Below are 62,966 nucleotides of genomic sequence, written 5' to 3'. Positions count from 1 at the left end.
CCGCGCCATACCATGCCGGCCTTCCCTATGGGTTACTAAAACAAAGGCGTGCGACAATCAACGGCCACCCTTCCATCTTAGATGCAAATCTCAGCCGTCCAAGGTCACCAACCAACACATGGTAACCTGTGGCCCACTGCTAAAACCCTATTTTTGGTCACGCCCAAACCGCGCCAAGGCATGCCGGCCATGCCACATGTGCCAATGGCATGCCAACCACCTTGTCGCGCCATACCATGCCGGCCTTCCCTATGTGGTTACCAAAACAAAGGCTGGCGACGATCAACAGCCATCCTTCCATCTAAGATGCAAATCTTAGCCGTCAAAGGTCGCCAACCAACGCATGGTAACCTTTGGCCCAACGCCAAAACCTTTATTTTGGCCACGCCCAAACCGCGCCAAGGCATGCCAGCCATGCCACATGTGCCAATGGCACGCCAACCACCTTGTCGCGTCATACCATGCCGACCTTATCTATGCGGCTACCAAAATAAAGGCTTGCGAAGATCAACGGCCACTTTTCCATCTAAGATGCAGATATTAGCCGTCCAAGGTTGCCACGCCAAGCCCTAGTTTGGTCGCGCCCAAACAAAGCCAAAACCCTAACTTTTGGCCGCGCCTAAACTAGACCATATTAAAGTCGTATCGGCCGTGCTTTCATGCCACTGGCTACCAAACGAAGGGTTGCAATAATCAACGGCTACCCTTCCTCTCAAGATGCAAAATCTGACGGAAAGTCTCCCAAGCTCAACTTGCCGAACAACAACATGCTACATGTTTTCCACGAAAACACTCGAGACATCAACACATGTCACAAACTGGGAGATGCTCATTGGATATTAGTTTGGTGGTTTACAGCTTGCGGCGTACACTACGCCCGTTATAAGACAGTGTCATAAGGATGAGGCGGTTAGTAAATACAGGGAGTAATAGTGAAATGCTTTCTTTTTATGGAACATCAATTCCAGGCATTACCGGTTACCACCTCCTCCCATTTACTCATCTGTTTTCCATTTCTTACGAGACCAGAGTACGTTTCACTTCGACTTGTATAAATAGGTCTTACTATTTCCACCGAACAACAAGTTCTGGTCAGGAGGATACAACACTCAGAAAATATTTGCTAGCTTTCCATCTGTTAGCTTCCCACTTTCTGATACAAGTCGTGAAACAACTACTCTTCCATAATCAACTATTTTGGTCTCAACACTCTCTTCGCTTCCCTCCCCAAAACCAACCCTTCTCCTTCACTTTGTGACCGAAGCAAGTCTAGAACGGCCATTTCTTGGTTTAGGCCGTATTTGTACAGATTGATCTCTCGAATCTAAAGTACTCCCTTGCAGTACATTGTTTAGGGTTTAAACTCGTTTCTCACCCACACACCCGAAATTACCAAAATCAGCAAAAATCGTTTTCACCCTCAAACAACTGGTTACTTATGTTAGTATTACTTTGGAAAAATCATTCACAAATAATTAGATCTACGGATCTTGTTATACCTATGTCACCTGTTTCATAATGATTTTGGAAAAAACTTTGAAAAGCGGTTTGGTTTTTATTATCCTAACATCTTGCTGATTGTAGTGTTGTTATATATTTTGGATTGTTACTAGACCATTTAAATTAGTCATATTACCCCGGAACAGTTAGGAACGGTAAGAATTTTTCATCAAATTTATATAACAATGTCATTTAAGTGCTTTAAATATTTTTTTGCCTGACTAAAATCTCCCGCCCTTTTAATGACAGCAACAAGTCTTAAAACTCTACTCCCTGTAGCCGTCAGATTTCCCAGATCCGAAAACATTCAGAAAATTATTTCCGTCTGAACAATTGACGACATCCATCGGATATCAATCGTTTTTGTAACTCATCTGTTAGATCGAAAAAGGATTTGGCTTAGAAATGCTTATTATTTAGGGGTTTATTTGAAATCTATATAAATATAAGGACCTTAAATTAGAAATTCAAAAACATAATTCAATTTTATGATAAAAAAGCATAGTAAATTACTCTAAAATACAGAGTATTTCGCAATGAAAGAAAAATGAGAGGTTTTTAGGGCTTATTTCTATGCATCAGTCAAAACACTCAGTTTGGCACTTTTGCACCCATTATGGGTATGGCAAGGTGGCAAATGTAATTGCCTAGCTAAGTGTCAAATATACCTCGCAGTCATACACGATAGACTCTCTAGCGAACGATGGAGACCACATCTCTCAATGGTCTTTATAACGCCAACGCTAGATAAGATATATACCTGTAGGTCGGGACTACAAATTTCCATTTCATGCATTTTGTCATTGGCGCGGATGAAGGGGTTTTGGTATTATGGGAAGGTACAAGTCTAATTGTTGTCTTCTAATAATTCTGAATTGATAAGCTCATCCAATAAGCTCATTTGCACATCTTTGATTGCTATGACCAAGTTCTCGAGTTTTCTTAATATTATATTGGAGAGCTTATTGCTTAGGAACCCATATAGATCTTGCGTCTAAAGATACCATCTAATACATGATCCTTCACATACCAATCACTTCGTAGATATCATCTAATAATACTCGAGCTTCTTATATTCTATTGAAGATACTAGATATCATTTATTGATTCATAATCTCATTCATGGAATAACGCACCAAGATAAGGAGGAAGAAAAGGTTAATCATAGGGTTTTCTTACTTACACTCGATTTTGGTTAATTCAGATTAGGGGTTTCTTTTCTCCGTTGAACTTTTAAGTGATTCTGTTTGATTCGATTTAATGTTTTTTTCCCCAAAATATTGATTTGATTGAGCATACCGTGCATTTAATTTCTCATGCTTACCCTTCTGCTTCCTGAGTGAAGCTATACAGGGAGAGCTTGAAATACTATCTATGGATAACTTGATAAGGTAAAGCTAAACTGTGTTTGTGTAGTTCGTGTATATTGAGCTATTTGTAGTGAGTCATTATCTTTTTCATTGGATTTAATGTTCGTTTATAATATTAAATCTATTAGTGACGGCTTTATATATATTTGCATTAGAGGGTGCTTCATTTTTTCCCTTTTATTTGATATATTACTTATTTGGAAGTTAATTAAGCGTTAATCCTTCCTTATTTATCATAACTGTTGTGTAAAATAATTGAAGCAGGTGAACTACAATTTCAATCTGCAACTATAATTGAGATATCTCGATTGGATGCTTGGTATTCAACCAAGGAGGGATCCGTGGAAGGCCCTGGTGTCGTCCTCCTGAAATTATTCTTCGCTTTATGAAGGTAATCTTTCATCTTTCCAAGGGAAAATTATCTCTTAGTAGAATTTACAGAGCATTCCAGTTTTAAAGTTATCCAGTTTCTCCAAATATATGGAACTATATCACATCGAATGTTTGGACCCCGTCCTTCTCAAAGTGCATCATTTTAGAAATCAAACCTAAAACTTTTAGTAGAAGTTATAGAGCATTTTATAGCAGTCTCTCATACCATTGTTGAATGTTTCAATGGTAAAGTATACCACTTTCCATGGTTATTATATGAATGATAGTTGATAAAGTTTTATGTTTATTTTTAAAGAAAACTGACAGAAAAGTGAAGGCGATGTTTGAATTCATCGTTAGGAACCCATTTCTATTATACATAGGGATTCAATCTTAGATTCACCGTTATGTATTCCAATTTTTGGAATTGTAACCTCGGGCTTGCTTACAAGCGCTAAATTTGAAGTTGTGCGGTCAGTTTTTTAAGATTTTTCATTTGGTTACTTTGTTAAGCATAAGTTCTCACAGGACAGGACCGAGTTCGTTAATGATTTTTAGTCGGCTGATGCATCTACCAAATTTGGAACTTTGGGGAAAAAAATTAGATTCAATACAACTGTCCTAGAACCTGTTTTTTCAGCTTGATGCTTCAGAATTTGAAACAAACGAATCTGCGAACAAGATCTGTTGTTTTGCAATTTTTTGTGCACATCTCTTGGATTGATAAGTATTACTCTTTTAAAATGTAGTAGGGTACACTCAGAAATACTCAAAGTGTTGGTAAAACTCGGTAACACTCTGATTTGTTACTCTTTTAATATGTGGTAGTTGATTGTGACAAGTCGTATAATAGTGGACACGTGGATTACATATATAAATGGGTCATGAAGAATGGAGGAACGACACCAGGGGAGATTATTCATATCAAACTGGAGACATACAGAACCTGCGATCAGAAAAAGGTATGACATAGCTCTTAGCTTTTCCAAACTATTATTTCCAATTCATTTAGCCTGAGTTCTTGATGGATATATGTTTTTATAGTTAAGAAAATGTCTGTTAACCATTGATGGTTATGCCGACATACCAGAAACGGCAAAGGATTACTTAAAGATGTTGTAACTCAACCTGTGAGTGTGGGTATATGCGCCAGTGATGCGGCATTCCAACTGTATCTACTGAAGGTGAGTACTTGAGAAATATTTATCATTTTATGTGGTTATAATACCTTATAATACAACGAGCAAATACGACCTAATTTGAAGGCTAAAATATTTGATGCTTATTTATCAGGGGAGCTTCAGCAGATCATGTTGAATGCACTTGGACCATGCTATGTTGACTGCGGGGTAAGGGTTTGAAAATGGGGTCGATTACTGGATCTTAAAAATCTCGTGGGAAACAAATTGGGGATGAAAGGTTACATTCATGTTATGTAATGGTCCAATTAAAGTAGATATTAGTGGCATAAACATCCTAACTTCATACCCACCTGAGACGAGTCCAAATCCACCAACTGTTGCTAACCTTCTCAAACCAACGAAATGCATGCAGTCTTTTACCAAGTGTGCCGTAGGGGAATTTTTCCGTTGTGGTCAGAGTTTACTATGGTATAAATGTTGCTCACTGAATGTTATTATGTGTTTTAAAGACTGCGAGCATTGCTTCCCGCAAGATTATCCAATTCATTATACAGAAACAAGACAATGCTTTAGGTTTTTATTTGCATTATCTGCACCTTAATTTGGTCGGTCAAACTAAAAAACGAAAACATAAAAAAATGATTTTCTTTTTTGGTTCTGCTCGAGAAGCAGAACAAAAAGAAAAAATGTCATTTTGTGGTTAGACAACAAAGAAATAGTTCTTTTAGTTTTAACCAATTGAACAAATTAGTGGTTGTTTTTCTGTCATTTGGTAAACAGGCATCACAAAATACTAGATGATGATGAAAGGAGCTTGAAGAAAGAGGCTCTTCGGGAAATTCAGAGGTTGAAGTGACTATGGCAGCTGTAACAAAATTGACAATTATGGCAGCCGTAACAAAAATTATTGGCATTTAAACTCTTACTATATCTTATGTTTCAACATCTCTTCGCTTCTTATGTCTAAACCAATGTAGTTAATATCGGATATCGGTTCATCTCGGCCGGGACCGATACACTGGTACGATTTTATATCGGGGATATTATCGTTGAAATATCGGTCATAGATTTAGAGACTATAATTTTATATTAAACATTTCTCCACACATTTTCGGATAAGATATAATAGATAACATCAATTTTATCAAAAAAACAAAAGAGTAACTTTAGTAGACTTGCTTCGAGAGCTACATGCACCTCTACTACCACCCGGAAGACTTTCTTCGTCAAAATTACCCTTAAACTTTATAGAAAACGACCAATACCGTCTCATATCAGGAAATGTAGGAAAATTTCGTATCGACCGATGCGGCCGATATTTGACCGAAACGGCCGATATTATCGGTCGAATATCGTATCCCCGATATCCTTCTTATCGTATCGTTTTGGGACGATATCCGAAATATCCCCGATATATCGGCCGATACGGCCGATATTGACTACATTGGTCTAAACTATGAAATGAGGTTGCAATTAACGATGTAAAATCTTTAGTAATTCTTTATATGTTGTTTGATTCCAGTTCCATAAATGTTTCAATCTTGGATTCATCAGCGCAAAAAAAAAAAAAAAAGAATAAGAGATCTACAGTTTGGATACATAAAGGATGGCCCAGATTGAGATACATATTCAATTACATTTCTGACATATAAAGAATGGTCCAGATTGAGCCAAATATTTAAGATTTTTAATCCACATTTTAGGCATATAAAGAAAGGTCCAGATTAATTCACATATTAATTTTACTTAAGAAAATGAATTTAGATTTTTAATGTCATTTATTTGGGAGTTATTCTTCCCATTTAATGTCAAACCGTTTCTTTTATTCGAAATTAACAACTCTATTCATCCTTTGCACAACTCTATTCTCAAGGTATGATTCTCTTTTGTTTTGGTTGATTGAGATAATTTTTGTTAGTTTTTCTCTTTAATTTGTGTTAGCTTTTCATCCTTCGCACAATTCTATTTTTCCAAGGTATGATTCTCTGTTAATTTGCTTGATTGAGATAATTTTTGTTAGCTTTTCTCTTTAATTGTTTTGTTTAACATCAATGGATTCATGGTGCCTCACACCTAATATTTGTGTTAATTTCTCTAGAGAATTTTTTGTTAGCTTTTCTCTTTATTTTTTGTTATTTTTTGTTATATTTTCATCTTTTGCACAACTCTATTCTCAAGGTATGATTCTTTGTTGTTTTGCTTGATTGAGATAATTTTTCTTAGCTTTTCTCTTTAATTTTTTGTTTAACATCAATGGATTAACGGTGCCTCGCGCCTAATATTTGTGTCATTTATGCAGTTTAATTTCTCTTTGTTACTTTTCATTAATATTGTATTTTGTTATCTCAATTTTTTTTTTGCATTTGCAGTTAAAAGATACTGATTAAATATGATTGCTATCTATTCATTTTTATTCTTATGTTAGATCTTTTTAATACCATACCATTTAATTTCTAATTTTTTACACTAAATTTTTTATTTTTCTCTAGACATGAAATTGTTTAATTAGACTTTGACTTCTTCGGGCCCAAATCAGAGGATTTACATGGAGTGAAAATAAATGACAAAGAAAACGATGGTTCCATTGTTATGCACTTAACTTGGTTCGGTAAATAGCATTTTTTAACTGTATTGCTACTTCTGTTAGAGAGTTCATACTCTTTGTTGGATTGGAGTCATGTACATGTTCGTATCAAATGGATTAAAGTTTCTTGATTATGTGTGTATGTTAATCTTAAAATTTTTGTATCATGTGAAACTTGAAATTATATTTCTTCGTAATTATAACCTTTTGATGGTTTACAAAGTGAGTATTTATTTTATCTTACATTCTTCATGCATAGTCAAATAATGGTTATATGCAGTTGACATCTAAAAATGGGTATTCTTTTAAAAGATCATCTTAAATTCTTTATACATAGTCAACCATCTTGCTAATACTGAAATTTAAGAAGCCTCAAAACAAGCAATGCGGAACTGGCTTATTGAAACTCACCTATAATCTTTCAATTTCTGATTTCAAGAGATTATTTTTAAGCAATGGAGAAAGTGGTTTAGAGAGCAATATAATAATACAATTTTTTTCCCGTGGGATGCGTCACTATATTTATATGTGTCGGGACTATACAAATTTTCGTTGCATGCATTTTATCATTTATGCAAATGAAGAAGTTTTGGTATTCCAGAAAGGTACAAGTCTAATTTTTGCTATAAGATGTGGTTCATATGCACATATGTGATTGCGATGACAAAATTTTCGAGTTTTTTAAAGATTATCTTGGTTTAAGAGAGCTTAGTGCATATGAACTCATCTACATTTTTCATCTAAAGATACCATGACTAATACTTGATCCATTACCTATCTTTTACTATGTGGATATCATCTAATACTTGAGCTTCTTTTATTTCATTGAAGATACCAAGTAACCAAAGCCGGTACAAATATCTTACACTTTATAGAAGTTGATTTAAAAAATATTTTAATATTCAATTTTATTGTCATGTTCATTTTATGCTAGCAAATTATAAAATTATGGATGTTTTAGGTCTCTTATGTACTCTTAGGTTAAGGTGTAATATCAGTTCCATTTGGAAGTTTTCATACCATGAATATTTAGACTGGGTCTCTTGTTTACTTCTAGGTCTCAAACGCATATGCTGATAAAGAGCAACTCTCTTATACATGTATCATATTAGAGGGGGATATTTCTTTTGTTTGGATATGCAATTTCATTTAATGCGAGTCTTCCACTGCTTAGTTAAGACAATAAGATTGTATAATTAATTTTCACGGAAAAGCATATTTGGCATATGATATATGCAATATCAACACGCGCATCATTTTTCACCGCTAAGAAAGATTCAAGGACGCTTCGTATCACTAATATCCAAGGGAATGTTGTAGGATTTAATGTTTTACATTTTATTTATTTATTTTTATTTTTTTGTGACGCTATAAGCTGGCCATTTTTCATATGTTAGTTTAAACCATAAATGTATAGTTATCATTCTTTATCAATAGGTTTCATATTACAGTATAACGTCTCTCAAACCTAGAATATTGAAGAGAATGATGACGTTTAATGGCCGTAAAATGACTGGCCGTAAATTACATTAACCCAACCGATTAATTTTTTTTACCATGAGTTCAAGTATTACTAATGTGTAATCATGTCAATCATACATTGATACAAGCACAAAGTCAATATTCGTATTTTAAAACTGTTAGCGGTTCCAAAAATTAATGTAGATATAACACTTTTTAAGGATATGAAAGAAAGATTCCCAACTCAGAATCAACTTTTTGAATTTCAAAAAAAAAATTAATGTAATTTTTTTTAGCACAAAATGACAATCTATTTTAATGATGACTGAACTGCATTTGTAATTTGGAATGCAATCGACAAGTTACTTTTATTCAAACCTGTAATTTCCATGTGTTTCCTCTTGAGATATTAGGTTTTCAAGTTTGTTGGTATTATTTGCAACAATTATGAATGGATGGTTATCTCAATTACCATAAATGAACGGGTGCAGATCCGAGTGTACACACTTACATTGGATATCTTAATCACCAAAAAAATACTTTATGCTTTATATATGTTAGTGGACATCCTAATCGCCATTTAAGAAGAAACCGATCCTATTGATGTTAACAGTATCGATCAAAGCTTCGAGTTCAGCTTGGAAAAGATTACAGTTCCCCCAAAATTCTCATACTCAGCTCTTGGTAGTCTCACAAGAAAAAAAAATATCCAGCCAACACAAAAAAAAAAAACTCGTAGCCCTATAGTACTATATAAATATAAGGACCTTAAATTAGAAACTCATCCATGTTTCTTTCCCCTGTACGTTTCACTTTTCCGTCTAAATTCCGACCACGTGCGATAGCACGTGCCCTCAACTAGTCTCTGTAATTGCCGAAAACTACCGAGTTAGTCATGTGATCCTGAATCAAAGAAATGGTATCAATAATCAATATGTAAATGTCCGAGGTTTGTCTTTTCTCCCAAAAAAAATATAATAAAATCTCATTTACTTATTAAAGAAAAAGGGTAAGCAAGTGGGGCCCACGAGTAAGTGAATCTTATATGACACCTGTGGCAATTGGGTGGACAGTCACTCCTACAGCCAATGATGCTATAACGAATTTTTTATTTTATTTTGTGATGCCATCCTTCCTGATCAACTCTGCTAATGAATTATCTGATGATGTTTTCGGGGCGCTTGAAAACGACGGGCTCCTCGGTAAAAGCAGCTTACGATAGATTTTTTTTTAATGAAGAAATATGTTAACGAAAACTAAAGCAAACTTGCTGGCATTTTTGACGACATGAAAACCAATTTCTAATTAGGAGGCAGGAAATTAGTGACAGTAGTACAATACTAAAATAGAAGGCAAGAAGAAAGTAAGCCAGTTTGTCTTCACTATGTAAGTATTCAAATAAGATATAGCTATGTCTGTAATCATCATAAATCTGCGATTACTGATTTTACTACTTTGATTTATTGTATGTATTCATTAATTAGATGATATAACCATCCACTAAAAATACTAGTATATGAGCAACGAAAAGGTGGATTTTCTAATCCAATTTTGACTGTTAGAACCCTAAAGAACTGCTTTTGATGAATTTTATGAAATACCCATGTTGAATTTTTCTTTTTTTTTATTTATTCAACTTATATTGAATTGACTAGCAGAACTACTGAACTTTTTGGTTGTAGATGAGCTTTTCTGCTTTAGGTTGGTAAACTGCCTTTAGCTTTCTTTCAAACCCTTTTTTTGGTTGACTTTATGCCGTTTTTTCTTTCTTTTTTTTGGTTCAGCAATAGTGTGAAGTCAGATTAGGAACAGTGAAGTTGACTCCAAGAGAAAATGAGAAATTATCTTTGCACGAAGCTGGATATCTTGCACAAAAGCGTCTTGCTCGGGGATTGCAGCTTAATTACACTGAAGCCGTAGCACTTATAGCCACACAGGTATATTTCTTGCTACGAAGCCTGTGATTTTATATATCTAAGTAGAGCATCGGCTTTTCCTTTTAGTGAAGATGTTTTCCTAATTATGTTTCAGTTTTGTGATACTGTGAGTGTACTGCGTTACTCGTAGATTTTGGAGTTTGTGCGGGATGGTGATAAGACTGTTGCAGAGTTGATGGACATTGGGAGACAAATTTTAGGAAGGTGTATATTATGTATATTTGATTCACTAAATACCCTTGATTTAGTTGTGGTGTGGCATTGTCTGTCAGTATTTTAGGATGAAAACTTCCTAAGTAGTCTGATTATAGTTTGCTCTTGATCATCAGGAGGCAAGTTCTTCCAGCTGTTCCGCACCTTCTACACATGGTTCAGGTTAAAACTTGACATATACTCATTTATCCTACACAAATAATCATTTATCCTATTGCATTACAATTGGAGAATCTCTCAGTTAGTTCTTCTACGTTTAGGTTGAAGGGACATTTCGAGACGGAACAAAGTTAATCACTGTTCATGATGCTATTGCGAGTGATAATGGGAATTTGGAGCTAGCTTTACATGGGTCTTTCCTTCCAGGTTGGAAATAGGGACAGCGAACTGTTGGCATTCACAAAAATTATTGATGTTCCTTTCGTTTTAAGTAGGTGGAAGTTCGGGTGCTTGATGGGAATAACCTGATGGAAACAAATTCAGTTTTGCAGTTCCTTCGCTAGACAAGTTTTCTGATACAGAAAATGATATGGTTCCTGGCGAAATCTTGTTTGCAACGGGTGATATTGTGCTTAATGCTGGAAGGCCAGCCATTACTCTTAAGGTTGTTAACACTGCCGACAGACCTGTTCAGGTGCGTCTTCTCAGTATATTGAGTCTATTTTTAGCTATTGGTGTATATTATAATCCTTATTCTCGTTAGTAATCTGACATTGTCTCATTCTGTTTCTTGAGTTGTAGGTTGGTAGTCACTATCATTTCATTGAAGTAAACCCATATCTGGTTTTCGATCGAAGGAGAGCTTATGGCATGCGACTGAATATACCAGCAGGCACAGCTATTCGGTTTGAGGTATTCTATTTTGATTGAGGCACAACTACACGCTATCTTAAGTTTTTTTCTGTTCAATATGTGTTGCCGACACTTTCTGGCTAGGCGTGGTGGACCTGAAGTTGTATGTATATTGGCCTGAAAGGTTCTAAAATATCAAAACACAGTCATGTGAATATGCATCATGTTTCTTTCATCGTTCTCGTATTTCAAGATTATAAGTCTCGTGCTTGGTAGTAGCCAGGGTATGCCAAAAGTGTTACTCTGGTAAGAATTGGAGGAAGGCAAGTAATAAGAGGAGGGAATGGCATTGCAGACGGTCCTTTCGATGTTTCCCAGATTGCCAAGGTGATGGAAGCTGTGACTGCTAAATCAATTGGCCACCAAGAGGAAGCAAATGCTAGGTTTGGGCTTTGACTTTGATTGACAGTCTTATGGAGTCTCTTATTTTGTACTTCTCATTTGTCTGTCGGAGTATATATTGGGATTGTTCTGATCCCCTAATTGAAAGAAGTAAAAAAACTTAACTCCCGAGTTTAACTCCGCAGTGAAGGTATCGCAGGAGAAGAACCAACTGTAACGAAAGTAGTTTCTCGAGAAGCTTACGCTAACATGTATGGGCCTAAGACTGGCAACAAAGTTCGCCTCGGTGATACCGACTTGTATGCAGAAATTGAAAGAGATTTTGCTGTTTATGGCGACGAATGTGTATTTGGAGGTGGAAAGGTGGTAAGGGATGGAATGGGGCAGGCTTCTGGCTATTCATCATCTGACTGCCTGGATACTGTTATTACAAATGCTTTAATAATTGATTATACAGGAATTTACAAAGCTGATGTTGGTATCAAAGGCGGACTGATTGTCCGCATTGGAAAATCAGGAAATCCTGACGTAATGCATGGTGTTTTCTTTAATATGACCGTTGGGGTAAAGTTCTTCAGATTAATAACTAGTTTGAATATTCATATTTCATATTTAATATTATGTTTGTGGATTTATTGATTCTTTGGTATCATTATTTTAGGTCAACACTGAGGTTATTGCCGGAGAAGGACTTATTCTAACTGCAGGGGGCATTGACTGTCATGTTCATTTCATTTGTCCGCAACTAGCAGATACAGCAATATCAAGCGGTTAGATTGGTTGCTCATTCTGAAGTACAATAGAATAACATGATAAGAAATCCCAGTCACTTGATAAATCTGAACATATTTTTAATTTTAATTTTAAATTAAATTAACCATCTCGCAGTAAGTGCTAGGTGTAAAATTGAAATTCTTGTACCAGATTTGGGGTACTGGTGTATGTTACTCTTAATTCTGTTGTCAGACTGATCAAAACTAAAAGAGCATTATCCCAACCGTGCAAGCAAAATAGTTATGTAATAGTTCTTGAAAAGGTTTTCACAATTTGTTATTGCTCATGAAGGTATCACAACGCTAATTGGAGGTGGGACTGGCCCTGCTGATGGAACTCGTGCAACTACATGTACTCCTGGACCAGTACACATGAAATTGATGTTGCAATCAACTGATAATTTGCCACTAAATTTTGGCTTCACGGGGAAGGTAAAATAAATATTCCGTCATATTCATCTTCAGGGAGAAAGAGATCACGGTGATCTTGAAGTTGCCTTTTTCACCTTTTACCGTCATTCTTCTGCTGCTAATTGCTTATACTTCATCAGGGGAACAGTGCCAAGCCAGAGGGGTTGGAAGAAATAATCAAGTCAGGCGCGATGGGTTTGAAGCTACATGAGGACTGGGGAACCACCCCTGCTGCAATAGACAATTGTTTGAGTGTTGCAGACAAATATGACGTTCAAGTTCAGTATCTTACTAATCTTGATTCCTTCCTTGTTCTGTATTTTATATCTTTCCTTGACGCTCTATAGTTCTTACCAGGTCAATATCCATACAGACACATTGAATGAATCTGGATGCGTAGAACATACCATAGCTGCTTTTAAAGATAGAACCATACATACATACCACAGGTGAATTTTCAATACCTTTCTTGCTAATTCCATTTTAAAAATCAAATTTTAGTGGATTTTTTGAATTAAGTTCCGCATTTTGTTGAGCAGTGAAGGCGCAGGCGGTGGTCATGCTCCAGATATTATCAAAGTATGTGGTGTAAAAAATGTCTTGCCTTCATCCACCAACCCAACTCGTCCTTTTACTTCCAATACAGTGGATGAGCACCTAGACATGCTAGTAAGCAGAACATGGAATTTTGATAGTTTTTATTATTCTTGTTGTTTATCTATTATTGTTTCTGCCTCTTAAACTGATCTGATTTTCATATAGATGGTTTGTCATCATCTTGATAAGAATATCCCAGAAGATGTATCATTTGCCGAATCCCGGATAAGGGCCGAGACAATTGCTGCAGAAGACATTTTACATGATCTGGGGGCCATCAGTATTATTTCTTCTGATTCGGAAGCCATGGGTCGTATTGGAGAGGTCTGAATATTTTTCTTCGTCTATCATTTTTCTTTTCGTCTAAATATTTCTTAATCACTGAATATGTGTAGTAGATTTTGTTTGTTTTTTATTCATGGAGATCATACACATGTTAAATGATTGCTCTCTTCGAAAATATCTTAATTTGGAGTGACATTGCCATTGATTTATTCTCAAGTTCTTATAAATTTCTTGAGGTCTAATCATGATTTCATGTTTCCAGGTGATAACGCGAACGTGGCAAACTGCTCACAAGATGAAGGAACAAAGGGGACAAATTGGTCATACTGGGTCCCTCAATGACAATTTCCGCATCAAACGATACATCGCCAAATACACTATCAATCCTGCAATAGCTAATGGGTTTTCTGAATACGTTGGTTCAGTTGAGGTAAGACTAGTCAGTTTTTGTCTCTTTATTTAATCTCAACCCCCGCTATTTTGGGAAGATAAAGTCCCTTATCGAAATGCCTTTCTTATCCCCAGGCTGGCAAATTAGCTGATCTTGTATTGTGGAAGCCTTCTTTCTTTGGAGCAAAACCAGAAATGGTGATCAAAGGTGGCGAAATTGCTTGGGCTAATATGGGAGATCCAAACGCAAGCATCCCTACTCCTGAACCGGTAAACTTGACTTTATACAATCTAATTGCTCCAAGGATATGGCTCTGGTTGTATGTACAAGAAGCTCTTGTTTAATGTCCACATACTTGAAGCATCATACTGGCAGAGAGCTGTGATACTTTTAAGGAGTACTTTTGAAGTGATCATCAGGGAGCTTACTATACTATAAAAGGATTTATGCTAATCATGAACTCTATAAAAGGATTGGAAGCTAGTCATGAACGAGAGTACTGGATATAAGTAGTTTATGGTACAAACATGTATGTAATATACGTATGCATAAAGAATGTGCTTTCAACTATCACATCAAGCTAAATGAACCCTTGAGAAATTATTATCGTGGATAAAATTTGAGCTGAGATTTTCTTTTCAGGTAATGATGAGGCCTATGTTCGGTTTATTTGGCAATGCTGGAAGTTCGAACTCGATTTCTTTTGTCAGCAAGGTACAATGCTACTCTGCTTTCTTCATATTATGAAATTAAGAAGCTGCTAGCACTTCTATATATGCGTACACAACAGAACAACTTATTTCTTTGTCATAAATATTAGGCTGCTAAGGAAGCTGGAATTGGAACCGAATATGGTCTTAAGAAGAGGGTCGAAGCTGTGAGCAACGCGAGGAAACTCACTAAACTCGATATGAAGCTCAATAGTGCGCTTCCTGTGATTGAGGTGGACCCAGAGACATACACTGTTACAGCAGACGGTGAAGTCCTTACCTGCAGTCCAGCCACCACGGTTCCTCTATCGCGAAATTATTTCCTGTTCTAGGAATCCTTTAGCTTCTGACTGTTGCTTTATTTCTCTACTCTATAGGCTAATCTGCAAAATTCAAAATCTAATGCTAATCGAAACATTTTGAATAATTGCTGGATGATCGCAGCCATTTAAACACAATTCATTTTGTATCCGAAATGGTTCATCTGTTTCATTGTTCAAGAGCATTTCCAGGGCAGTGGCTGCACTAAACTATCCATATCCATATATCTGTTTTTGTTTGTATCTGTAAAACCTGTCTCATAGTTCCCTCAAAGCTCATGCCATAGTTAAGTGGAAAGTTTGTGCCTGGTACAGTGTTTTTTCAAAGGCCAATCATGGTGTTAGGAGCTTTCCAAGCACTATAAACATTGGAACTGCCTAATTCTAGTAGCTACCTTTCATTTGTACAGTTGTTCATTGGCGGATCCTCCAGGTCCAGTGTTCTGGTTATCCTTTTTCTGTTTTCGGTCACCTGACCAAAAAATTGGGTGAGTCAGACACCTGACCACCTGGGAATTCCTTTGGTTTACTTTTCTTTCTGCAATTGGGTAGTGATGTTCACACAGATGAAGGTGGGTGAGATTACACATTCAACTATTTTAATTCAAAAATGATTTTTGACTTTTTTTTTGATTACGTGTCAAATGGGGGCCTTCCTATTATTCGCACCACCTAACACTCTCTCTCAAATTGTCTTCTTTCTTCTTTTTCTCTCTTCTTGTTGTAGCAGAAGAAGTGAGGTAGTGGAAGTAAGAGTTTGCATACCATCTGCGAATTTGAAGGTACGATCTCATTCGCTTAAATCCAGATTTTAGATTGTTCATTTATTTTTCTATAGGTTTGCGATTTCTGTTTTTTTAACTGTAGAAAATATTAATCCCGTTTTAGGTTTCTACATTTTTTTTGTTGGAGCCCTAATAACTGATGATGTTTATGTATATGATTGAATTGATTACAAAAAACCTTTCAGGAAATTAACTCAATTTCTATGCATTTAATGTAGGGATTGAAAATGAAAATTGATGCCCTAGAAAAAGTTTACCACTTCCATTTGCTGAGATATTTGACGATTGGGTTTGTTTTGTTTTATCAACATATGAATTATTAACTTAAACCCAATTCATCTGTACAATTGAGTCTTCCCTTACACACAGAATGAATGTCATATAGACATAGGAGGTCTTCAAGCTTGCTATAGAAACTGTAAACTCAACTCCTGTATAAGTCTTAGTCTGAGCACACTCAATCATTCTGTTTAGTTCTCCTCTGCAGAAATGAAACCATCGAATCTAGTAGGCCCAGCTCCGAGTTAGTGCATCTGTTGGCATTGTAGTAGAATGTCTGTTACTGGGCCAGTAAATGGTTAGGAATTAAGATTCATGCTTGTTCAGTTTGTAAACCATGATAGCAATCCGCTTGATAAAACTGCTATTTAGAAACTTTTGTGAAACACTTGGGTAAAACAGAATTGCGTCCTGGCCTGATTATTATGAAGCTACTGTGCAAGGATATAGGATGTTGTAATCTGTTGCCATTAACACTAAATTCCCTTAGGATCCTACAGGTGTGCAGGATTTAGTAGCTAATGGCGGCCTTTAAAGCGTTCTTGAATAGCCCTGTGGGTCCTAAAACAACTCATTTTTGGGGTCCTATTGCCAACTGGGGATTCGTTGCAGCTGTATGTACTACTCTTGTTATTACTTTTTCTTTCGAATTTATGTTTATTGTTGAGTGATGCTAGCAAAAATTCACACTGAATGACATCAACCGCAGGGAAGTCTTAGTTTATTGACAAGCTCACAACTAATATTCCTCTAGCTTACTTAGGCCAACGGCCAGAATTTGCAGGATCTACAGGCAGATCATGGCCTCAAATGAGAGATCATAAAGGGCTAACGGCCCTGTTATTACCTGTCCACAAATATTAGTAATTATGTTATACATTGATCTGTGTATATACTGTTAGCAACCAAGGAATTTTCTAGCATGTACTGCTAAACTTAAGTCAGCAAGGTTTCACATGATGCCACTAGCTAGTCCCCATTGCATCCGTAGTGAAACTTACTTAATCATGGATTTGTTTTGTGATCTTATGCATATGATATCTTATGAAACTTACTGGTACACAGCTCTTTAGTGATTTAGTTCCTGCATATTATATCTTATGCATGGGTATCACATCATGACCCTTTTATCTCATTCTCCGGTCTCAATATGTAATTCTTGGGTCTGTACAGGGGTTAGTTGATATGCAAAAACCCCCAGAACTGATATCTGGCAACATGACTGGAGGTAATTAAAACTCCTGAGTTCAAAACACAGTCATTATTCCGTTAGCATGGATACATATTTCTTAACCTTGTTTCAATAATATTCGGTGATGCAGCAATGTGTGTCTATTCGGGTTTGTTCATGAGGTTCGCATGGATGGTACAGCCACGAAACTATCTACTCCTAGCATGTCATGCCTCAAATGAGACTGTCCAGCTCTATCAATTCTCGCGATGGGCTAAAGCTCAAGGGTGAGGAACTAATTAAGAATGTCAATAACATTTAACTATTGCGAACTTCCTTGAAAAAGCATGTTATAGGCCGTTAATCATGTACTGTCCCATATATTAGTTCGTCTGGTAACTTATCATACACGCTAATTACATGGAATTCTGTCATTTAATTGATAAACACATTTAGAGTAGGCCCCTGCATATTAATTGAACAAACTTATCACACTGATGGAAATTGAGAAGTTTTCCACGCAAAGATTCCTAAATGTGATGCTTTCAACAGTCTTACCTGTGATATTATATAATTGACCGTCAAGAACATCTAGCTTTGAATATTTATAAGTATATTACTGAAAAGATTGCTTTCTACCTCCTTCATAATGCAGGTACTTGGAGAACAAAAAAGATGAAGTTAAAAAACCAGAGGAAGCTAAAAAACCAGAGTGACTTGAACTAAATCAGCCGGTTCTTGCTTGAATTTGATCAAATGTTCTCATTTTCTTCTACCTAGGGATTTTGCATTTAATCTTCTCTTGGGTGCAACTAGTAATGTTGAAGTTGACCTTGTATTCTTGTTAATTAATTTGCTTAGCAAAAGAATCGCAGCTGAGCAAACTTTTCTCCCAATCTTTTAATCTTCTAGATCTTCTTGACGTTTACCAGCTCCATCCTAATAAATTGTCAATACTATCAACCAAGCTGTGAAGTCTTTCTTTTTTTCTGCCTGCAAAAAATCTATTTGTATTGAAACAAGGCACAAAAGAAATGTGCTAAAAGAGCATATGATAAGCTTTATTTATATTTGTATTTGTTTATTTTTTTATTTTCAAGTTGCGAGATAGTTTTATTTTTCTTGTGGTGACCTCTGGTCAGTCAGTAATGATTTGGCTGTATATATAAGTTATAACACACAACATGGGATTAGGTGACGATTAATGGTAGGAATAATCTCAACACTGAAGTTAAATCCTAATCTCCAAATATCCCAATCTTTTTCTATCTCGTAGTTTCCTGGTTCGATTTTGTTAGCTCTCTTGACCTATTTCTGGGCTTTATAGTGTCTAACCTTGTTTTCTTGTTAGCTAATGATTAAAGATATACATGAGAGACTTGAGTGATACATTAGTGACATTGTCACAAGTATCTTAGATATCAGTGGAGTATACTTAACGGTATAAACGGTATCACTGCTGGCACTAGAGGTTCCCATGCATCATGATTGAACAAGAAATGAGCAGCAGATGTATGATAACGAGTTGGCAACATGCCAATTACACATCTCAGCTCAGGCATTTCTAGTTGGTACAAACTACACCTAGTATTTCCTTAGAGATTTTCAGTTGGTTTCATCTCTGGTTGGAACTCTGGAAGTGGAAAAATCTTTATATTTTCGTAGTTCATGCCTTAGTTCACTAAATTCAACCATAGAATCACAATAATGAGAGACACAAATTCCTAAGCAAGGAATAAGACTAAAATCGACTTCAGAATTCTAGCAGTGCACCACTGAGTTAATTACTGCAAGTTCACAAGTTACGAGATACTGAACATTAGTATTCTCCATTGCTATCACAAAAAGCTAAGGTCCTGTTTGGTATAGTTTTCAAAAACAGTTTTCTGTTTTTAAAAACAGAGAAAACAGAAAACAGGAGAAAACACGTTTGGTAAGGACATTTTCAGAAAATGTTTTCTATCTGTTTTCTGTTTTTAAAAACAAAAAAATGAAAACAACAAATTATTGTTTTCTGTGTTTTCTCTTTTTTTCTTTTCTTTATTCTTTTCTTCTTTTCAGAACAAAGTAAGAGATGGGGAATGACTGCAAGTGAGTCATGGCTAATATCACTATCTCTTAGACGAATCTTTACATTTGATCCGATTTAGTTGGTTTTCCTTGTTTTCAAAAACAGTTTACCAAACAATTTTTAAAAAATGAAAACAAGGAAAAAAGGGTATGTTTTTAAAACAGTGGAAAACTATTTTTGAAAACTGTTTTTCAAAACTGTACCAAACAGACCCTAATATTGACAGAAATACCGCTGTTATATAATTGTTGATTAAATTGAATAATTCAATTGATTTAGCAGTACTGTGTGCTTTGTTCATGAGGTTTTCCTGGGCTCTTAGCATGTCATACCTAAAATGAACCAGTAATGTTTTATCAACTCTAACACTGAGCTAAACATTGCGGGCATGTAGTCAGTCTCCAACTTATTAGTTGGCCTTGCTGATATCCTCTAACCTTGCCATAAGCTCCGTGTCTGTATCAGAAAACCCACTGGCCTTGTCAGACAAATCCTCAAGAAGTTCCAAAAAGTCTTTCTTCTCGGATTTCAGCTTCAGGATTTCACCACACAAAAGGGTTTTCTCATATTTAAGCTTTTCGATAACACCTTCAAAGGTTCTTTGTTGGTTCCCAAGTTGATCATGAACTTCTTCAATTTCAGATTGTTTCATTTCCAATGCAGCTTCAAGATGCTCTTCTTTTTGCTTTGAGAACAGCAAGAACTTGTCTAGTAGCTCCAATTTTTTCTGCAACTTGTCGATTTCCTCTTCTAGTTTGAAAATTGTCAAGCTCTTCACCTGGAAATCTAGTTCATTGGCCTTGCTGATACTCTGCATTGTTCTCTCTAACCTTGCCATAAGCTCTGTGCCTTTATCAGAAAACCCATTGACCCGATCAGAGAAATCCCCTAGAAGGTTCAAAAAGTCTTTCTTCTCAGATGTCAGCATAATGATTTCATTACGCAACAGGATTTTTTCAGATTCAAGCTTTTCGATGACGCCTTCTAAGTTTCTTCCTTGATTCCCAAGTTGATCTTGAACTTTTTCAATCTCCGATTGTTTCAATTCCAATGCAGCTTGAAGATGCTCTTCATTTTGTTCCGAGCACAACAAGGACTTGTCTTGTAGCTCCAACTTTTGCTGCAAGTTGTGGATTTCTTCTTCTAGTTCGATAATCATCAAATTCTTCACCTGGATATCTAGCTCACCTACAACCTGAATTGTTTTACACCTCTCAAACTCGTTCTGTACCACACTATACTGCTGCTCAGATGCACGAAAGAACTCTAATTTCTTCTCTATTGATGCCGTGTTCTCGCGATACTTTTCAATTTCATCACAGGCTTTCAGCAACAAGTCGTTCTTTTGATCCAACTCCTCCATCAGATGAGCAATTTCTTCGTCTTTCATTTTGCTGTAAAGTTCCATCTCAGTTTTCGAATTTGACATGTTTGATGCATCTAAGGACTCGATCTTCTTCACTAATAATGCTGCAGTCTGACTCCCCTTCTCAATTTCAGCATAGGCTTTAGTCAGGGAACTGTTCTTCTCCTCCAATTGCTCCGTCAGACGAGCAATTTTTTCTCTTCTCTCAGAGTCGCAAAGTTTCACTGCAGCATCCAAATTCGTTAGATTTGATTGAGCATCAGCAAATCCTGATTTGTACATCACAAGCAACACGTACATTTCTTCATTATCAATTTTTAACTGTAACGTCAACGAACTCCAGAGTTCTAGCTCCATCTTCAATTCCTGGATTAGTTTATATTTCACATCCAACTCAGATTTGCAGTCATTCAGATTTACCATCAGCTTTTCGGTTTGACAAACAAATTCAGATTCTCTAGCTTTCATGTTCATGGAGCATTCACTATGCACTTTCTCTAGACCTTTAAGCTTGTTACGTATCTTCAATAATGAAGAACCTGCACCAGCATCTTGGATCCGAGCTTCCTGAAATTCTTTAAGAGATCCCCGCAAAACCCGGTTTTCTTCCTCCAGATGACTTATTCTGAACTCCATCTCTTTGGAAAATGTCTGTTTTGCGCCTAATGAGTTTCTTAGAGATGCAATTTCTTCATCCCTTTTTGCTGTCATGCTTTCAACCTTTGTTTTCTCCTCTTGATAATCTGCAAGAACACTCTCATTGCACTGTTTCAATTCAGAAACTTCAACTTCAAGTAACTTCCTTCTGCTTTCTTCATGGGCTAACGCATGGTTGCACATCTCCAACCCGCTCTGAAGACTTTCCGATATTCTTATCTGTGAATCCAAACTTGTGCTTAGTGTTGAAATCTCTTCAATGAGATTTAACTTCTCCTTAGCCCATTCCTTCTTATTCAACTGGAACTCATCTTGCATCTTTTTATGCGCTTCTTCGAGATAATCAAATTGCTCTTTCTTCCATTTCAGTTGTTCCTTGTATTTCACATTTTCCTCTTCTAGTTTAATGCACATGTCTTCTCTCTTTCCCAGCTGTTTACTAACATTAGCCCCTCTTTCTTCTGCTTCACAACACTTTTTCTTTGACACCCTTAAGAGTTCCTTTAAACCTTCAATCTCCTGCTTAAACGTACAAAGCTTCTGGTCTTGCTCATTGCTTTTCACATTTGACTCATCTAATGCAATTAACAAGATTTTATTGTCCCCTTCCAATTTCTGTAACTTCTGTCCATAATCAGACCGGAGTTTATCGTTTGCTGAACACATATGTTTAACAGCAGATTCTTTAATTCGTAACTCATCTTTTAGTTTATCCCTTTCATCTTTAACATCGTCTAATTCTTTACAAACCTTCTCCATTTCTTCAAGTAAAAAATTCTTACAACCCTAGTTTCTTGAACTTCTTAAACCCTAGAGATTCACTAGTACAGACACATATTCAAGTAATAAAAACGTTCTCTATCTTCAACATTCAAATCAACACCAAAAAGAAAATCTCATAAAAACAAAACACTAGATTAGAGTACAGGAACAAGAAATTACCAAGTTAACTCCGGAAGAAGATATTTCCCTTAGTTGAGAGAGTTTTCGTTCTTCTAGGGTTTCGATGTTCGCAGTGAAACTTTTTCCCTAAATCTTCTTTCGAAAATGAAAAGAAAGACCGCTCGAACAGAAGCACCCCGTCAAAAGTTTATTTTGAATATTTGGGACTATTTAGGATGGGAAAACTAACGGGGTTAATTTTCTGCCAGGTGCCGCACCGGATTGAAACGGCCAAATTCGAAAAAGTCGAACGTGACTGTTCTTTTAAGTAAAACTAGTTTCTCACCCGTCCTGTCGCACGGGCCTATATCTCGCCTACGAAATTTTGGATCCATGTTGTACAATTAATTTGGTCAGATACAAAATATATAATGAAAAAGCTATAATCTTATGACCCAAAAAACTAAACTAATATAATATTTCAAACATAAAATAAAATAAACTATGCAACCTACCAAAATAATTAAAAACATGAGCTCCGAGTTCAACATTATTAATTTTTCATGAGCCTGCAATGCAATCAAAAAGAAATATATATATATATTTCAAAGCCTTAATAACTATTATTTGAAAAAGGTTACATAGCATATATTTTATGCCATAGTATTCTCATAAGTACAAACAATTAAAAATATCACAATAATTATTGTCTTTGCATAAAGCTAAAACTTAGAATTTGTAATAAGAATATAAAAATTACAACCTCAAAAACTTTTAACGTCCATTCTCGGATAAAGTTCTCTCTCTAATCTCTATTCGGGTTTCTTTGTTTCTTATTTCACGTGGTTGTTTTTTCTTAATAAATAATTGTTCATTTTCTCCAAATTATGAGATTGCAATTTAGTTTAACCCGTGACTTATACATAAATCTGAACTTTTAATGGACTAATCACTAATTATAAAATAAAATGAAGGATGATTTTATGATAATGAAATTTTTTGGGGGATAGAACCAAGGTTACCAACACCTGGCTCCGCCACGGTTTCATTTGTTGCAGTAAAAATATATATTAGAATTCAAATGTTGACATTTGTAGCGACTTTTCAGTTTGCTGGCTTGCATGGACCTAAACATATTGTTTTCTTTTTTTGGTTTAGAATTAGCTTAACATATCCTCATGTTTTTAGGGGCCATCCGAAAGGATTTAGGGGCCATCCGAAAGGATTTAGGGGTCATCAATTTATACCCAGCCAAAGACTCTAGTTAAGGGGTATCTATATGATATTGAAGTTACATAAATGTCCTTTTGGTAAAACTGTATAAAAACCAAATCAAAAAAAATTCTATTCATTTCAACTCTTCTTCTTCCAGTTTCATATTATCTTCCGATTGTGGAAGAAAAAAAACTTTCCCTCGTTCAACCGAAACATCGTCGCGAATCGTAAAATCAAAACATCATCGATTTGTTATAAAACAATGGATAAGGGAAATGAAACCCACAGACCTAGAACCAAAAACGTTGCTCGGGGTATCGATCCAAAGATTGGGATTTTAGCAAGAAATAAAGAAATTGTTGCTGCAAATGAAGAAGAACGCGAAGAACAAGTACCCGTCGATGTAGTCAGTGGTGGCGATTCCGATAGTCAAACACTTCGTCAACTTCAAATGGCCCCAATTAGGTAAGAATTTATCATTTTTGGGGTTTATTTCGCTTTAATTCGACGAATCGAGAAAAAGAATTTCAAGGGTTTTCGGTTATTTATCCAGATTCGGGCGATATTCATGCTCATTTACTTCCGAATGTAGTCGTGTTCTTCAATTCTCAAGAACATCGACAGTATTCGGGAGAAATATTTGATGGTTATCGGCCGAATATTATTGGCCATATCTTCCTGGATACAAACTGGTAATAATCGGTAGTTTAATGAATTTGTTGGCTTCCGAATATATTTAAATAGACACACAGTATTCGGAAGTAAAGTCACTACCGAAATTTCTCATATAGGAAAAATCCCATTTTGGGGCCAGTATTTATTCGGAAGACAATATAATGTTTTATACCTCCGATTGTGTAGGATAAAATTTTAGAGTTTCTGAACTCCAGTTGATGAATATTCAGTTGTAAACATGTTTAGTTATATTCCGATTGTTTTTCATTCGGGAAAAATATGTGTCTTCTTACTTCCGAATTTGTTCATTCGGGTTATAGTTGTGTACTTTGTCTTCCGATTGTGTAGGATGAAAAATTTAGAGCTTCTGAACTCCAATTGATGCATATTCGGTTGTAAATATGTTTAGTTAGCTTTCGATTGTTATGTATTCGGGAACAATATGTGTCTTCTTACGTCCGAATGTGTACATTCGGGCTATATTTCCATACTTTGTCTTCCGATTGTATAGTTTGTAAATATTGTTCCTTTCTTTGTTGTTTAGACAAAGTCGAGAAAGGAGGAAGAAAGTGACAGCTAGTGCTAGGAGGGAAAGGAGTGCCAAAGATAATTCAAGTGCTCAACAAAGCTTACAAGAACAAAGCAGTCAACAAGGAGTGCAACCAAGTGTTGAACAAAGTGTAGAACAACAAGGCAATGAACAAGGGGTGCGACCAAGTGTTGAACAAGCCGCTCAACAAAGTGCAGAACCAAGTGTTGAACCAGTTGATCCAGTGCCAAGAGTAGAAGAAGAAGGACAACCAAGTGGTACCCAAAAATCCAAAAAAGGAAAAGATGGTGTAAAGAAGGATATTGCTAAGAAAGCATCACATCTTGTCCCTCAGCACTTGAAGAAGAAGGGTATTCCAGCAGGCACAATCCTTGGCTACCAGCGGATGGAGGAAAATTGCTATTTGGATACAAAGACTCATGGTCCAGAGAAATATACGAAACCGAGGTAATAAAATTATTATTTTTTTATTAATGTATTGTCTATGTGTTATATCGTAATATTTGTATTAAGGATTTTTTTTATGTACTTTGATAGGATCATCAAGATGCGGTCCGTCTACTCAAACCTACCGTCGCACCAACAAAAATGCTTGCGTGGCCTTTATCCGGTGAATGTGAAAGGTTCAAGTCAATTGTTGCCAACTCGGGGTTAGTTAATGCCGCCGAGAATTCATTGTTGGAACATGATCGTGTGGCCATATCGGCGTTCGTGGAGAGAATGTATCCTGAGACCGATACTTTCCATATGCCGTTTGGGGAGATGACGATTACCCCGGATGATGTTGTGCAGATTCTTAACCTTCCCGACCAAGGCACAGCTGTGAAGTTTAACTACACAAAGCAGTTAAGTTGGACACAACTTTATGCTCTAACTAAAAAGTGCTTAGGTTGGGATGAAGAGATAACAACAACAGAGTTTAGAAGGCATGCAAGTTACAGAACAAGACAGATCAACATTACAGCTTTGATGAATATGTTCCGAGGCACCTTGGAGAAGGAAAAGAATGGAACGTTAACTGATGAGCAAGTGAACCACGCTGCCACCGCATATCTCCTTTGTGTATTGGGATGTGTCATATTCCCCAATACTTCTGGCAACCGGATCAACGCGAACCTTATACAACTTTTGGATCCTCTCCATGAAGTCGGTGACTATTCTTGGGGCACGGCATGCTTAGCATTCTTGATGGAAGAGTTGAGAAAGGCTTCGATGCTAGGAACTTGCCAAGTTGCCGGGAACGTGGCTATATTGCAGGTTTTTTCTTTAACTCTATAACTCACTCTATAGTTATTCGGTGGACAATACATATGATGCATATTCATAACTCCAAAGGACGCATATTCGGTAGGAATTGATCCATCTCTTTTTCCGAATGTTGGTTATTCGGTGGCTAGGTACTTATTTTTTTTCCCGATTATATATAATCGGAAATATTCTTTTGATATTAGAACCGAATATACAGGCCAGAAAAACTATAGGTTACTGAACTCCAAATGACGCATATTCGGTAGGAAATGATCCATCTCTGTTTCCGAATGTTGGTTATTCGGTGGCTAGGTACTTATTTTGTTTTTTGATTATCCTCCGAATATTACAAGTTCAAAACAAACCATGCCATGACTCTAGGTGGTTCCAATGGTCAATATAGAAGGTTAGACAGCCCATATTCGGAAGTTTTGGTAACTAAGTTAACTTCCGATTATTTCAAGTTCAAAATTTGAAAAGTATCAGTTTTTTCCCAAATTCTGATTTTTGGGCCATCGTACATTCGGGACTTTACAAAAAACATTATCCTCCGAATATTACAAGTTCAAAACAAACCATGCCATCGCTTTAGGTGGTTCCAAGGGCCAATATAGAAGGTTAGACAGCCCATATTCGGAAGTTTTGGTAACTAAGTTATCTTCCGATTATTTCAATTTCAAAATTTGAAAAGTATCAGTTTTTCCCAAATTCTGATTTTTGGGCCACCGTACATTCGGGACTTTACAAAAAACATTATCCTCCGAATATTACAAGTTCAAAACAAACCATGTCATGGCTCTAGGTGGTTCCAAGGGCCAATATAGAAGGTTAGACAACCCATATTCAGAAGTTTTGGTAACTAAGTTAACTTCCGATTATTTCAATTTCAAAATTTGAAAAGTATCAGTTTTTCCCAAATTCTGATTTTTGGGCCATCGTACATCCGGGACTTTACAAAAAACATTATCCTCCGAATAACATAGTCGTGTTTAGAAATACCAACTTAATCGGTAGATAAAAATTTAAGTTTTCCACCGAATGTTTTATTCGGGGGGAATACGTGTATCGTTAGCAACCGATTGTAGTGCATCATTGATACGAAACCTCAACGGCCATATTTTCAGAAACCTCAACGGCCATATTTTCAAAAATTAGATCCGTTGGAACTCTAATCTATATAAGGAGGGTAACCCCTCTCAGTTATTATTGAGTAAAAAATCGGAATGAAAAACCTTTTCAATGGCAAGTGCATCATCAATCGACAACATACTTCGAAGATGCAAGCGAACAACTACATCAATTGCAACAATGGAAGAAGAAATACAAAAAAGGAACAAATAACCCAAAAAAATTAAACCATCGCTAGTGGCAACGGAGGAGGAGGAAGAGGAAATCAAGGCTAAGAAGCGAGGTCAAGAACAATTCCATCATAGAGAAAGATTAAAACAAGTTGAGGAAGAGACCGAATGGATAAAAAATTATTATATTGTGAAAGATCTACCCAAAGAACAACAGGACGATCGTATATTTTGGATTAACGTTTCATTGAGTCCTTTTGTTGGTAAGTACAAGAAGCCACGCCACAATTATGAACCATCCCATGTTTCTTCAAGGGTGCACCATGTTATAAAATTGTGCACCGAGTACAACCGTATTCTTGCTAGGCACAGAGACGACAGGTTTGCGGCACAAGATGCTTATTCCAAGTGGAGAGGAGAGTCGTTTCTACATTTCGAAGCCGCGTTGATTGTTGCATCTCGGACTGGGAAAAAAGAATAACATGTGATGTTTGAGTGCTGTAAATTCAAATTTTTAATATTAATCGGCGGTTTGAAAAAATATGAAATTCCCGAATATGATTAATCGGATTGAAGTGCTATAATACTTTTGTTCCGATTACATAGTTTCATAAAAAATTATAGCCGTGCCTCGAAAAAAAAACGATCAAACATCGTCATCATCCGAGGGGATCAATTCGAGTAACTCAGCGGGAAAGTTGTTGTCCATAACACGATCCCAATCAACCATGTTGGACTCATATTGTTTCACCCAATCCTTGCAATGGTTCATCGGGAAGTAATCGTGCCACTTACTCAACGGAGGTAACGGACAATCTTTTTTTACTCTTAAACCGATAAAATGCATTTCATTCACAAATGCCATTACGATTCTTCTATCTTTAACCGACTCGTCGCAAGCCGTTCTTGTGGGTGCAAACGTCATGCTAAGTCCATACATAGGAGGAACAAAGAAATGTACCACGCAATTCAAAACGTCCGCTAGGAGATATCCAAATTTAGGCATTGCCATCCAATACTTGGATTCGATTGTCTTCAATCCCTTTCGGCACTTCTCACGCGCAACTAAGTCTTTGAACTCTTGTTCTTTGTCGTATCTATCTCCTCGCCTTATCATCTCCATATAAAAACCCTTGTCCTTCACTAATTGTACCGCCATCTTATTTCTTAAATATTGGCATTGGGTGACATCTTCGATATCCGCCTCTCTAAAGTAACCCATTTGTTCCGTAGCAACGTGAAACCCACAATTTCCATCCCCATCAACCTCGTCGGTCTACAAAACAAATGGAATGATAAGTGGAGGGAGTTGTTCCAAATACTGTTTGTATATTGTATATGTGGATCGATTTGGTCTTCTATTAAGATCTCTAGGGAAACGAAGAGTACCTTTGTCCTCTTTTATAGTAAGAATTTCCATTGGTTGGGTTTGTTGCGAGGCGTTCATTTGCTCAACAACTTCTTCGACAACATTGGGTTGACTTACTTGAGAAGGCTCTGTAGAGATCTTTGGCCTTACTTGTCGGGTGGTTGGTCCACTTTGATCATTTCTTGGACGACCTCTTTTCTTAGGTTCCCACTCATCTTCAAATTCGGCTTCCGAACGCTCGTGCCTAGACAATATTCTTTTATTAGACAAATACTCCTTCAACTATTTTCTTTGGATGGTCCTCGACACTTCGGTGTTCGGCCTACCGGTGTTCTTTTGCTTAATAGGTTCATCAACCTCCCTTAAACAAGGGTGAAGGGCTTCCTCCAAATTATGCATCAATATTTGCTTTTTGGTGCCGTTTGATGTAGCGTAACGCTCGGCTATTCGTACACACAATTCCGACTCCAAGAAAGACGGACCATCAACTACCGGGGTGTTCGGAGTGAAATTTAATTGCTTCCAAAATGGGTGAATATCATCGATGTCAATCAGTTCAACATACCTACCCAACTTATGACGACACGGGAGTCCAATACCTATCATATCCTTGCAAACACAAACCGTATTCTCGTCATCATAAGTTTTATATAACTTCAATTGTTTCATCATGCGATTTATTGCCCATCTTGAAACTTTATGAACAACTCCCCTTAGAAGCAATTTTTCCTTAATATGTTCCATCGGGAATTGGTGTTCACTAAATTGCATACATTTCCTAATCTTTACGAGATCACGATTGGTGAATTCATGGATTGCTTCTTGGATCGACACAACTCCATTTTGACTACCAATTAGTATTTTCTTTAGTCGACCATGAGACCCCTCCGCAATGCTTGTCGCCTCGTTCTTGAAGTTACGATATTCATATGTCCATGCAAACACAAACCTCTCCTTAATCGTTAACCATTGTTTTTTACAATACTCAACCGGTTTTGGGTAGTCCGTGCCGTATTCATCCTCAAATTTTTTCAAGTTACATTCGTAAATTTCCTCGGTCATCGACCAAACGATTTTGTCCCATGCTTTCATGAACATTTTCCAAATAATTCCATCCTCCTTCAACTTTTCTTCAAATAGCCTATCCTCTTCCTTACGTTCTTCCACGGTTAATTTACTAATGCGCTCATCCTCTTCCTTTGACCTCTTGGTACCCTTCCTTGTTCTTTTAGATTGGAAATGTTGATGGCAATTGGTTTTGAGATTGCATTGAATGTGCCACGTACATTGCAAGTTTTGGGCTTCCGGAAACACTACCGCTATTGCATGCATTAAGGCTTGATCGTTATCCGTTACAATAACCCTTGGAAAATTATCACCGTTATAAATGGACCTCAACGTCTCCAACATCCAAATGAAACTCACATTGTTCTCATGATTCATTAAACCCCATGCAATCGTAAACGTGTTTTTGTCCGAAGTATGGCAAGCAATGTTCAACAACAGCATGTTATACTTTTTTGTCTTATAAGTAGTATCTATCAACAAAATTTGATGAAAGCATTGAGCCAATGGAATCATTTCGGGATGTGCCAAGAAAATACGAACCACTATACCATCCTTTTCTTCCCTTCTCAAGGTGTAGCCGTGTAACTCCGCTAACCACTCTGATTGTTGCATGACCGTTCTACCATCCCATTCATTCCTTTTGATCGTAGCTAGGGCCGACTTAATTGTAGACAAAGAAGACAAGTTGTGGTCGTCCGCCTTTATTTTACTTAAGATCGCACTCGCTTTTCGGATCCGCATAGACCTCACCGTCTGCATTTGATGTGGTTTTAACTTGGCAACCATTACATGTCCAATTAAATCCAACGGATCATCATGGTTGTGACAACCGTTATCAACTTTATACATTTTATACTCTTTACCTTTAATACCATCGGGCTTATAGAAGACAATCTTAAATGGGCATCCTATCTTCTTGGTATTGCTTCAGTATTTCCTATTCGTCTTCCGTACGTACTTACTATTCTTTCCCTCGTGACTCTTTCGCGTCCCACCTCGCTCACAAATCATTTCAAATCGAGTGTCACTAACATGATTATTTTGAACTACCATGCATATGTTATCTTTTGCCTTGTTCATAAGCCATTCCTTTGCCTCCTTCTTACTTCCAAATGTCTAAACGTGCATAAAACAAAACAAATCTAATAAGCATAACCATTTAACATATAAATTTTGAAAAAAAAAAGTATACCAAATCGTTTGCATAGTATAGGGAAGTGTCGGGCCTCAAATAGAAATCATCAACAAACTCTTCAACAACCTGCATATGAAAGCAACAAATTATTATACAATAATCGGAGGTTATTAAATAAGTCAAACTGCCGAATATACTATATTCGGAATCCTATCGGTTATCCAAAACACCCGATTTATGCAAATGAATGTACACAGTTTACTGAGTGCAAAAAATGATATAATCGGAAGCTAAAATATACAGTAAAATAGCCGAATATAAATAACCGAGAGATAACTTTAATCGATAAACATCTGATTTTCAAGTTTTCGGAAATTTTATTTTGAGGCTACTGTTATATTCGGCAGTCAAATAATGTTAAACTATTACCGATTGTAAAGGATAAGAATACTGAGTTTTGAAATTTTTTGAGGAATTCGTTTTTGGGGCCATTCGGGGGTAAATAACTCTACATAACTACCGAATTTAGATTTTTTTGGAAAACCAGTTTGGGGTTTTTTCTCATATTCGGCAGTAAACTACTTTCTTGGAACTACCGAATATACATATTTGGTACTCAGTGTGTTATATTCGTAAGTTTATTCGAGAAATTATCTACCGAATCTGGGTAGTTCGTGGCATTCAATGCATGCAATAATCGATTTTTCTTGTTTACAAAAGCACACAAACGCATGCAAATCGAGTATTTGAGATTCTTAACACAATACCTGTGTTTTACATGCATCGTTAGCTTCAATATCAGGCGATTCTCCATTTTCTTCCATGAAAGGGTCGTCTAGGTTTTCCTCTCCACAAAAGTTTGGATCATTCAACATATACCCCAAATCGTCTTCTCTAAACGGTCGTGAACCCTCAACATTTTGTTCTTCGCCATGATTCTCACCTTCTTCTTCATATCCATCCATTTTTGTAGTGATAAAATGGGTTTTCCCTTTTTTCCTTCACCTTCTTCTCTATAACTCTAACAACTCAAAATGAAAAAGAAATGGAAAAAATGAAACATAAATCATTCTAATACTGCATCAACTACAATCGGAAGTCTGGGTAATATTTTGGCTTCCGATTGCAATCGGAGGATAACAATGTTATCATATCCTCCGAATATATAAGGGTAATTTCGCCATTACGAATTACGCGAGATAAGGACTGGTTACATTTTCCCTTTGGGTGACCTTTTTTGTTTTATTGTTGGCCCCTAAATCCTTTTGAGTGGCCCCTAAAAACGCGAGGTAACATATAGCTTGTCTAAACAACTCATTTGTACTCGCTGGACTATAGGAGAACCATGGGCCATACCTGTGAATTACATGTATAAATTGCAATTTATTCACCTCAGTCCCAACCGACTAGCATTCATAACAGGAATTTTCATGGATGTTCCAATACAGCCGGTAATCTCCTCAGTTCTTCTTCTCGTACCAAAGCACATTTCAAACAGTGGTGTAGCCAGATATTAAGATTAAGATTAAGGGGGGCTATAATTTTTATTTTATAAAACAGTTGGACTTAGTGGACTAAATACTAAACACAAGGTGGGTTAAATGCAAAATGCAAAATATAGTATGAACTTTAGGGTTTTTTATATGCTTTTTATAATTTTAGGGGGCAGAGCCAGGGTTAATCCAGGCTTGGTGGATTGATGCTCAAGTTGCTCCTGCAGTTGATTGATGGTGTATTAAGATTATCAATACATAGTAATCATGTATGTCAAAAAGAATCTCTCCTGCAGCTTAAGACATCATTAATGCTCTCGACTACGCTGTTAATCTCATTTTCCACAGTTTTGTTTGCTTTGTTCCCCCTTATATCACATAGCATATCATCTGACTTATCCCAGTATATATGTGGTCGTTTGATTGTAAAGAAAAGATTGTAAAGAAAATTTAGCATAAAAAGAATACTCAATTAGTTAATGTATACAAAGACAATAACTTGGAATACAAATATACCAAAAGAAAACAAATGATTACCTTGAAATAATGTCAACAAACTGATGTTGCTGTGTCCCAAAATAACGAACTTGGTGAATCCCCAATAATGGAAGGTTTGGAAAACTCCAAAACTCCTCTGCTACAGACACCATGGTGAGTTGCATAATTGAATTGGGTTAGAATATATGTGTTTAATCACATCGGCCTATGGAGGCACCAAGGATTAAACAGAAAAATGCTAACTAAATTAAACAGCAAAATCCTATCTCCCATAATTTGCTGCTACTCCATGAACGTCTCCCGCAGACATGAAATTGGGATATCATGAAATCAAAATGAAACTCATTATTGGATATAAAAGAGGATGTAAATACTTTATAATGGATAAAGATGTGCAAATTCCTAATGTTTTAAGAGTTACCGCAAGTACAATAATAAAATAATGAAGACTATAACTCAATCTAGTTGAGACTGCATAATCTAACAATGGAGGCGAGATAGCAAAACCTGACTACTGGGTTACATTTTTTTTTCCTCATTTCCGTTTGTGCACCCTTGGTCCAAAGGCAAAAGTATTCCCAAAGAACAAACTGAAAATCACAGAATCTCAAATCTAAATCCAATCTATTAAATAGAAATCAAACAAATATAGAGTGTCTCGCCATTATTAAGTATATCAACTCTAACCTCCAGATCCTTAATATGTTTTGTCGACCAAAGTAGCACTGTCTCGGTGAAAATGTAGATCTGACATTACTCTTCATCTTTCTTAACATAAAGATTTTATACCAAAGAACCCAAAGTTCTTATAAGACCGGATATATTACAAAACCAAAAATATATTACACCAAAAATATCTGTCCAAAACCGTATACAGCAAAACCTAATTAATATACATCATGATCAGCAAAGTTATAAAACCAAAATAGACAACCCCGAGTAGATCCACAACAGGCGATAACACAGGTAGATTTTAAAACAGAAAAAAAGTATCAACATCAACATTTGTAGTGTTACACGTATGCAGCTAATCTTCCTAAAGCAAAATAGACAAACCCGAGTAGATCCACAACAGGCGAGATAACACGGGTAGATTTTAAAAGAGAAAAAAGTATCAACATTCGTAGTGCTATCTCAATGCAGCTAATCTTCCTCTCCTTTTCCACGCTACTGCTGAAGTCATCAAATGATGTACATGATCAACACTAATTCACATTAAGATCACAAAAAATAGAAAAGGCAAGAATTTTGATCACCTGACAGTGTAAGGATACACAGAAAGAGTTGATCTGGGTTTCACGTACATATATTGTACTCTCGAAACCCTTTTTGTTCCCATGATAAACTAAAAATACTCAAACACACAGATTCTACAAAACAAACTATCAAACTCATCACCTCATCTTTACAAAGAGAATCCGCAAAAAAGAAGAAAAAAAAATCAAATGAGAATATAACAAAAATATCAAGACTACAAATAAATAATATTAATGGTCTGCATCACTAAGAAAATGAAAAAAAAAAACATCAAAAATCAAACCAAATATGTTCAATATTTGATACTGCAACGTTATTAGCATGATATCACAACAATATTAGCAGAATGATTTTATACCTCGACGTTGTTAGATGTATGCCTATTGCCTGGGTTGCAACAGCTCGAGAGTACCTGCCAAAGAAAAACAAACAATAAAAGTATATCACACAACCAACCCTAAACAATGGCAGGAAGAAGAAAAAAAAATACTGCAAGAAGCAAAAAAAGCTGAACAAAATGAAAAGAAGCACCGGGACACAATGAATTTTGGCCATAGCTCAGATGCTTTATACAGAGCGTTACCAAGTTTGGAGATTCCATTTTTAAAAAAAACTCTATTTAGGTAATAATATCATTTATTATCTTATATGTAATTTTGTATTTATAATTTTATATATTCACTATATTTTTTAATATCCACATAATTGTCGCGATATCTTTGTCCCAGAAAATATCGAGCATATGTATAGAATTTTCTTACTTTAATTTTATATTTCTGGAATGAACATCGATAAAAATAAAAAAAAAATTCATTTTTTCTTAAAAAACAATATTGAACTTTGTTCATTGTTATTTTCTCCTAACGTTATTGGTCCTTTCGTTCTCAAAGTTTACAATGTCATGCTTTTATACTCCACGATTTTCTATTAACGATTTTGTATTTCGACCATTGGACAGGACAATCAGTGGATTATTTTACGGAAAAGGAAGCCCGCTTTGATCAGGTAAGTATTAACAACTTTTATGTATTTTGAGTTTAAATTTTAATTATTAATCTAAATTTGATCAAAGCTTTTTATATATTTTTTTCATTTTTTTGGAATTTCAGTCGTAAGTCACAACTTTTATGTAATTTGGGTGTTGTAATTAGGCGGATTTTATTACAAAAACTATAAATGGACATTAAACATTGGATTGTTTTTTTAATTTATATGATTGATCTAACTTTATGATGAAATCATGATGTACATTACATATTTAATTTTATCATGATGAAATCGTTTTTTTTTTTGTTTTTTTTTTGTAATGTTGGAGTTGTTTATATTTCTTTTGTTATGTTTCCTAGATTAATAAGATTTAGTAATTTCATGTGATTATTTTCTAAACTGTAATTGGCTAAATAATATTCTGTGAGCCCAACAGATTCTCTTGAAATTCTATTGACTGAAATTTAGAATGGTGATATATTTGGCACGTTATGAGATTTTTAAAATCTAGATATTTTATGTTAGAAGATATTTTAGATTTAGCTATTTTATTATTGGATAAAAAAAATATTATCCTTGAATTTTATTGGATTAAATTCAATAACTTTACAAACAAATAAATAATTGGTGGGGCCAGAATCAACTAGAAGCGAGAATTAACGTGGAGTTCTGGTGAATGTGGAGCTCCGGTGAATGAGAATGCGTTAAAAAACTCTATTATTATATAGAGAATTTTCGAAAAATGATACATAACATGCGACCACCAAAAAAGATGCGTAGCACATTATACAGACACGATAAAGATGCATAATACATTATGTAGCCATCAGAAAGGATGCATAACAACCAGTGTCATTGTAATACAGTGGTAAAGTCATTGGGTGATGATATCAGTGACCTGAGTTAGAAACTTGCCAACACCAAATTCTTTACCGACCAAAAAAAAAGGAGGACACATTATGCAGATATATTTTGGTTTATACATCCATTAATTTGTTTAACCACTAAAACAATGTATATGCCTAGAAAAATAGGATTTCACCAAGAAAAAATTATGCATAACGAATTGAACCTTGCGAATGTTGCAATCATCAAGTATGTAGAGCCTTACGAGGTTCAAGAGACATAAGGAGCGCGACTGTAACTGAATTGCTTGGACGGTGGATTCGATCTCAACAACATTCCAGACGGAGGTCTGATAGTAGGCTAATGTCTATAGCGGCTTAATACAGTGTGGTGTTCAAATATGGACGAGATCCCAGGGGTTTTCTGCTATTGTGGTTTTCTGGTTGGCAAAATTTCTGGTGTCTTGTGTTTTTCCTTTTCCGCATTATATTGTTTATCTTTATAATTGGATTTGAGGTTTGTACATATTCAAGATAAGTAGATACGTCCGCTTCATTGTAATCGATTACGAGACTTGTTTCTTGTAGAATTTGTATCTTGAAAGATATATAACAAGTTTAATCACTTGGCATAATTCCGATTGAATTATTCGGATACGAGTAGATTGATCTTGGATACCGATTTTTGGAATCGTCCAAGTACTCTGCTTAACAATCAGGTTCATGGACCCTGTGTCTATATACATACTGAGGTTAGATATATAAACTTTATATACATATTGTCAAGGATCATTCAGTTGGTCTACTTGCTATTGTATTAAGTTTTATCTATACATGTTGTAAACGAAAAATTTGGATGTATTTGGTATCCCCTGCGTTTTCAATTGATACCAGAGCACACAAACATTGTTAGACCTAATCTGTGTTTGTATCTGATTCATACATCTGTAAGTACGTACTAATAAAAAATGACACCAACTGGTTTTGATTATGCCAATTCCTTGGGATTTACCTCAAAGGATAACTTCTTAGTTGATTCTTCTGAATCTAGAGGTAAAAATATGTCTTTAGATTCCAAAAATATATTACCGAAGAAAGTTGGTACAAAAACAAAACCAGATGAGGATCTTACTAAAAGTTGTTGTGAGTCTCAGATCATTGAGGATCAAGCTTCTCAGACAAAAGACCTCTAAGAGAAGTTTTCTCAGTATGCTTATGAACTCAACCAATCTCTGAATAGAGAGCGTGATCTGTTTGAAACTATCAATACTTTCACTGATGAAATCAACAACCTCATTCGAGAACTAAAACTCAGAAAAGAAAGAGTTGATATTCTTAAAGATACTGTTAGGAAAGCGATCGATCGAGAAAAACTCATGATTGAGACTCATAATACTAAGATCAAAAAATTTCGTATTCTAAGGGACAAGTCTGAGTATGATCTTCTCATATCTCAGGAGTAGTGTAATTCTCTGACAAAAGAAATTACTGACATAAAAGATAAATCTCATCTAACACCCGATATTGCTCTTAATTCAAGAAGATATTCTTGTGTTGAGAAAGTCTTTCCTGATCGTTCTGAGAAATGTGTGAGAACAACATCTATAAGAAAATGTCTATGAAAATGTTTGTTCAACATCATGATTCAAGGGTACATTTGACTCTTTGATGACCAACTCTCCTTGTGGTAAAGTGGGACATCTAATGAACCAGTTCAATGTGCAATCCAAGGAAAATAGTTCACATGATTTCATAACTATTAATAATAAAAGAGTTGGTTATCACAAATCAACTAAACAATGTTCAAGGGATTGGATTTCGGGACTTGAGAGTTCAAAATTATCTGCACATTTCACTTGTTATGTTGCTTCTCTCAAGTCTGGTGAGATTAAAAAGGGTAACTTCGAACCAAAACATTTAATGAAAGATTTTTCTACTCAAAAAGCCACTAATTCACACTTCGACAGAGAGGTAAATCATATTAACATTCAAAAAAGAATCTATGTTCTTAAATCTTCCATTAACAGACTGAGACGTGTCATAAAAAGAAAAAAGCGTGATAAGGCTTCAGGTAATCTTTCTTCATCTCTCTATGCTAAAACTAAAGTCAAGTGTTTAGGTACTGAACTAAAAGTTAAAACCAAGGATTTAGTTGTGGATAAGCAAATTGTTTATCCCTGAGTAACTTAATTGTTTCGTTCTGTTCCTTTTCTAGTTTTAGATAACGCATAATGAAAGGAAGAATTTCCTTAATGAGAAGTTATAATATGTGAAAAATGGGGGTCTGACAACCACACCCAATATTTTTTTAGGTAATCTATACGGACTAACTCCTATATAATTCCAAGAGAATCAACTAGACAGTCAGACTCAATCAAGAAAAATACATCCAAGAGTTATATCTTTGTTTCTTAATGTAATCAGCAAATCAAACAGATAGAAATCCGTGAGCCTGATTATTATGAGAAACAACTTGAACGGTACCAAAGATCAATGTTCAAGTGTCAATCAATTTATAACAACAACCAAAGGTTGAATTATATAATTGATTGAACTACGTACAACCTGTGATATTTCAATTATATTGAGAATATAATGCGGAAAAGAAATAACACAGACACCAGAAATTTTGTTAACGAGGAAAACGAAAATGCAGAAAAAGCCCGGGAGCTAGTCCAGATTTGAACACCATACTTTATTAAGCCTGTTGATGGTGGTTTTTAGTTCAGGGCTAAAATTCTAAAACCCCATATTTAATGCGCCGTCTGCAAAAGGACTGAGCCATTTAAAAGTAATGAGTGCCCGGGCCTCTCTACTCACACATGTACTAAGAAATTCAATATATTTATTCAGAATGGTGCATGTAGCAACAATCCCAAACATTCTGTAAACTCTCGCCTACATTATTCATTAGCGTATGGTTTATTAAGTATTTTCCTATGCTATGTTCCGCAGCTGAACCCTTAGTATTGGTATGACATGACAATTAGTGTTCACTCGTAGCTGAGTAGCACGAATTTCCCGAAATATTAAAATTAAGGTCTGCATGAAAATGCTCAATTAGAAGACACTCTAACTGCTCTCTGAGAATAAAAGAATTTTGTGTCAACACACAAAATTTGTTAAAAATTTTCAATTTTGTGATAACTCACAAGATTCAAGTTTTCAGACTAATTAATGTGCAAACGTTAGGTTTTTTGCGCGTTGTGCAAATATCTCGAAACCTATTGGTCGAGGCCAAACGTAGACAAGCTAGGAATTAATCCTCCATGGAGCTAGTAGGATCAAAGTCCTACCAAAAAACAAGAAATAAAGAAGAACTGTGGCAAATGGGAGTGACAACAAAAGAGGTGTGGCCACGCCACATAACTGGACGTTCCTCTCCAACAGGCGCCGCCTGTGTCTATGTTGCCCTTGCCAACCTATTTTTATATCGACCAATCAGGTCGCTCTAAATGAGTCACACACATTTGGAATGAGGCCGACCCCACATTGCTGGTCGGCCCTCTTTCCCATCGACCAACCATGTCGCTCTAAATGTGTCACACGTATTTGGAATGAGGCCGTCCCCACATTGCTTGCCGACCCTCTTTCCCATCGACCAATCAGGTCTCTCAAACCCGACACACATACTTTTAATAAAGTTGGAAGTTGGTTGGTCGATGCGCCTAATTCCATTAGGAACCTAATCTATACGGCCCAAGCCAGACTCCAAAAAATAGCCAATTAACAAAATTCCATTAGGAACCTACTCCCTCCGTCACCAAGATATAGGCAGAGTTTTCAATTTTTGTAGTCCCACTAGATAGGCGGAATAACAATTTCAAGATGATTTTTTCTTATATATGCCCTTATTTATTGTGCATTGATAATTGTATTAGGAACGAGACAAAGGTTAAAATAGGAAAGTAGATGCATATTTAAGAAATCAAGATAATTTCTTAATCTAAGAGATTTTGCTAAATCCGCCTATATAATAGGGACGGAGGGAGTAATAAATTTGGAAGTTGGTTGGTCGATGCGCCTAATTAACAACACAAGTATCCAGAAAAATACCAAGAACTGATAGCTTACATTCCGCAAGCCAGTTCCATATTATGATACAAGTCATAAAATAGCCACACCTTTAGAGTTAACCATTCTGATCTCAGCACCTTATTCCCTTCCCTCCCTAAGATCAACCCTTCTCCTTCACTTTGTGACCGAAGCAAGACTGGAACGGTCATTTCTTGGTTTAGGCCAGGATTGTACAGATTGATCTCTCGAATCTAAAGTACTCCCGTGCAGTGCGTTTGTTTAGGGTTTAGATTCGTTTCTCGGCGGTACACCCGAATTTACCAAAACCAACAGAATCAGGTTTTACCCATAAACAACTGGCAACCACAATAGGAAATTAATCTCTCGGTTGCAAAATCAGTTTCTCAAAATTCATTCCATTTTTCTCAATTTCAAAAGGGTGGATCTTAGATCCAATTCAATCATTAAACTCAATTTAGGTTCAACAACCAATTTCAGTTCCGGTTTTCCGTTCCCTAAGAAGCTTCGCAAAAATGCTATTTCAAGAAGTGCTACTGGAAATGCCTTGGATAGATAAGCACCAGTAAATCTCCCAGATGAAAGGACCATAAATCCGCATAAATCCGCATGAAGGGAACAATGGCTTCTCTCGAGGGCTGAATGGAGCAGCCACATCTGCAACACCATAAGTGTTATATGGAGCAAGCCGGAAATGCCTCAAATTTATCACCGATACTAATGTCTCTAGGGTCCACACTCTGGGAGATAAAAGGAAGATTCGCATAGCCGTTGTTCCAGTATGGAGATAGTCGACAACAAATCTCAACACCAGTGGAGTCCTAGAAAGGCATCTACAGATATCACGAAAGCAAGGATCTATCTCCATTCCACCACTACTACCATTTTATGGTCATGAGTATCCGCTATCACTTCATCAGCAAAATGTGTAAATCCATACCATGGCGCAATTCTGGGAATTCGTACATCTACAATAACAAAGGAGGCTTGACACATCTTCAAATCATTCATAGGGGTTCGCCTATTATGCCGACCTAAGCAATATCAGGCCCTGGACATCTTCAGATCTACTGGAGCCGACACGTCAAGAGAGCAGCCTCAAAAAGATAACAGTGCCCGCACCATCATGTCAGGAAAGAATCTGCAGCCGAGATAACTTCACGCAGAGGAAGATTCGAGAAATTTTTGGACCATAAGGATCCACGTTTCCCATATTTCTTTTGCCCAGGGAAGAGGGTAATGCTGAAGAGTTCTCCAAATTGCCTACCGGAAGGACCTACACCGGGATGTTCCAGCAAAATAACAGACATCTCGATGACTACGTCAAGAGATCCAGAATTGAAGCCCTTGATTTCCAAGTATACTGCTAGTGCTAACACATCAACAGATAACTCACAAAGAGATACACCTCATCAGCAGCGTCACCCACAGACATGGCATGTGATTTAGAAAGGTTACGGGTCGTTTTGCAAGAACTTCGTCACAAACGTTTTTACACTGCCCTCCGGAAGAATTGAAACTGGTGCTAATTGGTGAAAAATTTGGGAGTGATACATATACCAAACGATTCGTATGGAAGTCTTCTACAACATACTAAAAGGGCACATCAATCCTATGAATGAGCTATAAATAGAAGCCGAAACTCTCGACTACGTGACAGCTGAAAACCTACATAATTCTTCCTGGAAAGTTATGAATTCTCGGTGTCAGGTACTTTTCACCCACCAAACGGACTCCGAATAAATAAATTCTTTTTGAAAAAGTTATATTTTCCTCTTAGCAAAAGAATGAGAGGTCAATCAGCTCATTCCGATATTGGACGAAGATTTTGCGGCCGTTTTAGCAAGAAAACACGAATCTGAAATTTTCATCAAGTCAATACACCAAGGTCGCAAGCAAGCAACAATAGGCAAGCTTCCGCACACATAGAATCATGGAAGAGCTACTTCGTCGAAATAAGAAAAGAGGAGGATAAGAAGAAATAACCCCACGGACATGAGTTATATTAAAAGGAGGAATCCTTATTTTGAGCCATAATGTCCGAGCAAATCCTTGCGTGTTACCAGAGTCCGAGGCCGTGGCCGCCACGCTTCTCCTTCCTGCCAAGGTTCGTGCCCGTGTCCGCCACTCCTTCCTACCAAGGATCGTGCTGTATCCGCCACTCCTTCCTTCCAAGGATCGTGACCGCAGCCGCCACTCTTTCCTGCCAAGGATCGTGCCGTAGCCGCCACACTCCTCCCTGTCAAGGATCGTAATCGCAGCCAGCCGTGGCCACCTTTTGTCCCATCCCGACAAAGCTCGTGGTCGTGGACAGTTTTTCTCGCTTACACATCCAGCCAATCCCTTTGCTTCCATGGACGCCCATGCGTTTCTAGCCAACCTATTTTGTTCCCACGACAATGTAGTCTCTTCTGATCACAGATGCTTCCAAGAACCTTTGATGCTCGTTTGTTGATACCAGCCAGAGCTTCACCATAGAAAAAACCATTACAAACGTAATCTGTACTTCTTCATATTTTAGTGTCACATGGAATAAGTAATTGAGTCACCAGTACGAATGCAAGATGGTGATATCTTTGTCATGGTTAACCCACCGACCATACAAGATAGAAACATGTAAACCATACTTGGGGACTAAGTCTCTACACGAAATCCCTTCACTGTCAAAGCTCAGAAGACACTGTCAATCAAAAGTCGTAGCCACAACAAGGTCATCTACTCTTCAAAGGTGTAACGTAAGGATAACATCACCTCTCTATGTGGAAGGCGCCTGCAACATTTTACGAGGCCGCAAAAACAATTTCAGTAAGGATCTCAAGCCTACTTAGAGAAAACAACTTCAGTAACTAAAGAGAAGTGCGATTTGGGGCTTCTCATCGCAGTCCATCCCCGACAACAATCAAATATTCATGAGATAACTCTATAGACGCGGCTGAAACATTTTTCTTGAAGAAACAGGGGGATCCACGATTAACAACATAATTCTCTCACTTCTACCTCTTCGTTATCCAGAATATTTCGTCCATGTGATGTTCCAAGCATCCCAGTATCGCATCCATGAGAGTACAATAAGCTTGAATCAAATCCCATAGGACTGGATTCAAGGTGATACAACTTAAGTAGGCTACACTTGGGGACTGAAGCCTCCTTCAGGTTTAGAAGTTTAAACACAGTCACCACCTTACCAGCGAATGCAGTAGAAGCACATCTTCCACGAGAAAATAGGCTCAGGATAATTACACATGGGGACTACCAGCATGGGATGCCTTCACTTCCCTCAACCAGGTTATTTCTGATGTCAACATCGTCGTTGTCGAAGCTTTACGAGTCACAGGAATTTCTCAACATGAAGCTGTGCACGTGCATCAAAGACTCCAAAAGCACGTCGCAAAGATATTCACATATCCGGCCACACCATCGGATCTATGACCAGGCAGAAGTGTAACTGGGAACTGCTCATTGCATCCCATTCGATACAATAGTCCAAGATTCATAAGATGGTTCAGAGGATGTCGCTTGGAATGAAGTCCTTGAAGATTTGATAGCAGCACGTTGGCAACGGAACGCCTCTCAGCTCGTCTACTTCACCCAACGGTTCGGGAAGATTTCGACCATACAAGCATCCACAACATATCATCACCGTAATCAGAAATGCAAGAATAAGCCTTCCAGACACCGGCTCAGCAGTCCAGACCAAATAACTTAAAGTCAGGGACGGATCAACAATGCAGCTATACTCTCCAAGGTTAGCCCTGAAATGATCATTGCCGAGCATATATTTCATCCATCCATCCCAGGAGTGCAATGGATTTTGGTAAATTTTGAAATCCACTAGAGAGGTTAGATGCTCATTCTTCTGGAGTCGGAACCTTATTACACATTCTGGAGAAGATCGATGGTACTGTTGGGTGGTTACATGTGCAAAATAGAAAAGAGCACCTACCTTGAGTTCTCCTGGATCGCCTTGCTGCTGATTATAACTATTGGAGATTGCTTTGTTGTTGTTGACGTCTCTAACAAAGAAAGTCACTCACACCGAGCTAAATGTCCAATATTGACCAACTACTCATGGATATTACACTCACAGCTAAAACACGAAGACAAGATGAACTTACCTTGCCACTGAAGATTGGCACGCCTATGATCGAGCTGCTGCAAACGAACACAAGAAACAGACGAGCGAATAATAAAAGGGGAGGAAGTTAGCATGCCCTTTTATATGTAGAGCGCTTTTGGAATTCGAGTAGAGGAGGGTTTTCCTTTTGGACCATGCACGGAAGAAGGCAGCTAGTCCCGCAACGACAACGCTCCATGGCACCAACCTCCATGACCGAACCAGCAGCGCGCCAGCACAAGGAACACCATCCGCTCAAGCTGCAACGTTCCGTAGCCAAGCCAGACGCTCAACCCGCAACGCTCCGTGGCCAAGCTAGCAGCGCGCCAGTATAAAGATTACCATCCGCTCGTACTTGCTGCCAAAGGTCGGTCGAACTTTTCCTGGTAACCTCTACATGTCTTGCATTTTCGATTTTTATATTTGTTTGTCACCATCTAGTGCTTACCCCCGCAACAATGTCACTGTTACGTACTAAGCAGGGGACTTAATGTTGATGGTGGTTTTTAATTCAGGGCTAAAAATGTAAAACCCTATATTTAATACGCCGTCTGCAAAAGGACTGAGCCATTTAAAATTAATGAGCGCCCGGGCCTCTCTACTCACACATGTACTGAGCAATTCAGTATATTTATTCAAAATGGTGCATGTAGCAACGATCCCAAGCATTCTGTAAACTCTCGCCTACATTATTCATTAGTGTATGGTTTATTAAGTATTTTCCTATGCTATGTTCCCCAGCTGAACCCTTAGTATTGGTATGACATGACAATTAGTGTTCGCTCGCAGCTGAGTAGCACGAATTTCCCGAAATATCAAAATTAAGGTCTGCATGAAAATACTCAATCAGAAGACGCGGTAACTGCTCTCTTATAATAAAAGAATTTTGTGTCAACACACAGAATTTGTTAATTTGTTCAATTTTGTGATAACTCACAAGATTCAAGTTTTCGGCCTAATTAATGTGCAAACATTAGGTCTTTTGCGCCTTGTGAAAATATCTCGAACCCTATTGGTTGAGGCAAAACCTAGATAAGCTAGGAACTAATCCGCCATGGAGCTAGTAGGAGCAAAGTCCTACCAAAAAATGAGAAATAAAGAAGAACGGTGGCAAATGGGAACGACAACAAAAGAGGCGCGGCCACACCACATAACTGGTCGGAACGTTCCATGTTGACATTCTCAACCCCTTTTTATATCGACCAATCAGGTCGTTCTAAATGCGTTACACGTATTTGGAATGAGGTCGGACCCACATTGTTGGCCGACCCTCTTTCCCATGGACGAATCAGGTCGCTCTAAATGTGTCACACGTATTTGGAATGAGGCCGACCCCACATTACTTGCCGGCCCTCTTTCCCATCGACCAATCAGGTCGCTCAAAACCGCCACACACACTTTTAATAAAGTTGTAAGTTGGTTGGTCGATGCGCCTAGTTCCATTAGGAACCTAATCTAAACGTCCCAAGCCAGTCTCCAAAAAATAATCACGGCCGAACGGTTTGGCCACTTGATTTGTTAAGCTTAGTCGTTCCTAACGCGCCCAAACAGGCATCACCATGCCACCACAAACAATGCGCCAACACCGCTGATGCAATTCACGCCAAAGTGTTGAGATTTCCTACAAGCCAACCCAAACCGTGCATGTTAATCATCACAGGCGCCATGCCAATTGGCTATACAACCTGCCAAATCGTGCCAGTATGCCAATTGGCAGGCCATGCCATTCCGCGGCAGCAATATTCCAATGGCTTTGGTCCAACCAAAGGGAAACTCTATTTTTCTAATCGTGGTCCAATCATGCCACTACGGTCCCACAACATGCCACAAGCCATGTAGGACTCAGGAGACCCTAAATAATGGCCCCGCGCCATATTATGATTACCTACGATCGTTCATGGACGTGCCCACGTTATGTCCTTACCATGGTTTCTTTGATCAAAACGGCCAAGGAAGTATTTGTCAATATGCCGCCGCGCCGCGCCGCGCCACCTAACCATGCGCGCCACTTAGGGTTTCTATATGCCAAACCCTAATTTGGCCAGGGCCATTATGCCGCCCCATGCCAAATAGCATCACATAGGCATTAAGTTAGATGTGGAAACTAGAGCTAATATCATTAAGCCATATTTGGATCTAACACCAATATGCCAAGATGTAGCAGGCGTCACTTTGACCGCTACGCTATTGAGAAGGCGCCAACTTGCCACTACGCCATTGGCAGGCGCCACCTTTCCATTACGCCACTGGCAGGCATCACCTCGCCACTTAGCCACTAACAGGCGCCACATTTCTATTGTGCCACTAACAGGCGCCACATTTCCATTATGCCACTAACATGCGCCACATTGCCATTGTGCCACTAGCAGGCGCCACTTTGCCACTGTGCCACTATGCAGGCGCCACTATGCCATTATGTCGCCTAGCTTGTGTGCGATTGGTCAGAATAACTAGGTCTTGCACATTAGACTAACTCAGCAACTTGTTGCATATTTTTCCATGAAACACTCGAGACATCAAACATGTCACAAACTGGGGGATACTCATCAGGGTATTGGTCTGGCGGTTTACAGCGTGCGCCGTGCAATGCGCCTGTTACAAGAAAGTGACAGGAAAGAGTGGACAGTTAAATAGCAGTAAGAGAATAGTGGGTGTAAGGCTGACCAGTTTCTCCTCACAATGGGAACGTGATGGTAAATCGCTTCTGCACAACCCCACTTTTCCACTACTTAATTATCTCCACTTCCTACGAAATAAGGGGTGCTCAATGACTTGTATAAATAGGTTTTCAACCTATTTCGACCGACAACATAGTTTTGGTTAACAACACAAGTATCCAGAAAGTTACCAAGAACTGATAGCTTATATTCTGCAAGCGAGTTCCATATTCTGACCGAAGCAAGACTGGAACGGCCATTTATTGGTTTAGGCCAGGATTGTACAGATTGAACTCTCGAATCTAAAGTACTCCCATGAAGTGCATTTGTTTAGGGTTTAAATTCGTTTCTCGGCGGCACACCCAAATTTACCGAAACCAGCTGAATCAGTTTTTACCCATAAACAAAGACGCTACCGACTCTAGCCTACTACAAGTTAACTTTGGACTGGAATGTAATTGATCCCTACCAAGTCTCACGCCGATTAAGGTACAGTTGCGTTCCTTATGTCTCTGAATCCCAGCAGGTCTCTAAACACTTGATTCCCTTAGCTGATCTCACCCACAACTAAGAGTTGCTACGACCCAAAGTCGAAGATTTATAAACAATTCTGTCTCCCACAAATAAGTCTATTCTGATAGATAAATCTGTCTCCCACAGAAGTACCTATGAAGTTTTTGTTCCGTCTTTTGATAAATCAAGGTGAACAGGAACCAATTGATAATCCGGTTTTATATTCCCGAAGAACAGCCTAGATATATCAATCACCTCACAATAACTTAACTATATGGTAGTACAAGAAGTTATTGTGGAATCACAAAGAATGAGACTAAGAGCTTTGTGATTACTTTTTATATCTTACATGTCGGAGATAAATCTCGAGAAAATCTTAGAGAAGATAGTACTTGAAAAAGCGGGGGTCTAATAACCACACCCAATATTTCGTTTAGGAAATCTGAAAGGACTAACTCCAATATACTTCCAAGAGAATCAACTAGACAGTCAGACTCAATCAAGGAAAATACATCCAAGAGTTTGTTGATGGTAGATTTTTGTTCAAGGCTAAAATTATAAAAGCCAAATTTAATACGCTGACATCCTGCAGAGGATAAAGCTGTTTGATAAGTGATGAGTACCTCTTCGCTTTATTAATTCACCAAGAATGGAGCATGTGGCAACAATCCCAAATATTATGTGAATTAAATACACAAAATTCACCTAGAACGGAGCATATAGCAGCAATCCCGAATATTCTGTGAATTTTTAGCATTATTAATTAATGCATGGTTTGCCTAGTATTTCCTGTGCTGTTCTCGGGAACTCTCATTGTTGGTGCGGCATGATGACTGAGTGTTGCTCTTAATAGAATAAAATGAATATCCAAGTATCAATAATGAGGCATGCACGAAATACCCATACATGCAACATCTCTCGGTGTGCTTATATTAGCCCGACTGAACATATTTAATCTGGACTGACCGTATCAGTCTCAGAAATAATCACGGCCACGCAGGTTGACCGCATGATTTAACCAGCCTATACGATCCCCAGCAGGAGCAGGCTATCACCGCAATGACCACCAGCAGGCCCGTTTATGCCCTGGCCGGTCGAACACTTGCTATGCCCCAAAACATCCACCGAATGCCAGCCCTGAAGTAGGATAGTCGAGCTGGTATGGAGTGGCCCGTATGAGCAAGGCTGTCAAAGACAGTCTCAAATAAGTCGCGACCATCCAACTTCGCCAGCCAAGTTGGACGGCTTGGATCGTCCCGCGATTGATTGTTGAAGTGTTGGTATGCACATTGGCGGGCCCACTCTTCACCTACCTGATCGGCTTTCTCACGGCCAAGCCATGGAGCAATGAACTTTTGCTCGAAACATGGCTGGCGTGATGCTTTAAAGGCGGCGGAAATTCCACTAGTATCTTAAATGGATCACGACCATCCAACTTCGCAAGCATGATTGGATGACTTAGATCACACCTAGGATCATCAGACAGGTATGGATATGTTCATCGTCGGCCCAACGTGGGCCCCGCATGATCGGCCTCCCCAAAGGAGGAGCATAGCCTGCCAAACAGTTTGGTTGAAGTTGCATGCGCGCGACAGATCCAAAACCCTGATTAGGGTTTGCGGCATGGCATATGTGTCGCAGTTTGATCTCGACCATCCATCTTCGCCAGCTCGGATGGAGGGTATAAATATAGATTAAGGAGGTCCATAGAGCATCGACATGATCAATGTGGGTCCACCTGTTCATATAACCGATCGGCCAAGGAGAACCATGGCCAGGCGTCTCGAAACGCGCACCCAAAGGTAGCATACCGCAACCCCCTTGAAATCCTTTGCGGCGTATGATTCCTGTCACAAATCGATCACGGCCACTCATCTTTGCCAGTAAAATTAAGTGGCCTAGATCGAACCTTCATGGGACGGAGAGGTACGGTCGGCACAACAACAGGCCGCCTCCATGCAGAACCGACCGGTCCCACCAAAATCCGCGCCCATGCTTGAGTTCGATCAAGCCGAAAAGGGATACTTACGCACCTCTTAACCCTAAAATTCCACCAACGGTCGCAGATTTATGTCGTAAACCATCTCGTCCGTACAACTTTGCTAGCTTGGTCGGACAGCCTAGGTTAAGAGCTAGACGACCAATGAAGCATCCCTATGATCACCGTCCGCCACCCTTCCACAGGGAGTGATCGACCAAAGCATGGATCGCCCATGCATCCTCCAAACGATCACTCGAAGATGGTTGTACGTGATGTTATTTTAATACGCTCGATCCGCGACTTATTCGGTCAAGCCTTAAAACCGCGATGCTTCATACACGTTGATTATATTCGATGAATTACATGCATAAAATATACACGATATTTTATAAATATTGATTTCCTAAATAACTTAGTTATTTAAACTTAGCACTGTATGCTACTTCCAGTGGGTCCCACGATCCACTCATTCGAGACATCAAGCATGTCACAAACTGGGGGGATACTTACTGGGGTATTGGTATGGCGGTTTACAACGTACATCGTGCAACACGCCATCACAAGAACGTGTAAGGAGGCATGGACGGTTAGCGATGATGGGATAAGTGGGCAAAGACTATCGTGTGACACTAACATGACCCCACTATTCCATCACTCCACTTCCTACAAGAGATGAGGGTTATGCTCAATGACTGGTATAAATAGGTTCTCCTCCCTATTTCCAAACCATACATAAATCAAGTGTTGATACAACGTATTCAAACACCCAGAGCTGATTGCTTACATTATTGCAAGCCAGTTCGATATTCTGATACAAGTCATAAACAACCAACACCTTCACAATCTCAACACCTTCTTCGCTTCCCTCCCTAAGATCAAGCCCATCTCCTTCACTTTGTGACCGAAGCAAGTCTGGAACGGCCATTTATTGGTTTAGGCCAGAACTGTATAAATTGATCTCTCGAATCAGAAAGCACTCCCGTGCAGTGCATTTTTTTAGGGTTTAGATTTGTTTCTCATCCACACACACCCAAATTTACTAAAAACCGCAAAACAACACCCATAAAAAATTGGCGACCACAGTGGGAGATTAATCTTTCGGTTGTGAAGTAAAATTCTTCAATACCCAATCCCATTTGGCTGATTTCAAATGGTTGGTCTTAGGACTCCCCCAGCAACTTCAAATCCCTATAGAAGTCCCTCCAATGGAGATACTCCTCTTCCCGACGGTGTATCTGATGGTGTAATCGGAAGAATCCCAACATTGACCGAGTTAGCACGGGTGCAGCAGATTCACACGAAAAACATGGACCTGATCAAAGAAGCGATAAACAGCATACTCGATCTCCTCATCAAGATGACATCAGATATGAGCGGTTCTCCTGTCACGGAGATTTTTACACTGGGGACTAATCCTCGCAACGATCCTCCTCAAGTCAATAGTTTCACTATGAACCATAGGCCGGTGGATCAGGAAGCGGCTTCTGTAGTGGAAAGTTTATGCGAACTTTTATATCTCTCGAAGAACCAGCGGGCGGAGATGTTTGCTGCAATCAACCAGATAGTCTTGGACGTGCATTTAAATCCTTTGCGCCCAGAAGCCTCAAAATCACCAGAGATGTCTGTGAATAATGTTACATTCACAGAAGAAGACGTGATAGCGGAGGAAGGTCACAACCGAGCCCTATACGTTACTGCATGCATCAAGGATTCATAGTTCAAGAGGGCTCTCATCGACACAAGAGCGTATTCAAATATGATTACTCTCAAGACTCTCAGGAGGACCAAGGTTCGTCCAGGAAAGATCGTACGGCATCCTACCACGATGATGGACTTTGAAGAAAACCAAACCAACACGTACGGGTATATTAATCTGAATTTATCTGTAGGACCCGTTCAGTCAAAAGTGAAATTCGAAGTCATAGAAAAGGAGTCGGACTACCATATGATACTGGGAGACCGTGGCTTCATGACAATAGGATTGTCCCTTCGACATATCATCAGTGCCTGAAGACTATGCTGAATAAAGAAGTCGTTCGTATTACTGCATCGTTGTCTCCTTACGCACCGATATGTGGAGTGGAATTATTTGAACCCAGAGAAGATCCGCAGGAAGAAGCAGACAAAGTTAATCGCATCCCACTCCCCATGTGGGAGTTAATCCAGGAGGAGGACCGACTTGCATCATTGAGAGCTAAGCCCCACGATGCATCTTTGCTGACAAGGCGTTCTTCTTCATCCGGTGAAGCCGCGACCCACATTCACACTAAGATGGAGCGAACCTTTATGGCGAGTCGTGATCAGAAAGGGAAAACTGTGTATCGACGTCGTTGTTAGCAATTATTAGGGGATACTGTTGCCCAGTCTCTCCGCCCTGTAGAATGCTATAACAACGACGAGGAAGAGGTGTTGGATGCTCCACGACAGTTGCAAGACGGCACCAACTCCATGACTGATGAGCTCGAAATCATTAATATCGGGAATGAAGAATCTCCTAGGCCTATCTCCATCAGCTCAACCTTGTGTACGGATGAACGCACGAAGCTCGTGGAACTTCTCAAAGAATACTGGGACGTATTCGCTTGGACGTATAAAGAAATGCCATGTTTAGATGAAAAATTGGTCACCCATCATCTACATGTCATACCTGGATCCAAGTCGGTCAAACAATCTCCGAAGCAGTTCAGGCACGAGGTAGAAGAGCGAATCAAGACTGAGATTCAGAAGTTGCTAGCTGCTGGCTTCATCAAATCAATTCATCATCCAACCTGGTTGGATAATGTGGTTCCGGTAAAAAAAGAAAAATGGACAGATCAGGTGTTGTGTGGATTTCAGAGACTTGAACAAATGCTGCCCCAAAGATGATTTTCCTATACATCGACATGTTAGTGGATGCCACCAGCGGAGACGGCGTGTTCTCCTTCATGGATGGATATAGCGGCTACAATCAGATAAGGATGTATGAGCATGACGCGAGTAAGACAACTTTTCGAACTTCTCTCGGAAATTTTTAGTATACTGTAATGCCATTTGGTTTAAAGAATGTGGTGCAACGATATCAACGCGCTACGACGGCAATCTTCCACGACATGATGCATAAGCAAGTTGAAGACTACGTGGATGATATAGTAGTCAAAACAAAAGCTCGGGCGGACCACACAGGATTCCTATGGCAAGTGTTCGAAAGGTGCCAAATTGAAGATGATTCCTTTGAAATGCGCTTTCGGTGTTTCTTCGGGCAAATTTTTGGGATTACAGGTGACTGCTGAGGGGATCAAGGTGGACCCATCCAAGACCCAAGCTATCCTCACGATGCCGCCTCCACGAAGGGTGAAGGATCTACAAAGCTTCATGGGCAAGGCGAACTATATTCGACGTTTTATACCTGGTTTAGCCCAGCTCGTTGCTTCATTCACCCCCTTGTTGAAGAAGGAGCAAGTTTCGTCTGGACTGCACTACAACATGAAGCGTTTCGGAAGGTTCAACGAATATTGTCGTCTCCACATCATCATAAAGGGTTCTCCTATCATGTCAACCCGGACGAGAGAGGGTCTGGGACACCTTCAGATCTACTGGAACCGACACCTCAAGGAAGCATCCCCAAGAAGATAGCGATGTCTGCATCATCATGTCGAGAAAGAATCCGCAGCTTGGACGAATCACTCTGTCAGGCTTAAGAGGAATGCTTCAGCGAACATCACGATCCCAATGTGACAGAACAACAAGTGGCGTAATTGTGTATCAATAGGACGGTACCTGTCAATCGTGCTTTGTTGAAAAACCTGCGCTTTCAGACATCCTCTGAACTCCGTGAAGCTGCTAAATGCTCAGTTGCGACAGTACCAGCCGTACTAGAAACACCAAGCCTACCAGTAATGAAGAGCCTCACGATGTTCGTGGAAGCATACATCTCACCAACAGGAAATACAATGTTCAGCCTTCTGTAAGCAGTTTCGCTGAAGCACTAAGAGGAAAACCATCGAGATACAACATCCTGATCCAAAATCGTCAACTCTAACTCCAGTACTATATGCATGACTGCCACAATTATGAAACAACATCCAAGATATTCCATATCTGGATCGACGGTAACTACATCAATGAGAGACGCTTTCATAATTTCGTCTCCCGTAGAAGAAGTAGTTGCGTTACCAAAGGAGATTGCACCTGGGACTTAAGAGGTACATACAGATCCTCCATGTCAAGAGCTTCATCATATTTTCAGAACCTATTAGTTAAGTCATTCGCATGAAGGAACTTCCCTACTCATCAAAGACACGATCCAATGATGATAATGGCAAAGGAGTATGACCGGGGACTGCTTAGCTCTGCCCATCTCAAAGATGGTGAATTTAGAGAGATGCAAGCACGCTATCATTATGATTCTAAGATGTCCAAAGACGAGGGTATACTCAAGAGAGCAGACGTAAAGACGACCTCATGAACCTAGTGTGACAACATATATCAAGTCGAAAGCTCAGTGGATACTCATGGGCAGGGGACTATCTCCCTCTTCTCTATTACATGAAGAAACATCAAGAAAGAAATCGGTTCCATCTTCTCCCTCTAATAACGAGATGATCTCTAGCATTGTAGGAAGAGTGCCAAGTTCTTGCAAGTTACCACCACGCCTCCCCTGCCAGTCTCTTATGATCACAGCTGCTGCCAAGAACCGTTGTTGCTCGTTGATCGATACTATCCAGAGCTTCACCATATCAACAACCACTACGTACAAAGGTAATCTAAACTTCTTCATATTTTTACCCATGGATAATTAATATGATTACTAGTACGAAGGCTGGATGGCGATACCTTTATTATGGTAGACCCATCGAGCATACAAGATAGAGCCATGTAGACACGCTTGGGGACTGAGGCTCAGCATGAAATTCCTTCGCCGTCAGTCAAATAATTCTTCGACACAAGAGAGATGGTCAATCAAGGAGCATGTGATTCGCAAGGGAAAATTAAACTGAAGAAGAAGTTGTTTCAACGCTCTCTCTAGAAAAAACTCCAGCAGAAGCCGCTTCAATGCTCCCTCCAGCAGAAGTCGCTTCAACGCTCCCTCCAGCAGAAGCCGCTTCTTTTCAGAAATTGCATCAACATCCTTTTAAGGATATTCCTCATGATAGGGCTCGTCCACACCAGAATCGAGGATTATGACATAAACCGACATCATGTTAGGGGAACGCTTACCTGGACGCCTCTTGAATGTGACATGTTCCAAGGACAGGACGACCCATCTCTCCTGGTAACATCTAACTTTGTCTCATAAGTTTTATCTTTATTTTTCACCATCTCATGCCTACCCCAAAATAGTGCAACCATTACATGCTAGGCAGGGACTTAATGTTGATGGTGAATCTTTTTTCAAGGCTAAAATTGTAAAAGCCAAATTTAATACGTTGACATCCTGCAGAGGATAAAGCTGTTTAATAAGTGATGAGTACCTCTTTGCTTTATTAATTCACCAAGAATAGAGCATGTGGCAACAATCCCAAATATTATGTGAATTAAATGCACAAAATTCACCTAGAACGGAGCATGTAGCAACAATCTCGAATATTCTGTGAATTTTTAGCATTATTAATTAATGCATGGTTTGCCTAGTATTTTCTGTGCTGTTCCCGGGAACTCTCACTTTTGGTGCGGCATGATGACTGAGTGTTGCTCTTAATAGAGTAACATGAATATCCAATTATCAATAATGAGGCATGCACGAAATACCCGTACAGGCAGCATCTCTCGGTGTGCTTATATTAGCCCGATTGAGCATATTTAATCTGGACTGACCGTATCAGTCTCAGAAATAATCACGGCCATGCAGGTTGACCGCATGATTTAAACATCCTAGACGATCCCCAGCAGGAGCAGGCTATCACCGCAATGACCACTAGCGGGCCCGTTTATGCCCTGGCCGGTCGAACACATGTTATGCCCCAAAACAACCACCGAACGCCAGCCCTGAAGTAGGATGGTCGAGCTAGTATGGAGTGGCCCGTATGAGCAAGGTTGTCAAAGACAGTCTCAAAGAAGTCGCGACCGTCCAACTTCACCAGCCAAATTGGACGGCTTGGATCGCCCCGCGATTGACCGGTGAAGTGCCGGTATGCACATTGGCGGGCCCACTCTTCACCTACCTGATCGACTTTCTCACGGCCAAGCCATGGAGCAATGAATGTTTGCTCGAAACATGGCTGGCGTGATGCTTTAAAGGCCGCGGAAATTCCACTACTGTTTTAAATCGATCACGACCATCCAACTTCGCAAGCATGATTGGATGGCTTAGATCACACCTAGGATCATGAGACAGGTATGGATATGTTCACCGTCGGCCCAATATGGTCCCCGCATGATCGGCCTCCCCAAAGAAGGAGCATAGCCTGCCAAACCGTTTGGTTGAAGTTGCATGCGCGTGACCGATCCAAAACCTTGATTAGGGTTTGCGGCATGGCATATTGTCGCAGTTTGATCTCGACCATCCATCTTCGCCAGCTCCGATGGAGTGTATAGATATAGATTAAGGAGGTCCATAGAGCATCCACATGATCAATGTGGGACCACCTGTGCATATAACCGATCAGCCAAGGAGGACCATGGCCAGGCGCCTCGAAACGCGCGCCCAAAGGTAGCATGCCGCGACCCCCTTGAAATCCTTTGCGGCATATGATTCCTGTCGCAAATCAATCACGACCACTCATATTTTCCAGTCAAATTAAGTGGCCTAGATCGAGCCTTCACGGGACAGAGAGGTACGGGCGTGCACAACAACAGGCCGCCTCCATGTAGGATCGATCGGTCCCACCAAAATCTGCGCCCATGCTTGAGTTTGATCAAGATGAATAGGGATGCTTACGCACCTCTTAACCCTAAAATTCCATCAACCGTTGCAGATTTATGTCGTAAACCATCTCATCCGTCCAAATTTGCTAGCTTGGTCGGACAGTCTAGGTTAAGAGCCAGACGACGAATGAAGCATCCCTATGATCACCGTCTGCCACCCTTCCACAGGGAGTAATTGACCAAAGCATGGCTCTCCCATGAAGCCTCCAAACGATCACTCGAAGATGGCTTGACGTGATGTTATTTTAAGATGCTCGATCCGCGACTTATTTGGTCAAGTGGGTCCCACGGTCCACTCATTCGAGGCATAAAGCATGTCACAAACTGGGGGATACTTACTGGATTATTGGTCTGGCGGTTTACAGCATGCAGCGTGCAACGCGCCATCACAAGAACGTGTCAGGAGGCATGGACGGTTAGCGATGATGGGAGAAGTGGGCAAAGACTATCGTTCGACACTAACACGACCCCACTATTCCATCACTCCACTTCCTACGAGAAATGAGGGTTATGCTCAATGACTTGTATAAATAGGTTCTCCTCCCTATTTCCAAAACAGACAGAAATCAAGTGTTGATACAATGTATTCAAACACCCAGAGCTGATTGCTTACAATTTTGCAAGCCAGTTCGATATTCTGATACAAGTCATAAACATCCAACACCTTCACAATCTGAACACCTTCTTCGCTTTCCTCCCTAAGATCAACCCCATCTCCTTCATTTTAAGACTGGAGCAAGTCTGGAACGGTCATTTCTTGGTTTAGGCCAGAATTGTATAGACTGATCTCTCGAATCAGAAAGCACTCACGTGCAGTGCATTTGTTTAGGGTTTAGATTCGTTTCTCATCCACACACACCCAAATTTACCAAAAACCGCAGAAACAGTTTTCACCCATAAACAGAGTTAATCTCTATTTCTCAATGTAATCAACAAATCAAACTGATAGAAATCCGCGAGCTTGATTATTATGAGAAAAAACTTGAATGATACCAAAGACCAATGTTCAAGTGCCAATCAATTTATATCAACAACCAAAGGTTGGATGATCTAGTTGATTGAACTATGCACAACCTGTGATATTTCAATTATATAGAAAATATAACGCGGAAAATAAATAACACAAACACCATAATTTTGTTAACGAGGAAATTGCAAATGCAGAAAAACCCCGAGACCTAGTCCAGATTTGAACACGACACTTTATTAAGACGCTACAGACTCTAGCCTACTGCAAGTTAACTTCGGACTGGAAATAGTTGAGCCCTAACCAATCTCACACTGATTAAGGTACAGTCACGTTCCTTATGCCTCTGAATCCCAACAGCACTCTACGCACATGTTTCTCTTAGATGATCCCACCCACAAATAAGAGTTGCTACGACCCAAAGTTGAAGATTTGATAAACAAATCTGTCTCATACAGAAAAGTCTATTGAATAGATAAATCAAGGTGAACGGGAATCAATTGATACACCAGACTTATATTCCCGAAGAACATCCTAGTAATATCAATCACCTCACAATGATCTTAATCGTATGGAAGTGGAACAAGATATTGTGGAATCACAAACAATGAGAAGAAGACGTTTGTGACTACATTTATCTTACCTATCGGAGATTAAATCTCGAGCAAATATTAAAGAAGATAGTTCTCAATATGATAGAACAAAGTAAGATCAGAATACACAACTACAGAGAAAATAGTTGGGTCTGGCTTCAGAATCCCAATGAAGTCTTTAAATCGTTAACCTATAATGGTTTTAGAAAAAACCTATGTTAAAGGAGAATTGAATCTAGTCGCAACTAGTATCACACATAAGGTGTGGGGATTAGGTTTCCTAGTTGCTAGAGTTATCCTTTATATAGTCTTCAAATCAGGGTTTGCAATCAATGTTACCTTGGTAACAAAGCATTCAATATTCACCGTTAGATGAAAACCTGATTAGATTCAAGATAATATATGTTAACCATTAGATCGAACTTAGCTTGTTATACACAAATCAAATGAGATTTCATTTGGATATGGGTAACCATACGTAAACGTGTACCCTTAGTTGGCTGAAGAATAGTTAACCGAAGTTAGCTAAATGAACACTTTCATATCAACCTTGTTCATCTTAATCACGACTAGTTCAAATGACCCAACTGAAACTAGTTATAAAGTTGTTCAATTATTTATATTATCATAGAAGTATACAAGACACAATTGAAGCAAAATCGATTTCGATTCACTCAAATCAATTCATGAACATTAAAGCCACGGTTTGCAAAAGATTGCATTCCTTATTATATAAATCTATTTGTTCATGAACAAACCGATTTTAGAACTTAACCCACTCAAGTATGCAAACGGGTACGCATACTGTCGTTCACGACCAAACTCAGTTGAATTCCCGGACTTGAACTTTTAAGCCGGTATGCATACGGGTATGCATACTGAAAATAGAAATTTGCGAGTCTAATTGAATACAAGAGAAATCACTTGAACGGTACCAAAGGCCAAAGTTCAAGTATCAATCAATTTCAATAAACAACCAACGGTTGGATTTCCCAGTTGATTGATATAACGCACAACCTGTGATATTTCAATTATATAACAAAATATAATGCGGAAAAGAAATAACACAGACACCAGAAGTTTTGTTAACGAGGAAACCGAAAATGCAAAAAAAACCCGGGACCTAGTCCAAATTTAACACACATTGTATTAAGCCGCTACAGATACTAGCCTACTACAAACTAACTTCGGTCTGGACTTTAGTTGAACCCCAATCAATCTCACACTGATCCAAGGTACAGTTGCGCTCCTTACGTCTCTGATCCCAGCAGGATACTACGCACCTGATTCCCTTAGCTGATCTCACCCACAACTAAGAGTTTCTACGACCTAAAGTCGAAGACTTTAATAAACAAATCTGTATCACACAAAAAAGTCTACGGTAATAGATAAATCTGTCTCCAACAAAAATACCTACGAGTTTTTGTTTTGTCTTTTGATAAATCAAGGTGAACAGGAACCAATTGATAAACCAGACTTATATTCCCGATGAACAGCTCAGTATTATCAATCACCTCACAATAATCTTAATCGGCTACCGAAAGAAGATATGTGGAATCACAAACGATGAGACGAAGATGTTTATGACTACTTTTATATCTTGCCTATCGGAGAAATAAATCTCAAGCCAATATTACGATTGTACTTAGTAAGATAGAAACAGCAAGACCAGATCACACAACCACAAGAAAAGTAGTATCGGTCTGGCTTCACAATCCCAATGAAGTCTTCAAGTCGTTAACCTACAGGGTCTCGGTAGAAACCTAAGGTTAAAGGAGAATCGACTCTAACTAATACAACTAGTATCACACAGGAGGTGTGGGGATTAGGTTTCCCAGTTACTAGAGTTCTCCCTAATATAGTCTTTCAAATCAGGGTTTCCAATCAATGTTAGCTTAGTAACAAAGAATTCAATATTCACCATTAGATGAAAACCTGATTAGATTCAAGCTAATATCTTTCAATCGTTAGATCGAAACTTAGCTTGTTACACACAAATGAAATGCACGTTTATTTAGGTTTGTGTAACCGTACCCAAACATGTACTTCTAGTTGGTTCAACAGTAGTTAACCAAATGGTTAGCCATATGAGCACTTTCATACCAACCATATTCTTCTTTACCATAACTAGTTCAAATGAACTAGTTAGAGAGTTGTTCAATTTCTTAGATCTTATAGAAGTATACAAGACACAATCGAAGCAAAAACGATTTGATTCACTCGAATCGATTCATGAACTCTATTGCCACCGTTTGCAAACTTGCATTACTTAGTTTATATAAGTTTAAGTTCACGAATAATCGTTTAGAAAATAACCAAATCAAGTCCGCGGACTGGTACGTGGAATTAAGTACCCGGAATAAGTTTGTGTTCAGTTCATAAACTCCAACAGGAATTCTCGGGATGAGAACCTCCGACAGTACGCGGACTTGGTATGCGGACTGGGTACGCGGACTCTAGTTCCGGTTTTTCTGAGCTGCAAAGTACGCATACTTTGGTTCAAGGAATAAGGACTTATACATGTATGAGTTACCAAACAATGCTTATATCCAACCATGGTTATATAATATAAACTCTCATTTCAATCACTGAAACATTCTTAGAGGACGTTATATAGTTGTTGTTCACACACTATTTTTCGTCAAAGCAATTTTCAAGTAATTGAAACTTAATATGACTTTCGTCACTAGTAAAGATGAACTTGGCCAAAGCGAAAGCTTACCAACACATATTTCGAGAAATAGATAAGCGAGATAAACTCGGCTCGAAATAGCAAATGTGTATAATCAAAGTCTATATAGAAAAACGACTTTTGTCTCAAAATAGGAGATATAGTAGATAGAATTTTGAGTGATAGATGAGTTCAAGTCTCCACATACCTTTTATTCGATAAAGTTCCACCAGTTCCTTGAGTAGTTCTTCGTCTTTGTATGATGATCGCCATGGAGTCTTGAGCTCAACTGCACTTTCTATCCTAGTCCGAGACTTAGCTATAAGTAGACTAAAAATCAAGACTTATAGTTTTGATCACTAACATTGACAAACATGATTGAGATAGCAACGCATGCGAGTTTGACCGAGCAGTGCTCTAACAATCCCCCTCTTTGTCAATTTTAGTGACAAAACTATCAATACATATGGAATACAAAAATAGATAAATAAACTTTTGTAGCTTCTCTTCCACATGCCTGATCTTCTTGGTTCTTCAACATTACTCGTAATCTTCGTCACTTCCAAGTACTCCAATGATCCCAAAGGTTGTAAATTTAGTATCACCGTTGTTGAAAACCCGAAGTCATAACAATGAGAAAACAAGAATTCTCAATCATTGTTATACAGTGTCATAGTATTATTACACGGTATCAAATTTCAATTGTATCACAACTTCGAAAACAATACTATGGTGAAATGTATCACTCCCCCTTAGTCAATACTCCATCTCACATGGAAACCACTCCCCCTTACATAATGATCCGAAAACCATATGTATTTGTAGTGTGAACTACACATTAATCCTCTCCCTTTTTGTCAATAAAATTGGCAAAGGGACGAAAACTAGTGGGATCCTAATGAAATTTCCATAGATACATTTCATGACCAAAAGAAAGCACATATCAACTTTTTAGATGCCATCATATAGCCGAAGCTAAATCCACTCATCAAGGAGTTTATAAAGATACAAGATAACCCTTATAATATTCTACAACCGCACTCCCCACAAAGATTTGGCAATTAAGCACAAGTTCAGTTAAGAACTCTCTCCCATAAAATGTCACTCCCGAAATAATAACAAGAGCGACCTTACTATCATAAGAAAAGAAGGATTTATTTGGACATAACAAATCACATACGAATATGAATTTGAATCCAAAAATACTCAATTAAATTAATCACAAGAAACCCATGACTAATTTAATCGGAAATGCTCAAAATAAGAGAACTTACGGAGCCGCACAATATATACATAAAATATGGATCAGGAAAGATCAATACTGCGGAATAGACAAGGATTCATTATATTTTCCATCACTATTTGCACAATAACATACAATAGACATAATCCTCGTAAACAAAAGTTCATCCTATCTTCCATCAATATTTGCATAATGACATATAATAGGCTTAAAACTTTTTTAATGTCAAAAGTTCCTTCATTCGTTTATCAATACATGCATATCGACATACGTAACTTTTGACAAGGTATGGGACAATCATAGTTCACGGACGCAAACACACATATCCCATAATAAATTTGCAGTATATAAAACCATAAAGATTAATACTGCAAAAATCATCTTCCAAACAACTTTTTAGAATTTAAGCAAATAAACCTAAAAAAAACAACATGAAGATGAAAACGTTGGACATAGCTATGTATAATCACAATAATGGCTATTCCAAACTCTAGTTATTCTTCCTAAAAAAACACAAGAATGAAATTCTCATAAGAAGATTTACTAGGCATTGTAGAGATTTCTCAGAGCATCTACCGATAATTCCTTCTCATTATTGAAAAACCCATTGATAATGGGATCGTTCAATTCCTCTAAATCTTCAGAGATATCAATCAACTCACTAAGTTCTCTTTTAAGCCCACGCAAGGTGTTCATTGTTAGACACAACGTTTGTTCATAGTGAGTTGTCTCCTCTAAAGATAAAACAATTTGAGATTTTAAATCATTTCTTATGTTGATGAAGTCATTCACCAAACCTCTAAAGTTATTATCCAAATGACAAACAAATAAGAGGTAGTTAGAGGAAGAACCTTCTCCATTATTTGTACCTTTCACTTTCTTCACCCTTAAGGAAGAGATTCCTCTACACAGATACACATTAACTGCTTCAACTGCATCCTTGCTTGTGGTGCTTCTAGTGACAGGAGACATGAAACTGTATCTTCTAGGGAGAAAAAGAAACTACAAACAATTATAAATAGACTTTTGAACGCCCAAACCCTAGAAGAACAAGTCTTTCGTGATTTAATGATCTAATATCTATAAGACTAGGAGAATCTTTTCTTAACAAAGATAATATACCACTTGAGACACATATACGCAAACCTCATTTTCAAGTTAAAGATGAGGATGCGAACATCACTGATATTAGACAGTGACGATGTGATCCAACCTCTCCCCTCTTTTATCAAGGTTTGTT

The 62,966-nt window shown here is 38.3% G+C and overlaps 3 protein-coding genes and 1 long non-coding RNA gene across 16 annotated transcripts; 3 read left to right on the top strand and 1 right to left on the bottom strand.

The window, feature by feature from the left end:
* The first annotated feature begins 2,240 nt into the window (after nt 1-2,240).
* Nucleotides 2,241-5,312, top strand: LOC113302796. Of its 7 annotated transcripts, none has more exons than XR_003337096.1 (6): nt 2,322-2,339; nt 2,846-2,891; nt 3,135-3,261; nt 4,071-4,204; nt 4,287-4,426; nt 4,536-5,312. It is a non-coding gene; the product is annotated as an uncharacterized LOC113302796 (long non-coding RNA). The 7 variants fall into 7 exon arrangements; XR_003337095.1 differs by lacking the exon at nt 2,322-2,339 and adding an exon at nt 2,348-2,657; XR_003337098.1 differs by lacking the exon at nt 2,846-2,891 and having other exon boundaries at nt 2,241-2,339.
* A 4,242-nt stretch (nt 5,313-9,554) lies between these two features.
* Nucleotides 9,555-15,487, top strand: LOC113302795 (urease-like). 6 transcript variants are annotated; one of them, XR_003337091.1, is made up of 19 exons: nt 9,555-9,815; nt 10,214-10,366; nt 10,497-10,570; nt 10,696-10,741; nt 10,840-10,945; nt 11,071-11,213; nt 11,321-11,431; nt 11,651-11,814; nt 11,959-12,337; nt 12,435-12,543; nt 12,839-12,978; nt 13,098-13,235; nt 13,315-13,406; nt 13,497-13,626; nt 13,720-13,878; nt 14,102-14,269; nt 14,365-14,759; nt 14,873-14,944; nt 15,051-15,115. XR_003337091.1 is itself a non-coding variant. In XM_026551750.1 (19 exons), the coding sequence occupies exons 3-19, from the start codon at nt 10,542-10,544 to the stop codon at nt 15,270-15,272; spliced, it is 2,343 nt and encodes a 780-aa protein (XP_026407535.1). In that variant the 5' UTR covers nt 9,555-9,815; nt 10,214-10,366; nt 10,497-10,541; the 3' UTR covers nt 15,273-15,487. The 6 variants fall into 6 exon arrangements, 5 of the variants coding, with proteins under 5 accessions (XP_026407535.1, XP_026407536.1, XP_026407537.1 ...); XM_026551750.1 differs by having other exon boundaries at nt 14,365-14,499; nt 15,051-15,487; XM_026551751.1 differs by having other exon boundaries at nt 10,461-10,570; nt 14,365-14,499; nt 15,051-15,487.
* Nucleotides 15,488-15,932: 445 nt separating this feature from the next.
* LOC113302793 (mitochondrial pyruvate carrier 1) lies at nt 15,933-18,579 on the top strand. 2 transcript variants are annotated; one of them, XM_026551748.1, is made up of 5 exons: nt 15,933-16,042; nt 16,825-16,938; nt 17,498-17,552; nt 17,647-17,782; nt 18,151-18,579. In XM_026551748.1, exons 2-5 carry the CDS (start codon nt 16,846-16,848, stop codon nt 18,209-18,211), a joined length of 345 nt encoding a protein of 114 aa, XP_026407533.1. In that variant the 5' UTR covers nt 15,933-16,042; nt 16,825-16,845; the 3' UTR covers nt 18,212-18,579. The 2 variants fall into 2 exon arrangements, with proteins under 2 accessions (XP_026407533.1, XP_026407534.1); XM_026551749.1 differs by having other exon boundaries at nt 15,946-16,042; nt 16,815-16,938.
* Nucleotides 18,580-19,785: 1,206 nt separating this feature from the next.
* On the bottom strand, nt 19,786-22,657 carry LOC113302792 (uncharacterized protein At4g38062-like). The gene has a single exon (XM_026551747.1). The coding sequence runs from the start codon at nt 22,346-22,348 to the stop codon at nt 19,976-19,978; it is 2,373 nt and encodes a 790-aa protein (XP_026407532.1). The 5' UTR covers nt 22,349-22,657; the 3' UTR covers nt 19,786-19,975.
* Nucleotides 22,658-62,966: the final 40,309 nt, after the last annotated feature.

This window comes from Papaver somniferum, chromosome 8 (assembly GCF_003573695.1).
Source record: "Papaver somniferum cultivar HN1 chromosome 8, ASM357369v1, whole genome shotgun sequence".
NCBI classification, from domain to species: domain Eukaryota; kingdom Viridiplantae; phylum Streptophyta; class Magnoliopsida; order Ranunculales; family Papaveraceae; genus Papaver; species Papaver somniferum.
Note: the sequence above shows the minus strand (reverse complement) of the source record. Positions and strands in the feature narration are given on the sequence as shown.

Bases quoted from the DNA above. Each gene is read 5' to 3' on its own strand.
- LOC113302795 (XM_026551750.1), top strand. From the start codon at position 10,542: ATGGACATTGGGAGACAAATTTTAGGAAG. The intron at 14,270-14,364 runs GTAAGACTAGTC...TCTTATCCCCAG, and splicing joins AATACGTTGGTTCAGTTGAG to GCTGGCAAATTAGCTGATCT. The intron at 14,500-14,872 runs GTAAACTTGACT...TTTTCTTTTCAG, and splicing joins GCATCCCTACTCCTGAACCG to GTAATGATGAGGCCTATGTT.
- LOC113302793 (XM_026551748.1), top strand. From the start codon at position 16,846: ATGGCGGCCTTTAAAGCGTTCTTGAATAGCCCTGTGGGTCCTAAAACA. The intron at 16,939-17,497 runs GTATGTACTACT...GGGTCTGTACAG, and splicing joins ACTGGGGATTCGTTGCAGCT to GGGTTAGTTGATATGCAAAA. The intron at 17,553-17,646 runs GTAATTAAAACT...TCGGTGATGCAG, and splicing joins ATCTGGCAACATGACTGGAG to CAATGTGTGTCTATTCGGGT.
- LOC113302792 (XM_026551747.1), bottom strand. From the start codon at position 22,348: ATGGAGAAGGTTTGTAAAGAATTAGACGATGTTAAAGATGAAAGGGAT.